The sequence below is a fragment of the Oncorhynchus keta genome, chromosome 22 (assembly GCF_023373465.1).
Source record: "Oncorhynchus keta strain PuntledgeMale-10-30-2019 chromosome 22, Oket_V2, whole genome shotgun sequence".
NCBI classification, from domain to species: Eukaryota; Metazoa; Chordata; class Actinopteri; order Salmoniformes; family Salmonidae; genus Oncorhynchus; species Oncorhynchus keta.
This window is the reverse complement of record NC_068442.1, coordinates 8497872-8558819: the sequence shown is the minus strand read 5'-3', so window position 1 is coordinate 8558819 and position 60948 is coordinate 8497872. Positions and strand designations below refer to the sequence as shown.

Below are 60948 nucleotides of genomic sequence, written 5' to 3'. Positions count from 1 at the left end.
GGGCTATTTGACCAAGGAGAGTGATTGTGGGCTGCATCAGATGACCTGGCCTCCACAATTACCCGACCCCAAATCATCTCAATTGGGTTGAGATGAGTTGGACCACAGAGTGAAGGAAAAGCAGCTAACAAGTGCTCAGCATATGTGGGAATTCCTTCAACACTGTCGGAAAAGCATTCCAGTGAAGCTGGTTAAGAGAATGCCATGAGTGTACAAAGATGTCATCAAGGCAAAGGGTGGCTACTTTGAAGAATCTCAAATATAAAATATATTTTGATTTGTTAACCATTTTTTTGGTTACTACATGATTCCATATGTGTTATTTCATAGGTTTGATGTCTTCAGTATTATTCTATTTAAAATATAAAAAATAACCCTTGAATGAGTAGATGTGGCCAAACTTTTGACTGGCATTGTATGCCCGAAACACCACATGTCTGTATTTTTTTTTTTTACACTCAACATTTTTCAATGTTTCTTTACACGTGTGGTTTTTCATGTGGGTTCTTTGTAAGGGAAGTGTAAGACAGGAAGAAATGATTGTATGTGTTTATATTAGTGAGTGCATTTATTTTCTTACATGTTTTTATTAAATGTGTACAAGTTGCTATGTCTGTTCATTTCAACAAGTGTTCTTTTTGTATGTAAAATGTCTGATTCTGGCATTTTAAAAAACTAGTGAGTGGACAAGTGAATTGTAACATGTTTGTTCTCAGAAAATCAAAGATGAGTTTTAGCGTATTTCTGAATGTGTCTTTGCGGATAACACATTAATGTATGACACCATGCAGATAAACTCACCATCCACCTGGTCCAGTGATCAATGCACGGCAATTAATCAACATGAGCAACTGACACAAACCCAACAACAGCTTGTTTCCTACTGCTCAGTACAATTACTTACCACTGACAAGAACAATACCACAGCATTTCCCTTTCATGAGCATGAAATTAGTGACTGGCTGGTCAAAAGACCCAGATCCAAGGCTCAGTACATACTGTAAGCTTCCTACTATGTTTTGGGGGTGGCAGGTAGCCTAGTGGTTAGAGCGCTGGACTAGTAACCGTAAGGTTTCAAGCTCAAATCCCCAAGCTGACAAAGGTAAAAATCTGTTGTTCTGCCACTGAACAAGGCAGTTAACCCACTGTTCCTAAGCTGTCATTGAAAATAAGAATTTGTTCTTAGCTGACTTTCTGAGTTAAATAAAAGTCAAACAAAATGTGGCCAATGGGAGAGCTGAATTCCGACTGCTGCGTTGACTCTTACTGTATTATTTTTCTCCGTCAATTATCTTTGTGTTATTAGTAGACTAATGGTCTAAGGTAATTAGAGGTCTATCCAATATCAGTATTCACTCCATAAATACTATTTTTGTTTTACTTTTTATTTTCAACCTAAGTATTTACCCCAGTCTCATGAAAATACTGATTATTGTCATTTCAAGGTCCAAACACTCAAGCAACAATGTTAAGCACGCCCTCTGCTGATAGAATCGAGAAAGGAAACAGAATACTGAAGTCAGGGTCAGCGCTGAAGAGGGTTAGAGTAGCCGAGAAAGAGAGCCTGTGACACAACTTGCACGTTTGGATGTTAACAAGGTGACACTCCACCTTAACTCCTCCTCCAAATGTACTGGATTGGTTGAACAGTGCAGAGGAGCTCCTCCCCTGGCAGTTGTTTTTTATTCTCGTTAAAATCAGTACGTAGGGGATCTAGTTTCAGGCGTTTATTTTACGCCTGCTACGTTAGGTTAGGGTTAAAGTTAGGGCTGGATCTAAGGTTTGGGTTGGGTTTGTGGTTGAAGTTAGTGTTAGGGCTGAACTAATCTCTCGTGGACAGACTACGTAAACATAGTGCTTTCGGAAAGTATTCAGACCCCTTGAATTTTTCTTATAAAATTAAAAGCCTAAGTATTCAGATCCTTTGCTATGAGACTCGAAATTGAGCTCAAGTGCATCCTGTTTCCATTGGTCATCCTTGAGCTGTATCTACAAGTTGATTGGAGTTCACTTCTGGTAAATTAGATTGATTGGACATGATTCGGAAAGGCACACACCGGTCTATATAAGGTCCCACAGTTGATAGTGCATGTCAGAGCAAAAAACAAGCCATGAGGTGGAAGGAATTGTCCGTAGAGGTCAGAGACAGGATTATGTTGAGGCACAGATCTGGGGAAGGGTACCAAAACATTTCTGCAACACTGAAGTTCCCCAAGAACACAGAGGCCATCATTCTTAAATTGAACATGTTTGGAACCACCAAGACTCTTCCTAGAGCTGGCTACCCGGCCAAACTGAGCAATCTGGGGAGAAAGGCCTTGGTTAGGGAGGTGACCAAGAACCAGATGGTCACTCTGACAGAGCTCTAGAGTTCCTATGTGGAGATAGGAGAACCTTCCAGAAGGACAAGCATCTCTGCAGCACTCCACCAATCAGGCCTTTATGGTAGAGTGGCCAGACGGAAGCACCTCCTCAGTAAAAAGCACATGACAGCCTGTTTGGAGTTGGCCAAAAGGCACCTAAAGACTCTCAGACCATGAGAAACAAGATTCTCTTGTCTGATGAAAGCAAGATTGAACTCTTTGGCTAAGCATCACGTCTGGAAGAAACCTGGCAACATCCCTACTGTGAAGCATGGGGGTGGCAGAATCATACTGTGGGGATGTTTTTAAGCAGCAGGGACTTGGAGACTAGTCAGGATCGAGGGAAAGATGAACAGAGAAAAGTATAGAGCGATCCTTGATAAAAACACACTCCAGATCGAGCGGGACTGCAGACTAGGGCGAAGGTTCACCTTCCAACAGGACAACGATCCTAAGCACCCACCCAAGACAACGCAGGAGTGGCTTCTGGACAAGTCTCTGAATGTCCATGAGTGGCCCAGACAGAGCCCGGACTTAAACCCGATTGAACATCTCTGGAGAGACCTGACAATAGCTGGGCAGCAACGCTTCCCATCCACAAGACGTGCCATTGTCACAGCTTCTCCTACTTGTTCTGTTTTGTGAACCGCTTTAAGAAGTGTGGACATTCCAGCACTCTGAAATGTGAGCTTTCTTTATGTGGTGCCACCTATTTGCTGCTCATAAAACAATATTTAGGTTGATTCAGTGCATTGGGTGCGTCACCTCACTGAATGGGCCCCATTGATGCGGCGTGAAGGGTGTAGCGTGGGGCTATGCCGAGGTAGCGTGGGTCCCTGTGTTCTGGGGAGGCACTGTCACTCGTTAGTAGGAGTGGAAGAAAGGAGGCCCGCCAGCGTCCGATGCTGGGTTAGCATTGAGTTGATTTAACCGCATAATCGGATTGAAACTGAGCCACGGTATTTATGTCAGTTCACATTCCATCAAATGTGGAGTGTGAATTGGAGTCGACAGTACAGAGGGCTAATCCAGAACTAAAGCCTAAATAATTAGGAGTTCACTGTGCTTCATCTAATAGCAGAACCAAAGTGCTGCAGCTGTGGGGGTGCCCCCTAGTGTGGCATATAGGGGGTGTGATGCAATGAAGCTGGCAGTGGAGGTGCAACAAGTGAGAGTGGAGAGAAGGGTGTCATATGCTGAGGCAGCGAGGGTGGTCCAGGCCCAGAGAGATACAGGATCAAGGTAGCTGAAGGTAAGGAGCTGAGTATGACAGGGTTGACATGGGAAGAGGTTGGAGATCAACCTCAATCAGCCAAGGGTGGAGTCATGTATTACTGGATCTTAGTTATGGTAGTAGTACTACAATGGAATTCTTGAAGCCTGTTGGCTAATGGGCAGGAGTTCAAGAAGTTCATTGTGGATATGCCAGCTAAGCCTGACGCTTGGATTGCGTCCTACCTGACAGGTCGCTCCTACCAGGTGGCGTGGCGAGAATCTGTCTCCTCACCACGCGCTCTCACCACTGGTGTCCCCAGGGCTCTGTTCTAGGCCCTCTCTTATTCTCGCTATACACCAAGTCACTTGGCTCTGTCATAACCTCACATGGTCTCTCCTATCATTGCTATGCAGACGACACACAATTAATCTTCTCCTTTCCCCCTTCTGATGACCAGGTGGCGAATCGCATCTCTGCATGTCTGGCAGACATATCAGTGTGGATGACGGATCACCACCTCAAGCTGAACCTCAGCAAGACGGAGCTCCTCTTCCTCCCGGGGAAGGACTGCCCGTTCCATGATCTCGCCATCACGGTTGACAACTCCATTGTGTCCTCCTCCCAGAGCGCTAAGAACCTTGGCGTGATCCTGGACAACACCCTGACGTTCTCAACTAACATCAAGGCGGTGTCCCGTTCCTGTAGGTTCATGCTCTACAACATCCGCAGAGTACGACCCTGCCTCACACAGGAAGCGGCGCAGGTCCTAATCCAGGCACTTGTCATCTCCCGTCTTGATTACTGCAACTCGCTGTTGGCTGGGCTCCCTGCCTGTGCCATTAAACCCCTACAACTCATCCAGAACGCCGCAGCCCGTCTGGTGTTCAACCTTCCCAAGTTCTCTCACGTCACCCCGCTCCTCCGCTCTCTCCACTGGCTTCCAGTTGAAGCTCGCATCCGCTACAAGACCATGGTGCTCGCCTGCGGAGCTGTGAGGGGAACGGCACCTCAGTACCTCCAGGCTCTGATCAGGCCCTACACCCAAACTAGGACACTGCGTTCATCCACCTCTGGCCTGCTCGCCTCCCTACCACTGAGGAAGTACAGTTCCCGCTCAGCCCAGTCAAAACTGTTCGCTGCTCTGGCCCCCAATGGTGGAACAAACTCCCTCACGACGCCAGGACAGCGGAGTCAATCACCACCTTCCGGAGACACCTGAAACCCCACCTCTTCAAGGAATACCTAGGATAGGGTAAGTAAGGGTAAGTAATCCTTCTCACCCCCCAACAAGATTTAGATGCAAGTGGCTGTTCCACTGGTTGTCATAAGGTGTATGCACCAATTTGTAAGTCGCTCTGGATAAGAGCGTCTGCTAAATGACTTAAATGTAATGTAAATGTAAATGTAATGTGATTTGTATGCAGGATACATAACTCAAACCGGATGGAAATGGCCAAGTGATGGAAAATCTGCTCGAAATGAAAGATCTAGTGTAGCTGAATGATGGCTGAGGTACCAGGATTGATGGAGTCACAGGGAGTCTGCTTTGGACCTCACTATGGTATCTAGTGCGATGGCAGGAATCTGTGAGTGGGAGGTAGGCAGGTGGTGTTTGGAAGGGCAAAATGGGATCAGTTTTAGGAGGCAAAAAGCCTGATATGGACAGAGATGGCAGGAGCAGTGGAATAGAGATGCTAAGGGCAGGCATTTATTTAAAGGACAGAGGAAAGTCGGGGGGGCAGGAAGGGACAGAAGAGAGGAGACTATATTTACAAGATTACGGGTGGGGCACAGCCAGTTGAATAAGACCTTAAATATGATAGGAAAGTGTGATTATTGCCAGGAAACAGACCGTGGAGCATGTACTGTATTGCAACAGTGTGGGCAGTATCAGAGGGAAAGAGAGAGGATGAGCTCTATGAGGGAGAAGGGGATACAGGAAATTAGTTTAACGAGTATATTGAGTAGAACGTCATTAGCTATAGTCTCAAATACTTTGTTATCTTTTTTAAAGGGCTCGGCTCCCGCTAGCGGGATCAAAATCGACAACATCAGGTGAAGTTGGAGCGCACCAAATTCAAATGACAAAATTGTAATATTGTTGAACATACAAGTGTCTTACATCATTTAAAAGCTTCTTGTTAATCCAACCACTTTATCAGATTTCAAAAAGGCTTCATGGTGAAAGCATACCATGCGATTTTCTGAGGACAGCGCCCCACACCTAAATACTTTTTCAACCAGCACCGAATTCACAAAAATCACAAATAGCGATAAAATAAATCCCTTACCTTTGAAGATCTTCCTCTGTCTAAAGTCAAACAATGTTCCTAATCAATCCTCAGGTACCCTAATATGTAAATAAACGATAACATTTCAGATGGAAATAACGGTGTTCAAAAGGAAAGGAAAATAACAAAGAGCGCTCCCTCATTCACCCGAACCAAAAGCGTACCATTCCTGATGAGAACACCTTGGATAAACTACAACTACTTGTTCGTTTTTCAAGAAACAAGCCTGAAACCCTGTCTAAAGACTGTTGACATCTAGTGGAAGCCATAGGAACTGCAATCTGAGAGCAATTGTTTTTGTATATCCCATAGGCTTGCATTGAAAAGGCACATAAAATACTATACATACCTCAGCCAAAACATCAGCGCCACAAGTAACTTCCACAAAGCTGTGAACGATCTGAGATACCCGCTAATTATCAAAATCCAGAAAAGAGTTGTTAAATTCTACAATCACCTAAAAGGAAGCAATTCCCAAACCTACCATAACAAAGCCATCACTGACAGATAAATAAACTTTGAGAAGAGCCCCCTAAGCAAGCTGGTCCTGGGGCTCTGTTCACAAACACAAACAGACCCCACTGAGCCCCAATGACAGCAACACAATTAGACCAACCAAATCATGAGAAAACAAAGAGATTATTTCTTGACACATTGGAAAGAATTTACAAAAAGACTGAGCAAACTAGAATGCTATTTGGCCCTAAACAGAGAGTACACAGTGGCAGCATACCTAACCACTGTGACTGACCAAAATTAAGGAAAAATTAAGGAATAATTAAGGAAATATTTGTCTATGTACAGAATCAGTGAGCAAAGCCTTGCTATAGACCTGGCTCTCAAGAGAAGACAGACTATGTGCACACCGCCCACAAAATGAGGTGGAAACTGAGCTGCACTTCCTAACCTCCTGCCAAATGTATGACCATATTAGAAACACACATTTCCCTCAGATTACACAGACCCACAAAGAATTTGAAAACAAATCCAATTTTGATAAACTCCCATACCTATTGCGTGAAATACCACAGTGTGCCATCACTGCAGCAAGATGTGTGACCTGTTGCCACCAGTGCAACCAGTGAAGAACAAATACCACTGTAAATACAAACAATATATAAGTTCATTTATTTTCCCATGCCAATACAACTATTTGCACATAATTACAACACTGTATATAGACATATGACATTTGAAATGTCTTTATTATTATTTTTTTATTGTTTGTTTATTTCACCAAGTATTTATGGATAAATCTATTTAACTTGCTTTGGGAATGTAAACATATATTTATTGGCATGGGCCCTTAAATTGACATTTGAGTAGAGGATGATGGGTCAATGGTGACTATTAGGCCAATACAGAGTGATATAAATTGTGCTTCAGTAATGGTCGGCTGAAACATGCCATGGTTATCAACTGTACCACAGAAATATAACTTTGAACTAACATCCTCCCAGCCCTGTAGGGTAAAAGTAGTTGAATGGGGTGTTTTTTATTTTTTTTAATGAAATTGTGGTATATAGGTGTAGTTATTTGATAGTGCAACTTATAATTGTTTTCCTATTTTAGTTTTGTATAGAAACCAGTAACGTGATTGAGCACACACTACCGCAGAGCAAGTGGCGGCATGCACAAAACAAATGTGTGAACGCCATGATACCAAAGCAGGAGACGATGACGCGAGGAGTGTGCAACTGAGATCTTCCCAGTGTAAATCACAAATCTGATGTGGGTCATATGTTGAAATTGATTGTGGAAAGATTGGATGTGGAGAAAAAAAAGGAATTGGGTTTTAGCGTAGCTGTGTAAACAAAGCAACAGTGACATCACTAATCGTAATTTCGCGCGCGGCTTTTGACGCGCCCCCAACCTGTCACAAACTCAAGGAGCCAAACGGGGTCGAGCCAACATAATGCGAGAATAGCCTACCTGAATTAGCTTTAACTTCCAAAACACAACATTGATTAAAATGTTTCCTTTTCCATGTTATCACCCCTTGATCATAATTTCCAGTTCTGTCTTTCCTTATTTAAGAACATTGATACATATTTGAATTGATCAATTCATTGAGTTAGCATTAGGCTTAGTTTGATAGCCAGCAGTGATCTGCGTTAAAATCGTTCTTGCTATCCGGAATCTTTGGGACGACCCTACCCCATTGAAGTTTACATTTAAAATGGTTAGGTTAGGACATTGCGACGTTTGCGGGTCACTACTTTCTCTCGTCATCATTCTGCGACATCTCTACTAGCGCTATTAAAAACCACAACATAAACTCCCAAACAAAGTAAACGTTGCTGATTGTATGTGGATCGTAAAAAATCAATGTTGACACGTAGCCATACCAGGTAAGCTGAACCTACATCACCAAATGTAGATCGATGATCTTATGTGGGCTTGGGCTTTGAAAAAAAGTGCGTGTTTTCCTCTGTTGGCTAACGTTAGCATCCGAACCTAAGAAATACACTGACGTTCGTTAGCTAGTTAGTCATAAGTTTATGTAGCTATGTGCCAGATGCCGTAAAATGCCAAAGAGAAATTGCAACAACTATAGGCAAGCCTTTCATGTGACTAACAAACAGTTACAGTTTTTCATGTCAAGGCAAGCTAACTTAGCTGGCTAGCTCGCTGAGTTGATTACATAACATTTCTGATACCACTAGTATCGTATCGTATGGCGTAAGCTAACGTTTGACGGATAATCATATCAATGCAGTGATAGGGAACAGTCCTGACTAGCCACATAATGAACTTAAGTACCTTAACGACCCTGGGTTTATAACCGCGGATATTGACTCTGCCGGGTGCTTTTGCGGCACAGTCGATAGTCCAACGACCTTATGTACGGTTTGAACGGCAATAGGCTCTGGAAACAAATAAACAGACAAATACGCCATCTAAACGTGAATTGATTCTCAATTGATTCTAGAAACATAAATCCCTTGACTTTCATTTCACAAATGCAAAATACACACGTCACTACACTTTTGCAGCCGACAGTATTTATCAATAACCACGTTTACATGCACACCAATATCCCGTTATTATTCTGGATACTCCTTTGTCATAACTTGTTGACCCAGAAGACTAAATATAGTAGTGCTCACCATAATAATGTATTCCATCTATAGAATGAATGCATTAGTAATCTAGTTAACAGCTGTAAAGTTGTCTGTTTCGTTTTAGGGACGGGAAGAAAACGGAATACAGCAAGATTGGTCCTGTGCAAAATGTTAGTCATCAGTTTGAAAGGTTTCTGATAAGACTTAAGTGTGTCTAGGGTGCATATTTTATGTGGTTGAAATACTGTCTGGTTCCATAAGTGTAAAAGATAACACATTATACAAGCATTCACATTTTCTCAAGAGATGCTGAAATAATAAATAACTTCTCCTGTGTCCATATTTAAATTACTATTCAATTTAACCCATATGATCTTAAATTAGGAATATTCTGTTTATTCATGAATACTGGGATACTAATGAGCGGGATATCAAAGGTGCATGAAAATAGATTATCCCGAATAAGACCTTAAGTGGGATATGAGCTACTAGCTGGAATACTGTGCACAATGTAAACGTTGTCAGTGACAACACGTTTGTGGTGTACACAGGTGTTCGGAGATGCTTATATAGCTAATTAGCACAGATAGTCCACTCTCCACTCACAGAAATATTTGCATTTACAACATCTCGCTTTGCTTAAGAAAATATAATTTTCCTTACGGCAGCAAGTTCAGGATGACTGAATTGAGTGACATGTAAACTTTCGGTTGTAATCAATGTAAATAGTTGGCTAGAAAATACATTCCACATGAGAGGAGCACTGAGAAGGAGCACCAGTATTGGCAAGCATGGAGAGGCCTGAGATAGCCAGACTTGTACATTGGGGTAAGGAGGAAGTTGGATTTTGGAGAAATGTCATCAGTGCATGCTCCTCAAGCACTACAGTCAGGTTCGGCTCCAGGATGACATGCCGGAGGGGGCTTTTTAAATCCATCGGGGGCGGGCACAACTTGAATTGCTTTAGAACCTAAATAAATCCACATGAGGACTGGTGGCCCAAGAGCACTTATTAAAACAGCACATGCCGTAACAATGATTCAGTACCATGGACAGAAGGCTACCGCGCGATGACCTCACACTCAACAAAACAAATGAGATGATCGTGGACTTTAGGAAACGGCAGAGGGAGCACCCCCATCCATATCGACGGGACAGTAGTGGAGAAGGTGGAAAGTTAAGGTCCTCGGCGTACACATCGGCAACTGCTCCGCCCACAACCGTAAGGCTCTCCAGAGGGTAGTGAGGTCTGCACAACGCATCACCGGGGGCAAACTACCTGCCCTCCAGGACAACTACACCACTCGATGACCAGGATTTTGAGTTTTATAAATGTAAAGCTTGGATCTGCCAGTGCTTTCAATAAGCCTGTGACCTCAAGTGTCACATCTGTGCCAATTTGCGTTTTGTAGATTCGATGTTACGGAGTTTCATAGTGACTGACACCGTGGCGAGGTGGCCAGTTCCCCTCTGATCAATACGTTTGTTTTGTTTTTTTCTCTGTTTTTTCCCCCAGTGTACTGTGCAGCCACTGTGGCTTTCCTGAATAAATTGCTCAGGCAGCTACACACATTGAAACTTCCTATATAGCCTCAGACGGCATAGCGTGCGCCACAACCAAATGCAGACCTTGAAACAGGTGCTACAAATGACTGCTTTCTCCCACTGAAAATGCGACTCGGCGAAAGTGTCAAGACAAACCTGTGCTGGCTCCTCATCACTGAGGTCGTCAGGCGCTAGTGACTGGGGTAACGGCGGTGCAGGTGCTTGTTGTAATGTTGCCCTCTTGCTGCTGGCGCTAGGCCCGGGCTCTTCTCGATCTTGTTGGTCAGCAGGCAGTGGTGGGAGATGGGTGGATATTACATTTTGCTGATAGGCTCGTCAACCTCAGTGGCCAGGCTAGCAAGTTGCTTGGTGAGCTCGGCATCTGTCTCTACATGATGGTCCTCAATTATTTTTGCTCTTGGCAGTGCCCAGTCATTTTCGGATATCCATGCTGATTAAAGCTTGCAACTAGCTATAATTATTCAGTGCGCCACGACCAAAACTTAGTGAAGCTTGCTGTCTGCAAAAGTGAACAACTTTTTTTTGTGAGTAAAAAATAAAATGTAACTTTGACCCCGCCCTGGGATCAAAATTTCATCTGGGGGGGGTGCTTTTCTACGGCTTTTCTATGCCTTAGAGCCGGCCCTGAATATAACGGATGAAGGCATGGTAAGAGCGTGTTGAATGGATAGACGTGGTTATGGACAGTGAGGGAGAAGAGCCGAGTGCAGAGGGAATATGTGTGCTGAGGAAGAATGGCGCCAAGTACAAACCGCACTCTGCTGTCAGGGCAAAAATTTAACCTGACGAGAGTGAGGATGAATTATCTGCGGTTGCCTCTCCTTGTTCATGCAAAGGATGAATCTGGCCCAGTGGGAGTGACATTTTTTTTTGTTGAGAATGTGGCTCCCTGCCGTTTGGTGGACCCATAGATGGTATCAGACTGGGTAGAAAAGAAGTTGGGTACTGTTAAATCAGTGAAGATAGCTCGACATAGAAGTGCCCAATGTGAGAGAGAGGTTAAGCTTGCCAGGATCAGAGGAGATCAGAAGGCGTTGTAATGCTGAGGATCTGTCAAGGTGTGTAGTAGACCTAGGCCAACGCAGCCAATCCGTCTATTTTCCGTAAACAAGCGCTGTAACCCTAGATAGGTGTGTATGAATTCAACCTTTTTTAGTTTTATTTATTATTTCTCACTGATATGAAAGATAAGGTCCTTATGCTTCCAAAACTGTAACGCAAGCGCTTTTAATGTTCAGACTGAGCGTCGCTCCAATTACTCTTATGTGTAATGTAATGGAACTGAGTGACGATGAAGGGCTAAATCCTAGCTAGCCGGGTATATTTGGCTATTTTGTGAAACACTACCTGCCTCAATTTATTTGGGTCCAACCCATTACAAATGTTCACAAATGGGCCTCCCGAGTGACGCTGCGTCGCAGTATTGCGACGTCACTACAGCCTAGGGTTCGATCCGAGGCTGTGTCATTACCAGCTGTGACCGGGTGTCCCATAGGGCGGCGTGCAATTGGCCCAGAGTCATCCGGGTTAAGGGATGGTTTGGCCAAGGGGCTTTACTTGGCTCATCGCGCTCTAGTGGCTCCTTGTGGTGTCGGGCGCCTGCAGGCTGACTTCGATCGTGTTTCCTCTGACACATTGGTGGCTTCCAGGTTAAGAAGCGTTTTGGTGGGTCATGTTTTGGAGGATGCGTGAATTGACCTTCACCTCTCCCGAGCCTGAATTGCCGGGATGAGGCAAGATCGTAATCATGAAAAGGGAGGGGAGCGGTTATTTATTATCTAAATAATACCCTTTGGCTGGTAGAAGTCTGAAAACACTCAGATAGTAGGCTACAACGCTGGGATAAGTCCTTCACTGAGTTCCCTCTTAAGCAGCGCTTCCCAATCTAGGGGATGTGACCCCATGTGGGGTTGCTTGATTTGAAAATGGAGTTGCGAGAGAAACTAGGTGTGGTTGTAATAAACAGTGGTTTCTGTTTTCTTCCTAAAAATGTGGCGCTATCTTTTGAACAGTTTAAGGTACAAAAGATTATGACCCCATCACAGAAAGATAAGACTTTCTGTTTCCCTCTACAATGCCCACAAGTCTCATTAGAACAGACTGGACAAGACCAGGCACTAAATCAGACTGGGGGGAATAACCTAATCAATGGTGATCTTTTCTACACAGAAGATCATACAAAATTATTACCTGATGAATTTAACCATGTTCTGATGCATTTCTGTCACGTCAAACCATACTTTCTTCAGATTGACAGTACTTTCGATAGTATTTCAGACTGATTTGTAATAGACTGTCACAGCCCCATTTTTTTTTTTAAGTAAACATTGGCAGTTGATTACATCACATTTTTTTTAACAGGGTTGGGTCATTAACTTTTTTTTAATATCAAAATGGGGTCGTGGGCCAAAAAAGTTTGGGAGATCCTTGCTCTAAAGACCGTAGGTAAATTACTTGGTGACTTTGCTTTTGTTTCCCTCGGTCAGGCCACACTGCATAGTGCTGTTCTTTGAGCGCGGTTGGGATGGGCCAGCAGATCTCAGGCCAGGCGGTGATGACCCGTCTACCTGAGAAGCTGGTGAAGCATGCTGGGCTGGTACGCGACAGCGGCTATCTCAACTACGAGGAGTTCCTGGCCAGGGTGGCAGAGCTCAATGACGTGTAAGGCCGGCCATGTCGTGACTGTCAATGTAGTCCTTGTTTGCTTTGTACTTAGTCTTTAAACAAATAGATGATGATGATAATAATATCCAACTCTACAAAGAGAATAACAATATTTCCCAGTTCATTTACAGATGGGGAACTAATTCCCCCAAGTAACATCCAGCTCCTCCGCTGGCACTTCTTGAACATTATCCACTTACAACGCTACTTATTAACTGACATAATTCAGGTTATTAACCTTAATCAAGAGCTTAGAGCACTCTCTCCCTGTTAGGATTTAACCTAGTCCTTCCCCAATCAGTAGGCCTTGCTGGTGTGAATGTGGCAGTGAGTGATATAAACTGAGGAGGGTTAGGGGGCAGTGTTAAGTTGTCATTGGATCATTTGTTGAGTCATTTGTTGAGTAACAATGTTTCTCCGTGACTGTCAACTGGACAGGACGGCTAAGCTAGCAGCTGGACAGCAAAAACACCTGATCTTTGAAGTCCAGACTGGCTCGGACACCTCTGCTCTGTGGAAAGTGGCTGTGAGGATAGTTTGTACCAAGGTGAGAAAGGGACATAAGTTGGTCTCTTGATGGTGACATGTCATTGTGAATCAGTCTCCACTCTCGCTATTTTTTTTTTTTTTTAGGGAAATGTGTGTTTTTCAACCAGTAATATGTGTGTTGTCTGCACATTTGTGTTCATGGCATGTGTGTTTTTGAGACTGAAACATGTTTGTGTTGTTTCGCTGTGCTCTGGCAGATCAACAAAGAGAATGGGATGGTGGAGGCGTCTCGCATCATGAACCTGTATCAGTTCATCCAGCTGTACCATGACATCACCAGTCAGGCAGTGGAGGTGCTGTCAGCAGAGGGCGCCAGCCTCCCGTCAGGGGACTCCTGCCAGGCCAGCATGTGGATGGGCAGGTTAGTAGTTCAGTGTGCGTCTGTGGGAAGTCTTGCATTGCCATCCTTCCAAGTCTTGTTCCGTAATGTGAGGAAGTCTGGAACTGGAGGCAAGTCTATGACTGGCTGCCATTGTGTGTATTCCCCTACAGGGTGAAGCAGTTAACTGATGAGGAGGAGTGCTGCATCTGCATGGATGGTAAATCTGACCTCATTCTGCCCTGTGCTCACAGCTTCTGTCAAAAGTGCATTGACAAGTGGTAAGAGACACCGACACTTTCCACAGTGGTCCCACTGATAAATCTGTTGTCACGAGGTCTGTTGTCATTGAGCATGTTCGATTATAACGCCTATGTTTCTCTGCAATTTGATCAGATAGTTAGGACATGTAAACACCTTAATCGGAGTGCCAGCTGTGTCTGCGCATGTGCTTGCAGGAGCCTTATGTGCGAGTGACGTGAGCTTGTAAAACCTAATTGTTAATATTATAAATAGTTTTCATATACAAACCTTCTGTCTGAACTTGGGTACCATGGCAGTCAGATTTAATGCTACATCCTATGCATAAGATTTTGAGTTTAAGGAGCAAAACAAAAGGTTAATTGTTTCTAGTGTACATTTCTTATATACCTCTTCCTCTTGATACTTTGTGGATAAGAGGGGGAGGGGGGCGGCGGTTGTCATTTAATTTTGGTATTATTTCTCAATAAAACAAACTATCACAAAAAAAGCTTCCATTATACTGAAACTGTATCTAAATCCAAACTGGTTTTCCAGTAGGCTACTAAGAGAAGCGCATCAAATATTTAAAATGGGTCTCTTTGCTCTTAACGCTCCTTCTTAAATGAAGTGGTACAGAGTTGGCTACAATTCCATCCTCCAGAAGAGATGGCATATATACATATGGATAAACCAATTTTCTTGGAGAGAATGTATCATGACATTTGTAAAAAACGATGGTAAAATTGTCACGCAAGCAATTAATCAAGGTGAATGGAGATGAATACACAATGAGGGGCTATGCGTTCTTTGGAAAATAATGAACGACGTGGAAGGTGTGTTCCATGACGTGCTAGGGGAGTTGAACTGACCTTGCATGGAGTTGCATTATTTGCCAGAGAAAGCATACAGCACCAAGTTACCAATGGCTATAATTTAAAACATTTGCCATGTGTTCAACATCCACTGAAGTAGCTAGCAAGTTTACCAGATGGTGACCTTAGTTGCCTTGGTAACCGAACAGATGTGCTAGTTTAGCTAATCAAACCATTAGTCCTACCTTGCTATTATAAAATCTAATTCAACAATGCCAATTTTTTCAATTCCTGGTTTTGCTTTCAAAAGCAGCTCAAACCTAGAACATGTAAGAATGAACTATAGCCATTGAAATATTTTTTAAATAATTTTTTCTTTTTTTCCTTTTTTTCCCAAAAAACAAAAACAAATTTGTATACATCCGAATGATAACTTGTAGTCATTGTTTGTATGTGACTATATCTCATCTGCCCAGACCCGCCTGCTCACACTCCCATCCCTAGTGCCTGCATTATTGTTTGCCACTTGGTCTTTAAAAAAGCGCCAGCTGTGCCATCAGAGACCCTGGGTTCGCGCCCAGGCTCTGTCGTAACCAGCCGCGACCGGGAGGTCCGTTGGGAGACGCACAATTGGCCTAGCGTCGTCCGGGTTAGGGAGGGCTTGGTCGGTAGGGATGTCTAATCGCACACCAGCGACTCCTGTGGCGGGCCGGGCGCAGTGCGTGCTAGCCAAGGTTGCCAGGTGCACGGTGTTTCCTCCGACACATTGGTGCGGCTGGCTTCCGGGTTGGATGCACGCTGTGTTAAGAAGCAGTGCGGCTAGGTTGGGTTGTGTATCGGAGGACGCATGACTTTCAACCTTCGTCTCTCCCGAGCCCGTACGGGAGTTGTAGCGATGAGACAAGATAGTAGCTACTACAACAATTGGACACTACGAAATTGGGGAGAAAAAGGGGTCAAATTTAAAAGAAAATTATGGCAGATTAATTGACTTCCTAGTTTTTAGTATTTGTTTTTTTCAAAATGAATGATGAGAAAGAATTGTCCAGCCCATTGGGTATCACACTACATCTTGAAATATGTAGACGGGTGGATTAAAAGTACGTTTTTATATATGAATACTTCTGACAACTTTCTGGCTCCGCCCACAACTTCTAAACTTTATACTATTCCCAGAATGCATAGATCGAGTCATAATAATACTTGTACACTTGAGACATGACTCAGACGTTGTGCTGTAGAATTTGTGAATTCTCTCTCTGTCATAGTTGAAGTGTACCTATGATGAAAATTACAGGCCTCTCATCTTTTTAAGTGGGAGAACTTGCACAATTGGTGGCTGACTAAATACTTTTTTGCCCCACTTTATATATTTGTCACTTATTAAGCATCCTAAATCTTTATATATATTTTTTTGTGGTCCTCTTAAACTCAATTCACAGCAATCCTTTTTCTTTGTCCTATTGCCATTATTTCATATTTTTACACGTTAATGTTATAACCTGAGATTTGAGTCTTCTGAAAATATTTTAAGCACAGGTGGAATTGAGTTTTCAATATTGGTCAGGTATATCAGGAGATCATCGGCAAATAAGTTTAGTTTAAATGACTGATACCTGTTACATTTGAGTCCTGTCTAGTTCTTTCTGCAGGCTGTTCAATTGCCAGTGCAAACATGAGGGGAGAGGGGACATTCCTGTCTTGTGCCCCTTTCTAAAGCAATTTAATCAGATAATGTATCATTTTGCTTTAGGATATTTATACAACAATTTTATTAAATGTATTGTTTTAGCTGGAAATTTTGAATAGGAACGGTCATTCAAGACAATCAACAGCCATTATTATAGCCATTGAATTCTACTGTGCAAATATACTGTGTTTATAGGGAAATAATGCACGCTCTTAAATGCCCTTCAAGCCAATCAGAAACAAGTATTCAACAATGTAATGGCATAAAAAAATTATAAACTGGATGGTTCGAGCCTTGAATGCTGATTTGGCAGACAGCCGTGGTATATCAGACTTTATACCATGGGTATGACAACATATATTTTTACTGCTCTAAGTTGGTAACCAGTTTATAATGGCATTATGGCACCTCGGGGGTTTAGGGTATATGGCCAATAAACCACCGCTAAGGGCTGTATACAGGCACTCCACGTTGCGTCTTGCATAAGAACAGCCCGAGCCGTGGTATATTGGCCATATACCACACCCCCTCGAGCCTTATTGCTTAAATAACCAACTTATCACAGCTCTGCCACAAATGGAAGAAGCAATTACTTGAAAGAGAGGAATTAATTAGTTAGTTTGTCTGCCACCAATTAAAAAGTACAGTATCAATGGCATAAAATGACCAATATAAATTGTAAAATATATCATTTTCACTTACGGTCAAGAGGTTTGACAACTATGCTTCATAAAATTCAAGATAGTTGGGAACACATTTTCTAAGTCCCAATACCATGACATTGGTTTTATGAACTGATATACAAAACTTAGATTTAAGCTGTTATCAAATTCTCACTACAAAAGAATGCTCAGTATATGGGGCATTGAACAGTCAGACCGTTGCAGGCTGCCACAAGGAAACCGAATCAATAGAGAATCTCTTTTGGTTCTCTCCATCTGTGGCTTGATTTTGGAGCATTTTTGGTAGAAATGTTGCAGATGGGGACGTTCAGGTCCCTAGTGAGACACCATGGTAGATTGGAGGTATGTATTGCCAGAGGAAGTGGTACAATAATGATTTACCGGGAGAAATGGGTTGATCTGTGGCTGTTTGAAGGTTGGAATAGATACATACACACTTGCACATTTTTTTATAAAGGTTTGAGATCCTTCAATCAGGGGTGAGTGTGGGGCTGTGATTGTATGTTTTGTGTTTAGTCATGTATGTTTTTTTTGGTTTCACGCTGTGGGCGGTATGTGCGCTGGTCTGGTGGTTATGGGTACGCTCACTTCCATGCCCGCCTGGGCAATCGGGTGGGGCTTGGTTCTTCCCACCCTTGGAAAATCCCATTGGGCCAGGGGAAATCGGGTGGGGGTTAAAGCGCATCCACTGCCCAGAGGACCCACTGATAGGAGCGGCCCTTTGTATTGTCTTTGTATTATATTGTTTTAATAAAATGCTAGACTTGATAGCACATTTATTTTGATTGGTTATTTTCGGGATTCACTAAAGTCCCTTCGGGTAGCCTAATTTAGGCCTGATGTCCATTTTAAACAGAATTATTAGGGAAATTGTTCTTGCAAAGCATACAGAGGTTTTAATCAACCTACATTAATCAGTGTCCATGTAAATGTACCCAATTATCTGGTTTGTTTTCATAGGAGTGGGCAGAGCAGGAATTGTCCGATATGCCGCTTGCAAGTGACCGCTGCCAATGAGTCGTGGGTGATGCCTGATGCCCCTACAGAGGACGACGTAGCTGGCTATATCCTCAACCTGGCTGACGAGGCAGGCCATCCGCACATACCTTAAGCTACTCAATACTAAGACACTTTGATTAACCACTGACAACCAAACTGACATCAAGAATAGTTCGGGGAAGGGTTTGGAGTTTTTCGCCAGGTTTTGGGGGTATGTAGAGAAGATGGGTTGCTTTATAGGAATTTGCCGGTTGTGATTATTTCTTTTTGCTCTTTTCCATATTTCAAGATTACTTTTACATGATTGCTCTTAAACTTGTGTGTGTATATACAGTGCCTTCGAAAGGTATTCAGCCCCCTTGACTTTTCCCACATTTTTTTAACGTTACAGCCTTATTCTAAAATGGATTATATTATTGATTATATGTGTGTATATATTTATATATATATATATAAGTCCTCACCGATCTGCACACAACTCTAATGAAAACAGGTTTATAAATTTGAGGTGCCTATAATTTAAAAAAGAAACTGAAATATCACATTTACATAAGTATAAGACTCGAAATTGAGCTCAGGTGCATCTTGTTTCCATTGATCATCCTTAATGTTTCTACAACTTGATTGGAGTCCAACCTGTGATAGATTAAATTGATTGGACATGATTTGGAAAGGCACACATCTGTCTATATGCATGTCAGAGCAAAACCAAGCCATGAGGTTGAAGGAATTGCCTGTAGAGCTCCGAGACAGGATTGTGTCGAGGCACAGATCTGGGGAAGGGTACCAAGACATTTATGCAGTATTGAAGGTCCCCAACAACACATTGGCCCCCATCCTTCTTAAATGGAAGAAGTTTTGAACCACCAAAACTCCTAGAGCTGGCCAAACTGAGCAATCGGGGGAGAATGGCCTTGGTCAGGGAGGTGACCAAGAACTCGATGGTCACTGACACTGCTCTAGAGTTCCTCTGTGGAGATGGGAGAACCTTCCAGAAGGACAAACATCTCTTCAGCACTCTACCAATCAGGCCTTTATGGTACAGGGGCCAGACGAAGCCACTACTCAGAAGGCACATGACAGCCCACTTGGAGTTTGCCAAATGACACCTGAAAGACTCCAGACCATGAAAAACAAGATTGAACTCTTCGGCCTGAATGCCAATCGTCATGTCTGGAGGAAAGCTGGCACCATCCTTATTGTGGTGGCAGCATCATGCTGTGGGGATGTTTTTCAGTGGCAGGGACTGGGAAACTAGACCGGATCAAGGGAAAGATGAATGGAGCAAAATGTAAAGATCCATATGAAAACCTGCTCAGGACCTCAGACTGGAGAGAAGGTTCACCTTCCAACAGGACAATGACCCTAAACGCACAGCAAGACAATGCCGGAGTCCCAATGTCCTTAAGTGGCCCAGCCAGAGCCCGGACTTGAACCCGATTGGACATCTCTGGCGAGAGCTGGAAATAGTTGTGCAGCAATGCTCCCCATCCAACCTGAAAGAGCTTGAGAGAATCTGCAGAGAAGAATGGGAGAATCTCCCCAAATACAGGTGTGCCTAGCTTGTCGCTTCATACCCAATAAGACTCAGGGATGTAATTGCTGCCAAAGGTGCTTCAACAAAGTACTGAGTAAAGGATCTGACAACTTATGTAAATGTAACATTTCATTATTTTTAGGAATTAGCAAAAATGTCAACTGTTTTTGCTTTGTCGTTTATGGGTTATGATTTGGAAAGGCACACAGGACAATGTTATCAGTTTTAGAATAAAGCTGTAACCTAACAAAATGTGAAATGTCTGAGTACTTTCTGAAGGCACTATATACAGTACCAGTCAAGTTTAGACACACCTACTCATTCAAGGGTTTTCCTTTGTTTTTACTATTTTTTTTAAAACTTTCAACTATGACAACACATGGATTCATGTAGTAACCAAAAAAGAAATCAAAATAGATTTTAGATTCTTCAAAGTAGCCACCCTTTGCCTTGACAGCTTTGCACACTCTTGGTGTTCTCTCAACCAGCTTCACCTGGAATGCTTTTCAAACAGTCTTGAGTTCCCACATATGCTGAGCACTTGTTGGCTGCTTTTCCTTCACTCTGTGTTCCAACTCATCCCAAACCATCTCAATTGGGTGGAGGCCAGGTCATCTGATGCAGCATTCCATCACTGTCCTTCTTGGTCAAATAGCCCTTACACAACCTGGAGGTGTGTTGGGTCATTGTCCTGTTGAAAAACAAATGATAGTCCCACTAAGCGAAAACCAGATGGGATGGCGTATCGCTGCAGAATGCTGTGGTAAACATGCTGGTTAAGTGTTCCTTGAATTCAAAATCAATCCGTGTCACCAGCAAAGCACCATTACACCACCTCCTCCATGCTTTACGGTGGGAACCACATGTGGAGATCATCTGTTTACAGATTTGCACTGGTCTCATGTCCATTGCTCGTGTTTCTTGGTCCAAGCAAGTCTCTTCTTCATATTGGTGTCCTTCAGCAGTGGTTTCTTTGCAGCAATTCGAACATGAAGGCCTGATTCCCGCAGTTTTCTCTGAACAGTTGATGTTACTGTTACTCTGTGAAGCATTTATTTGGGCTGCGATTTCTGAGGTGCACTTAACGCTAATGAACTTATCCTCTGCAGGATAAGTAACTCTGTCTTCATTCCCTGTGGCGGTCCTCATGAGAGACTGTTTCATCATGGTGAGTGATGGTTTTTGCGACTGCACTTGAAGAAACGTTCCAAGTTCTTTACATTTTCCAAATTGACTGACCTTCATGGCTTAAGTAATGATGGACTGTCATTTTCTCTTTGCTTATTTGAGCTGTTGTTGCCATAACATGGACTTGGTCTTTTAACAAATAGGGCAATCTTCTGTATACCACCCCTACCTTGTCACAACACAACTGATTGGCTCAAACACATTAATAAGGAAAGAAATTCCACAAATGAACTTGCATTCCAGGTGACTACCTCATGAAGCTGGTTGAGAGAATGCCAAGAGTGTGAAAAACCCTGGAATGAGTAGGTGTGTCAACTTCTGACTAAGGTGTGTGTGTGTGTGTGTACACAATCTCTCCACAATAATATATAAACCAAGCACATTGTTTCGTTATAACTACTCTTATAATTGCACTTAGTAGATGTTTTTATAGGCACCTCGAACTGCTGTGGAAATGTCCATAAATCACTAATCACACAACTTCTGTACTTTTATTTTTTTTATTTGAATTTTGAAATCCTATAACACACTCTGAATGGTTTGGTATTTGATGAAATGTGAAAATGTAAGTACAATAATCTCATGGATGCTTCAGCCACGATAATCTTTATATTTTCTCCTCAATGTTATTTAGATGAGGTGATGTCTCCCCAAAAATGTAGCTTTTAGTTTAAATATGAATCAGTAAAACAAAAATGTCATCGTTTATCAAAATAATTTCTATATCATGAGTACTTAAGCAAGGCCAGTGCATTGGATGTTTTAAATATTTAACTTTTTATTACGTGTGAGGCTGAGTGAATGTTAAAATAGTACTACATAATATATTTGGAATGTGTTATTCCCATTAGGGAACTGAAGATTTGAGCTGTATGTACTTTACTCATGACTGGCTGGTACTATACTGAACAAAAATTTAAACGCAACATGTGAAGCAAATGTTTCATCCGTTTAAATAAAAGATCCCAGAAATTGTCCATATGCACAAAAAACTTAATTCTCTTATTTTGTGCACACATTTGTTTACATCCCTCTAGTGAGCATTTCTCCTTTGCCAAGAAAATTAATCCACCTGACCGGTGAGATATATCAAGAAGCTGATTAAACCATGATCTGTACACAGGTGCACCTTGTGCTGGGAACAAAAGGCTACTCTAAAAACGTGCAGTTTTTCTCAAGTTTTGAGGGTGCATGCAATTTGCATGCTGACTGCAGGAATGTCCGCCAGAGAATTTAATGTTCAATTCTCTACCATAAACTGTCTCAGTCCTTTTTGATAATATGGCAGTACAACCACAGATCACCTGTAACCACGCCCAGGACCTCCACATCCGGCTACTTCACATGCAGGATTGTCTGAGACCAGCCACCAGGACAGCTGATGAAACTGTGGGTTTGCGAAAGTGCCGGCATAAGCTAAGGACAACGAACACAATTGCATTTTATCGATGGCAATTTAAATGCACAGATACCGAGATGAGATCTCAAAGCCCATTGTCTGCCGCCATCACCCAATGTCACCAACGTACGGCGACCTCGCCTTTCCTTCAGGACTGCCGCGCGAAAGAAATGTCATGCTGCACAGAGACGCAAACGATTGAACTTCATTGAGTTCGCACCATTCATTTGCACTATATAGATCAACATAAAGGACTTTTCAATGCAACCAACCAAAACAAATCTAACTCTGCAAGTTTGTGTCTTTGATTTTGTTGTAGGCAGAGCCAGAGTTCTATTGGCGTGGGTAGCCCACTTGCGCTCTTTCAAACACTCGCGAGGTAATGCGCTTGTCAGATCAGAGCGCAGATTTGTAGCTATTCTTTGCTAGTTATCGAGTTATCCCAGTTATAGATACGTGTATAGGTCAGCAATGGGGATTTGCTGCTTCATACCAGAGCACAAAACGTGTAGGCTACATTTTAAGCTGTCTTTGAAAAGCCGGTCAGGCAAAAAGCGTATGTCTTAATTAAAGTAGCAGTGTTGTATTTTGAGACAGGCTTGAATATGCAAATACGGCAATGGACAGAGGGGTAGCCTACATTGTCAAATTTCTGTATGGTGATAATACATTTTATTTTGTAAAGCCACTTCTTGCATTGTTCAATGAATACAATTTACAGTCAGATATTTGGCCCATGGTGTTACAGACCAAGTAAGAAACGTAATGTAAAACACTTTTTTAAATGTCTCATGCAATATAGGCCTGCACTGAACACCACATATAGGCTAGATCCTATAAATTAAAAGCTTATTCCGTGTGAAAATGTTATGGGATTCGTTCCATTGGTTTTGTTGGGAGGCCTACATTATGCTCAAAATCACAATGGCCTATTGGCTACTGTCAAACTGTAAGGGTACGGCCTCAGTGTTCACTGTAAACAAATGCGGGAGGTTGCACAAAATTCTCACTATGTTAAAGTTTCCGCTCACGAGCAAAAATGTGCTCAGTTCCCCCAAAAATTAGAGAGAACATTTTGTAACCCACTGAGCATGTTTGGGATGCTCTGGATTGACGTGTACGACAGCGTATTCCAGTTCCCACCAATATGCAGCCATTGAAAAGGAGTGGAACAACATTCCACAAGCAACAGCCTGATCAAGTTTATGTGAAGGAGATGTGTTGCGCTGCATGAGTCAAATGGTGGTCACACCTGATACTGACTGGTTTTCTGATCCAACAGATGCATAGCATATCTGTATTCCCAGTCATGTGAAACCCATAGATGAGGGCCCAATTAATGTATTGACTTTGACTGATTTCCCTATATGAATTGTAACAGTGTACTTGAACAACATTTTAATGAATGTTTTAAAATTAGTCCACAGAAAATATGTAAAATCAAATCTGACCAAATGATTTAGTGTTTAATGTTGACCAATTGCACTTTTGAATATTTTTGTAGTTTACTGTGATTATTAGTGCATTTTTGAGTAAAGGGTTGTTCCATATGATTTTGATCACTTTCTGACTGCACCCCTTTTGATTTGAACAACACCTTCCATACATGTTCACCCACGGAAGAAGAGGTCAGAAAGTGACCTTTTGGACCTGAATGCCAAAATATTAAGGAGATAAAGGTGCTCAAAGTTGACCCATTTTGCATACCCCACCCTACCATGAAGACACCTGTCTTCATCACTGAAAAAGATAAACGGTTGAGTTTGATATCATTTGAAAGTTTACACACATGGTTGTCAAACTGTTTTTTTTTTATATATAAAACATACGTTTTAATGTTGGCTATTTTAAAGCTTTAATGTCCATTATTTATAAAGGCATAAACTCTGTTTCATGTTCATATACAGTACCTGTCAAAAGTTTGGACACCTACCTCATTCCAGGGTTTTTCTTTATTTTTACTATTTTCTACATTGTAGGAACAGTAGTGAAGGCATCAACACTATGAAATTACATATTCTCTTAACCAGCTTAATCTGGAATGCTTTTCTAGCAGTCTTGAAGGAGTTCTAACGTATGCTGAGTACTTGTTGGCTGCTTTTCCTTTTTTATTTAATTTTTTATTGTCCCCAGCAGGTGCAGTTTAATCAGCTTCTTGATATGCCACACCTGTCAGGTGGATGGGTTATCTTGGCGAAGGAGAAATGGCATATTACATCATTATGCAGCATATTTGGACTCGCCTTGTTGTGCTCACTTGAACAGGAAGGTGGCGCGGCGGTCCTTCGTGGGCAAATTTTGTCATCAAAGTCTGGCATTCTCTGGATTTATGGTGCTATCAAGACAACTGAGAACTCTGGGGGAGGTTGAATCATGATGACATCCGTGATCTTCACAAGCCACAAGTAGCTCTAGAAAGAGGCCTGAGTTCCCGACTTACAATTCCCGAGATGGATGAGCATTCAAAACATATTTTCCCAGTCGGAGCTAGTTTTCTCCCCCCAAGTTCCCAGTTGTCAGAATTCCCAGTTCAGAGTTAAGTTGTTTTGAGCGTGGGTCAAATCATCCTTCTTTGACAGCATGGCCAATGCTGAATGTTTTTCATTTAAAGCTTGGAAAAGAGACCCTTAAACCCAGACTTGGGACCACACAGCCACTCCACTGGATAGCAGGCTAGCGATTGCTTTGCAATGCTTGCAGTTAGCCACTGATTCCTTCCATTCACTGAATTCACTGAATTTGTGATTTCCAACTTGTTGTGTAATGTTTTTATGTCCAATGACCATTGAGTACCGATACGTTTTTATCTATAATTTCTCTTCATATGACAAGGATTAAAAAGGATTTGCCAGTAGATTGTCTACTTAATTCATGATGTTGACTGCTAGCTAAGATTTTGAAAGTATGATGTTGACATGATCAGTCCAATCAAAGCTACTGTAGATATGTGATTTGATGTAATTTTATCTGTGGCCAATGACCTTGAGACTTATTGGATGGGCACTTCTAATGTAACTATATGGCAGCACCCAAGGGGCTTGAATTTTCTAGCTCTCCGCACTGAGCCAATCACAGCGCAACGCTCCGTATTTTCTGCTGGCTTGCCCCACTACCACAGAAAGCATTTGGCTAGGCTGAAACACCTCCATTTTGGAGCTGCCTTACTCAAGAAAACAAAAAAGAGACCATGTTTGTATTCCTTATATTAAGCAAGCCAGAATGCACAATTATTATTTATTTTATTATGTACGTATTGCCAGGGGCACACTCCAACATACTCAGACATAATTCACATTAAGCATTTGTGTTTAGTGAGCCTGCCAGATCAGAGGGAGTAGGGATGACCAGGGATGTTCTCTTAAGTGTGTGAATCGGACCAAAATGTAACTTTTGGAGGTCAGGGAAAATGTATGGAGTGAAAAGTACATTATTTTCTTTAGGAATGTAGTGGAGTAAAAATAGTCATATCTATAGTAAAGTACAGATACCCCCCCCAAAAAGGACTTAAGTAGTACTTTACAGTATTTTTACTTAAGTACTTTACACCACTGATTAAATAAACCAATACCATTGGCTAAGAAAGAAGTTCATATTTTGCACATATATGTATTTTGTCTTCTATTATATTAAAAGAGTTTTGACAACTTCTTGTGATTGCCAGTCTCATATTTGACCAACTGTGTTTCAGGTGCATGTGTAACAGTTTTGATTCCGTTTGTGTGAAATATTGTAAGTAACTCTTTATTGTCATATAAAAACACATTCCCTCTATCGCATCATGTACAATACAGTTGAGTGACATTTTATGCTGCATTGAGACAAGGGTGAAAGTCTCCCAAATTTGTAATATTCGGCACATGATACGAGTTAACCTTTTTGAAGTGATTTTTGTGGACCATCTCTACAGCAGTGATATAATGAGCACCTCGGAGGAGCATTCAAAATGGTGGAAGGGGCTCCGTAGAAAAGCTCTCTTCCCAAACTTGTATAATAATAAAAAACACCACCACCCTCAGACACCACAGTTACAACAGGGACACAGACCTCGAAAACAATGCATCAAAATGTATGGCTATCCTTTACATGCGAGTCCTTTTTACCTGACATAGTAATATCCCTCCTATCACTATGTACTGTATTTCAAATAGAAAGGCCACAATTACACAACGACCGGTGTGCTCTCGGATTTGGCTTTTAATCTGGCGGCGAGAGCTCCTGTGTTGGCACAGTTGGTAGTATTTCTTGAACAGGACACGAGAACTATGGTCGTGCATAAGCAGTGTCCCTCTGGATCCTATGTTCAACTACAAACAGGTTTTTCGTGGTAGGGATGAAGTTCTACTTTATCAAACACCATATCGGGGAAAAGGCATGCAGACCAATGAAAACAAGAATCAATAGGGTAATGTTGATTTGCCTAGTGCGGTGCTGTTGGCTTGGCTTGATTTGGTGCGGCTTACACGGTACAAGCTCGGTGTCTTATTCTCTCAGTATTACCGTAGCGCAGTAGCAGTACAGGATTTGGCTGTGGTCTAGAGCTGAAGTGAAGAGAGACCAGAGGTCACTCTAACCCTTTTCAACACTACTGTCACGACCCAAACCATACTGTGCTGCCACAGATACTTTTAACATTGACCTTTCCAACACTGTCCCAGCAGCTACTGTGTGGTAAATTTGTAACCAGGCAAGCGCAGTACAGCTCCGCCCGGCTCGGTAGTGTGAAAAGGGTCTCTCTGTGCTGTGGTCACTCGACCTGTGTGCCGCCGGCCTCGGTCTTCACAGCCTCCACCAGGAAGCTGAGCTCATTGCACAGGGTCTCGTGGCGGTAGGCCATGCGGATCTGAGCCACATTGGTCCGTCTAATGTCATTCCCATCAGGCCCGTCCTGCAGGTAGTTGGCCCCCAGGAAGTGCTTCTTTTCCTGGCAGGAGAAAAGGGGGATACAGGATACGTGTCACTAAATGCGTGTCACTTCGGTGACACAACACTGGGACACACTCAGGAGTTCCATGAGGAGGTGATCGGGGATGGCTACTGAAATCACTTGTGAGTGTGACGCCCCGGTGAGTTCTCCGAAGCTGTCGGCATGAGCTTATAGAGGGTGAAAGCATCTGTCACTGTCAGCAGGCACTACTCATTTTTGCCGCAACGCTACAAATTTACCCAGCAGTTCTATTTACCAGGTATTGATTTACTGTACCTGATGAGACAGACCACTCTGCAGCACACTGTTCCTGGCGATTTCACATGTGTCACAGGTGCTTAGCTTCCACAGCTGGGCCGCGATGGCATATTCCTCCATCAAGGCCTCCTGCAGCATGGACAAACAGACGGGGGAGTTTCCCCAAAAGCTTCTTTGCTAACGCGCTACTTTATTTCACGCACAGAAGACTAACCGTCAAACATTGATTTTACCATTGTTACTCTCTGGTAGGTGTGCAGCTGGGTTGTGTAGATATAATTATTACGACGATGAGGTTCGTCTTGCCTTCTGGTAGGCTAGTAGCACATTTCTGCCACATTGCTTACACCAATCCAATCATTTCATATCAACAGAAGTGCCCAGTGGCTCTGACCTTGGTGTAGTGGAACTGCAAGGGGTCGTCGGTGGACAGGGACACACACAGGCCCTTCTGGAGGAACTCCTTGAGAGGGTTCTTGGAGTACTCCAGGAACAGGCTGTTGTTGCTTAGAGGAGACATGGCGATGGGGACCTGGGCCAGGTAGTACAGGTACTGCAGCACAGGACTCTGAGAAGGGAGAGATGGAAAGATGTCAACACTCTCTTTGTCTTGACTTTGAGCCATGGGTAGGGGGAAGGGTGGGGTTGTTTGGGTGGGTGTGACAGCTAGGAGGGGACTCAGGTGGGATCTGGGGAAAGGATGGTTGGGATGGGAGGGCCAGCTGTATGGGGACCTGGGATCATGGGAGGAGGGAGACAAAGAGGTTCTTATGGTCTTCTACAACTTTCTACATTTTTCACAGATTGCCATGTTTAAATTGTACCATTTGCAACCTTAGAAAATGTACCAAACTGTGCCATTGTATATTCTACTGCTGTTTCTCATGATTGGTATACACAAAAAATGTAACACCAAGTTCCAGGGAAGCTTTCCCAATCTTCATTCTTTGATTGTGCAATTCTAGGTCTTTATTTGCCTGATCCACCCTTAACATAACAGTGTGATAAAGACCTCAATAGATGTAACATGTCCAAGTTCAATCCGATTATTTCACGAGTTAGATAATCAATTGTGTCAAATACTCAATGTAGTCTATTCAAAGTTAACAAAAACACTAAGATCTGTTTACAAAGGTAGACAGGTGGTTTTTACTGTATTCGTTTCCACTTAGCTAAAATAAGCTGCTGATTGGTCATGTATGTCATCCCAGTGCTTGTGAAGTGAACATGGTGGAGCTGTGCTGTGCAAATGAAAAGTGTCCTTTTGACACAAAGAAGCTGATGAAATGTGGAGTGATTCAGTTCTCAGTAAGTGGGCACTCTTGACTTTTTTGGTAAAAAAGAAAAGAAAAAAGGTTTCTGTGGAAAGCAACCAAGGAGAGGAAATGTAGCAGTTTTGGAGATTTCAAATACACTATATATACACAAAAGTATGTGGACACCCCTTCAAATGTGTGGATTCGGCTATTTCAGCCACACCCGTTGCTGACAGGTGCATAAAGTCGAGCACACAGCCATGCAATCTCCATAGACAAACAATGCCAGTAGAAAGGCCTTACTGAAGAGCTCCGTGACATTCAACTTGGCACCGTCATAGGATGCCACCTTTCCAACAAGTCATTTTGTCAAATTTCTGCCCTGCTAGAGCTGCCCCGGTCAACTATAAGTGCTGTTATTTTCAAGTGGAAACGTCTAGGAGCAACAACGGCTCAGACACAAAGTGGTATGCCACACAAGCTCTCAGAATCAGACAGCTGAAGTGTGTACTCGTAAAATCATCTGTCTTCAGTTGCAACACTTACTACCGAGTTCCAAACTGCCTCTGGAAGCAACGTCAGCACAATAACTGTATGCCGGGCGGCCTCCCGGGTGGCGCAGTGGTTAAGGGCGTTGTACTGCAGCGCCAGCTGTGCCATCAGAGACTCTGGGTTCGCGCCCAGGCTCTGTCTCATCGCGCACCAGCGACTCCAGTGGCGGTCCGGGTGCAGTGCGCGCTAGCCAAGGTTGCCAGGTGCATGGTGTTTCCTCCGACACATTGGTGCGGCCGACTTCCGGGTTGGATGCGCGCTGTGTTAAGAAGCAGTGCGGCTTGGTTGGGTTGTGTATCGGAGGACGCATGACTTTCAACCTTCGTCTCTCCCGAGCCCGTACGGGAGTTGTAGCGATGAGACAAGATAGTAGCTCCTAAAAACAATTGGATACCACAAAATTGGGGAGAAAAAAGGGAGAAAATTTAAAATATATATATATTTTTAAACTGTATGCCGGGAGCTTCATGAAATGGGTTTCCATGCCCGAGCAGCCGAACACAAGCCCAAGATTACCATGCACAATGCCAAGCGTCGGCTGGAGTAGTGTAAAGCTCGCCGCCATTGGATTCCGGAGCAGTGGAAAGTAGTTCTCTGGAGTGTTGAATCACGCTTTACCATCTGACAGTCCCACAGACGAATCTGGGTTTGGCGGATGCCAGGAGAATGCTACCTACCCCAATGCATAGTGCCAACTGTAAAGTTTGGTGGAGGAGGAATAATGGTCTGGGGCTGTTTTTCATTGTTCAGGCTAGGCCCCTTAGTTCCAGTGAAAGGAAATCTTAACGATACAGCATAGTGACATTTAGACGATTCTTTGCTTCCAACTTTGTGGCAACAGTTTGAGGAAGGCTCTTTCCTGTTTCAGCATGACAATGACCCCGTGCACAAAGCGAAGTCCATACAGAAATGGTTTGTCAAGATCGGCGTGGAAGAATTTGACTGGCCTGCACAGAGCCTTGACCTCAACCCCATCGGACACCTTTGGGGTGAATTGGAACGCCGACTGCGAGCCAGGCCTAATCACCCAAAATCAGTGCTCGACCTCACTAACGCTCTTGTGGATGAATGGAAGCAAGTTCCTGCAGCAAAGTTCCAACATCTAGTGGAAAGCCTCCCCAGAACAGTGGAGGGTGTTATCACAGCGAAAGGGGTCCAACTCCATATTAATGCCCATGATTTTGGAATGAGATATTCGATGAGCAGACTTTTGGTTGTGTAGATTAGACAGAAGGGAAAAGCTTCCATTCCCACGGAAAGGTGATTTATGAGCTGTGTGGCTCAGCACAGCTTTAAAATATTATAATTCCTGTTACATGTAATCCTTTACTACCCAACATTGGGCATGTCATAGGTAATGATTAGGGGTCAGTTGAGGTTTCGGACCTTCTTCAGGTTGAGACCGTGGGAGATGTTGTCGGCCGTGAGGAAGGCAGAGACCAGGTGGGTGATAGAGCCGGCCTCGCCACAGTGGGGCCTGAACTGGAAGGTGTTGAGGCCTCGTTCCCTGAGGGAAAACAAAGAATGACGTATTACATAAAGAAGGAGACAAATTTCTGTAACGGTTGGACAAATAAAGTACAGTGGCAAGAAAAAGTATGTGAACCCTTTGGAATTACCTGGATTTCTGCACAAATTGGTCAAAACATTTAATTTGATCTTCGTCTAAGTCACAACAATAACACAGTCTGCTTAAACGAATAACACAAACAATTATACATTTTCATGTCTTTATTGGACACACTGTGTAAACAGTCAAAATGGAGGGTGGAAAAAGTATGATCCCTTGCGGATCAGACCTGCACATTCCTCTTTCCAAAACTGTTTCAGTGCAGCAATATTCTTGGGATGTCTGGTGTGAACCGCTCTCTTGAGGTCATACCACAGCATCTCAATCGGGTTGAGGTCAGGACTCTGACTGGGCCACTCCAGAAGGCGTATTTTCTTCTGTTGAAGCCATTCTGTTGTTGATTTACCACGGTGTTTTGGGTCGCTGTCCTGTTGCATCTCCCAACTTCTGTTGAGCTTCAATTGGCGGACAGATAGCCTTACCTTCTCCTGCAAAATGTCTTGATTGACTTGGGGATTAATATTTCCATCAATGATTGCAAGCAGTCTAGGCCCTGAGGCAGAAAAGCAGACCCGAACCATGATGCTCCCTTCACCATACTTTATAGTTGGGATGAGGTTTTGATGTTGATGTACTGTGCCTTTTTTCCTCCACTCATAGTGTTGTGTGTTCCTTCCAAACAACTCAACTTTGGTTTCATTTGTCTACAGAATATTTTGCCAGTAGCGCTATGGAACATCCAGTTGCAACTTCAGACGTGCAGCAATGTTGTTTTTTTTGGACAGAAGTGTCCTTTTGTGGTGTCCTCCCATGACCACAATTCTTGTTTAGTGTTTTACGTATCATAGACTTGTCAACAGAGATGTTAGCATGTTCCTGAGATTTCTGCAAGTCCTTAGCTGACACTAGGATTCTTCTTAACTGTCACGCCCTGATTTGTTTCACCTGTCCTTGTGCTTGTCTCCACCCCCCTTCAGATGTCACCGTTCTTCCCAATTATCCCCTGTGTATTTATATCTGTGTTCTCTGACTGTTTGTTGCCAGTTCATCTTGTTATTTCAAGCTATCCAGCGTTTTTCCTGTCAGCGCCTATGTTTCCCAGCCTCTCTTTCCTCGTCCTCCTGGTTTTTTGACCTTTGCATGTCCTGACCCTGTACCCACCCACCTGACCTCTCTGCCTGACCCTGAGCCGGGCTGCCATCCTGTACCGTTGCTCCACCTCTGGATTACTGAACTCTGCCTGTCCCTGACCCTGAGTCCACCTGCCATCCTGTGCATTTGCCTTACCGTGGATCTTCGACCCCTACCTGCCTTGACCTGCCTTTGCTACAATAGACATTGTTTCTTCGACAGTCTGCATCTGGGTCTTACCTTGATTCCTGATATTAATCTCATTAAGCATTCTGCGCTGTGTTCTTTGCAGGACGGACACTCCTAGGGAGAGTAGCAACAGTGCTGAACCTTGTCCATTTATTGACAATTTGTCTTACCGTTGACTGATGAACATCAAGGCTTTTAGAGATTCCAAAAGGTTAACATACTTTTTCTTGCCACTGTATGTATTGTACATTGTGAGTCTACCTTTAATCATAGCAGTAGGCTACACATAGGAATAACATTAGTACAGTACATGTTTTCATGACACCCTGGTCATGAGCACTGACTTACTTCCTCAGGTTGTTGAGGACCATGATGTTGGCGTACATGTGGAAGAGGTAATAACTGTAGGGGGGGTTTTCGCCTGAGGTCCACTCCTCAGGTTTGGGGCTCTTGTAGGAGAACATGTGGTCACTGTGCTTGGACTCATCATCCACGCTGTCGAACCCGGTCACCTACAGGACAAGGGGTGACCTGAGCAGGTGCCATAGCTGATGCATTGTAACCATTTTGGCACTAAATTGCTGCTACACATGATGCTTGACACAGGAGTGTGCTACATGTTGGTGCAGGTAGAAGTCGTGAATTACTCTAATACAATGTAAAATGCTTTGAGACCCAGGGGGAAGTACTACTGTATGAATGCAATCCAATACCAACATTTTACTATTAGGTGTGTGTGTGTGTGTGTGTGTGTGTGTGTGTGTGTGTGTGTGTGTGTGTGCGTGTGTGTGTGTGTGTGTGTGTGTGTGTGTGTGTGTGTGTGTGTGTGTGTGTGTGTGTGTGTGTGTGTGTGTGTGTGTGTGTGTAAATATGTAAATATATGTATATACAGTTGAAGTCAGAAGTTTACATACACTTAGGTTGGAGTGCCTTTAAACAGCTTGGAAAATTCCAGAAAAGGATGTCATGGCTTGAGAAGCTTCTGACATCATTTGAGTCAATTGGAGGTGTACCTGTGGATGTATATCAAGGCCTACCTTACAACTCAGTGCCTCTTTGCTTGACATCATGGGAAAATCAAAAGAAATCAGCCAAGACCTCAGAAAAAAAATTGTAGGCCTCCACAAGTCTGGTTCATCCTTGGGAGCAATTTCTAAATGCCTGAAGGTACCACGTTCGTCTGTACATACAATAATACGCAAGTATAAACACCATGGGACCACTCAGCCGTCATACCGCTCAGGAAGGAGATGTGTTCTGTCTCTGAGAGATGAACGTACTTTGGTGTGAAAAGTACAAATCAATCCCAGAACAACAGCAAATGACCTTGTGAAGATGCTGGAGGAAACAGGCACAAAATTATATTTTGCCACAGTAAAGTGAGTCCTATATCGACATAACCTGAAATGCCACTCTGCAAGGAAGAAGCCACTGCTCCAAAACTACCATATAAAAGCCAGACTATGGTTTGCAACTGCACATGGGGACAAAGATCGCACGTTTTGAGAGAAATGTCCTTTTTATCTGATGAAACAAAAATAGAACTGTTTGGCCATAATGACCATCGTTATGTTTGGAGGAAGAAGCGGGAGGCTTGCAAGCCGAAGAACACCATCAGCCGAAGAACACCATCCAAACCGTGAAGCACGGGGGTGGCAGCATTATGTTGTGGGGGTGCTTTGCTGCAGGAGGGACTGGTGCACTTCACAAAATAGATGGCATCATGAGGAGGAAAATTATGTGGATATATTGAAGCAACATCTCCAGACATCAGTCATGAAGTTAAAGCTTGGTCGCAAATGGGTCTTTCAAATGGCCAATGACCCCAAGAATACTTCCAAAGTTGTGGCAATGGCTTAAGGACAGCAAAGTCAAGGTATTGGAGTGGCCATAACAAAGCCCTGACCTCAAGCCTATAGAAAATGTGTGGACAGAACTGAAAAAGCGTTTGTGAGCAAGGAGGCCTACAAACCTGACTAAGTTACACCAGTTCTGTCAGGAGGAATGGGCCAAAATTCACCCAACTTATTGTGGGAAGCTTGTGGAAGGCTACCCAAAATGTTTGACCCAAGTTAAACAATTTAAAGGCAATGCTACCAAATACTAATTAAGTGTATGTACACTTCTGACCCACTGGGAATGTGATGAAAGAAATAAATCATTCTCTACTATTATTCTGACATTTCACATTCTTAAAATAAAGTGATGATCCTAACTGACCAAAGACAGGACATTTTTACTAGGATTAAATGTCAGGAATTGTGAAAACCTGAGTTTAAATGTATTTGGCTAAGGTGTATGTGAACTTCCGACTTCAACTGTGTGTGTGTGTGTGTGTGTGTGTGTGTGTGTGTGTGTGTGTGTGTGTGTGTGTGTGTGTGTGTGTGTGTGTGTGTGTGTGTGTGTGTGTGTGTGTGTGTGTGTGTGTGTGTGTGTGTGTGTGTGTGTGTGTGTGTGTGTGTGTAGTTATTTCACCATTTCTGACTTAGAAAATCAGTCTAAAGTTGAGCTACTCCATGGTGTTTTGTAAATACTCACGTATTTTAAGAAAACGTGTATCTCCTTGTTCTTTTGTGGATTGACTGTAGCCTCGAACAGTGGGAGGAAAATATTCTCCAGCAGCTTGGCGAAGTTCGGTATTATCTTCTTCGACCTGAAAATGTCACTTCAAGACAAAATGTTACATTTGTGAAACATATCTTTAGATAGACCGATGTAATTTGCTTGATCACTGTAAGACTGATTGATGGTGGATTCAGTTCAATTATTTGTTGATAAATAATAATGCTGACAACAGCCTTTCTTTGTTAAAGTAGCAGCACCATTCCTACTATCCTTTGTGTGACTTATACACTCATAGAAAAAAATGGTTCCAAAATGGTTTTTCGGCTGTCCCCATAAGAACACCCTTTTTGGTTCCAGGTAGAACCCTTTTGGGTTCGATGTAGAACCCTCTGTGGAAAGGGTTTTACAAGGAACCCAAAAAGGTTCTACCTGGAACCAAATGGGTTCTACCTGTAACCGAAAATGGTTATTCAAAGGGTTCTCCTATGGGGACAGCCAAAGAACCCTTTTAGGCTCTGGGAATCAATTGCTTCTAAGTTAAATAACAACCAGTAAAAGGGACCATAACCTTGGTTGACAATGTAACGTCCTAAACTCAGCGAAAAAAGAAACAATCCTTTTTCAGGACCTAGTCTTTCAAAGATAATTAGTTAAAACCCAAATAACTTCACAGATCTTCATTGTAAAGGGTTTAAACACGGTTTCCCATGTGTGTTCAATGAACCATTGACAATTAATGAACATGCATCTGTGGAACGGTCGTTAAGACACTAACAGCTTACAGACGGTAGGCAATTCAGGTCACAGTTATGAAAACTTAGGACACTAAAGAGACCTTTCTACCGACTCTGAAAGATGCCAAGGGTCCCTGTTCATTTGTGTGAACGTGCCTTAGGCATGCTGCAAGGAGGCATGAGGACTGCAGATGTGGCCAGGGCAATAAATTGCAATGTCCGTACTGTGAGACGCCTAAGACGCTACAGGGAGACAGGAAGGACAGCTGATCATCCTCGCAGTGGCAGACCATGTGTAACAACACCTGCACAGGATCGGTACATCCGAACATCACACCTGCGGGACAGGTACAGGACGGCAACAACAACTGCCCGAGTTACACCAGGAAAGCACAATCCCTCCATCAGTGCTCAGACTGTCCGCAATCTGCTGAGAGAGGCTGGACTGAGGGCTTATAGGCCTGTTGTAAGGCAGGTCCTCACCAGACATCACCGGCAACGACGTCGCCTATGGGCACAAACCCACTGTCGCTGGACCAGACAGGACTGGTAAAAAGTGCTCTTCACTGACAAGTCACAGTTTTGTTTCATCAGGGGTGATGGTCAGATACGTGTTTATCGTAGAAGGAATGAGCGTTACACCGAGGCCTGTACTCTAGAGCAGGATCGGTTTGGAGGTGGAGGGTTCGTCATGGTCTGGGGCGGTGTGTCACAGCATCATCGGACTGAGTTTGTTGTCATTGCAGGCAATGATGTGGTTCTCTTCCTGCAGGCTCATCCTGACATGACTCTCCAGCATGAACACTGACATTCCTGTCTTGCAGGAAGTAACGCACAGCCATACTACTCGTTCTGTGCATGATCTGCTGCAAGACAGGAATGTCAGTGTTCTGCCAAGGCCAGCGAAGAGCCCGGATCTCAATCCCATCGAGCACATCTGGGACCTGTTGGATCAGAGGGTGAGGGCTAGGGCCATTCCCCCCAGAAATGTCTGGGAACTTGCAGGTGCCTTGGTGTGGAAGAGTGGGGTAACATTTCACAGCAAGAACTGGCAAATCTGGTGCAGTCCGTGAGGAGGAGATGCACTGCAGTACTTAATGCAGCTGGTGGCCACACCAGATACTGACTGTTAATTTTGATTTTGACCCCCCCTTTGTTCAGGGACACATTATTCAATTTCTGTTAGTCTGTGACTTTTTCAGTTTATGTCTCAGTTGTTGAATCTTATGTTTATACACATATCTACACGTGTTAAGTTTGCTGAAAATTACGCAGTTGACAGTGAGAGGACTTTTCTTTTTTTATTTATTTTTTTATTTTACTTTTTACATTTTTTCATCTTCTTTGCCATGGAACATTTACAACTAGTGCAGTTTTATAAAGACCGTTGTGGTTGAAGCATTGTAGTATCACTAACCTGGAGATCAGCATTGAGAGCAATATTCCCTGATCTTCCCTTCTCCCTGTGGCACTTACTATATCCTGGGCACTTGGATGATCCAGCGCATGTTGGGGGAGTGAACCTTGTGCTGAATGAACCATGAGGCCAGGCTCTCCCACTCATCAGGGGAGCGGCCGTAGATGGACATACGGGGCTCTGCGTGCTGGTACTTACTCTCCTCCAGCTCATGAGCCACTTCCTGTTATAGAGGAAGAGGAAAGCAATTGCAGTATGTTAGAGACTCCCATGATAGTGGAATCGTGATCTTGATCTTAAGTTGACGCTATACCTTGATGATGCGTGCAAAGTATTCCCCTTTGATGTAGTTGTCTGTTTTCAGGTAAATCTCTCGGAGTTCGCTGGCTCCTACAGGGTTGTACTTGGAGTTGAACTTGTCAAAGCGGTGGAATGTTTGCCTTCCCTAAGAGAGTACACGTTTATCATGCATGCATTTTTCATGCATTTTTTTTGTCAACAACAGCAGTTTAGCACCACTGTGATCCACAAACACACTATTGGCAAGTTGCATGGAACCTACAGCAGAACTGCAATTGTTTAAAGACATACTTCTGAGTATTCATATATGCATTTTAATGGTGTTATGAACTGCTTATGAGCAGTTTAATCGTCATGCAGAAATGTGTTAAAAATCTTGATGTAAACTGTAATAACCTAAATACTATCCAACAATATTATTTCAAGCATTGGAGTGTCTAAGAGTTTCTGGAACATTCTTACAGCGTGTACGTCCAGGGAGTCCACAGTTAGGTCATAGGGGTCCATGGCCAGGGTGTCAAACACCTGTTTCAAGGTGATCATCTGCCCCCCCTTCTCCAGCACCACGCGGTCTGCCTCGGTCTTGTAGGTGGTCTGGATGAACTTCAGCAGGTGCTTCTGGTTCATGCAAGCGGCTGCGTGGATGTGAGTGTCTACCTGTATTCGCGAGGAGGCATAAGCCAAAATATTTTGTCAGCTTGTTCTAAAGCTCAGCTTGAGTCAGTGAGATGTCATTTATGACCATGTAATCATGGGAGTTTCAACCCTTGTATTTGCATTCCATCTTAAACTATATGCGTCACCAACCTTCCTGACGTTATAGAAGTCTCTGTGAGGCACACCTTTCAGCTCCTTCAGCTCAGCCATCTCATTCAGCATCTCGTGCAGATAGAACTTGGAGGCCACGAAGTTCAGTCGTCTGTAGCAGTAGGTTTTCCTGGAATGACAATGAGATGATATGAGAAACACCGTAATAGAGGGGGTCATTGGGAATTGGGAAACAGTGTGAGGTGGTGGGGTGCTCACGTGGGCCCGTCTACGATCATGGCGAGGACATGACTCAGGTCAATGGCGAAGGTCTCCAAGTCGGGGTAGGGCAGACTGTGGGGCTGCTGCTGCTTCAGGGCCTCTGCATCGTCGTACACGTACACTATGCCGTCCTTCATCTGTAGAGAGTAGTTCAGGTCGTCAGGGATGCCCTCCGTAGTGTACGGGTCCTCCCCCTCACGAGGGCAGGGGCACATATCTGCAGACGACAGGATCAAATAAGTGACCAGAGGGAAGAGAGGAGAGAGATGATAGGTGAAAGGAAATGACAGAAGAAGAGGCTGAGAACGAGTGTCTCGAAGTGGAGTTACATTTCTAAAGCTTGAGCTCAGAAATGATCAAGGAAAAGCTGTTTCTAAGACTCTTAGCCCCAAAGCTGGTACTGTATGTGGTTGATGCTGGATGTGTACATGTGATTCTCTACCTGGCAAGATCTCATCCTCCACGTTCCACTTCTGGTTCTCAGCACTGCGAAGGAACTGGGCGGTGGTCCTGGGGAAGCGGTGGTAGGCCAGCCTGGAGTACTTCTCCCTGATGAACAGGGCCTTCATCAGTGTCTTGGCTGCCTGCTCATAGTCCTCCACTGTTATCTGGGAAGAATGCGTGTTGACAGGCCATTATAGGCAATACACTGTCATTAGAAATGGCAACACCTAGAAGGATTGTTTCCAAGCTAGCTCTTGCCTTGGTATCATTTTTTGGGGGGTCATTGCATGAAGGATATGACATGATTTGTGATGTGATTCAATGAGATTATATAAATATATTATGTTATGATGACGCTTACCCCTGCACAATAATCTCCGCTGATGGTGACCCTCTGGAACTCTGGGGAGTTCTCTGGGATACTGGGGCAGACAGGTGCGCCAGGGAAGAGCAGAGGAGTGACTACAGACATAGCCCACTCTGGATTGATGTTGAGGGAACTGGGGAACTGCTGAGATACCAACTGGGAACGCTTCATCTTAAAACTCTTCTTCCTGGAGAGATCAACATCATACAAGGTGATAAGTGGACATTCCGGACCCTAGTCTCCATTTTAAATCAATGTCATTCAAGTCACTTTGGGAAAATAATCCTCACTGAAAGTGTCTACATTTGAAGTTCAGTTCATTTCAGTGACTTGACATGAACCGAAATACTTTGACATTGACTCCCAAAGTCCCTGACCTATTAGACCCATTAGGTTATATGTGCCCTCTGACCTCTTGGTGCTTTCCTCAGAGTTCTGCTCGGCGATCTCCTTGAGCATCTCCATCTCCCGGTCCTGGTGCAGGCCGATGGGGCAGTCCTCAGGCACGGTGTACATGGACAGGGCATCCTTGGTGTCCTCCTCCTTCAGCACCGAGGCGTACACCTTCTCTGCCAGCAGACGCACCGACTCATCCACCTCGCTCAGCGAGATCTTGGTGAACTGACGCGGCATCTCTACTGAAACAGAGGAACACGGGTTTAAAACACATGGTGTAATTGTCCTTAGATCTGAGTTATAAAATGATTTATACAGTACCAGTCAAAAGTTTGGACACACCTACTCATTCCAGATTTGTTTCTTTATTTAAAAAAAAAACTATTTTCTACATTGTAGAATAATAGTGAAGACATCAAAACTATGAAATAACACTTATGGAATCATGTAGTATCCAAAAAAGTGTTAAACAGATTCTTCAAAGTAGCCACCCTTTGCCTTGATGACAGCTTTGCACACTCTTTGGTATTATCTCAACCAGATTCATGAGGTAGTCACCTGGAATGCATTTCAATGAACAGGTGTGCCTTGTTAATTGGTGGAATTGATTTCCTTCTTAATGCATTTGAGTCAATCAGTTGTATTGTGACAAGGTAAGGGTGGTATACAAAAGATAAGCTTATTTGGTAAAAGACCAAGTCCATATTATGGGAAGAACAGCTCAAATATGCAAAGAGAAACGACAGTCCATCACTAGGGAAAATAAAACCTCTTGGCAGAGGCAGTAAATACAAGCACGACATGCTGAATCTGAGAGCTCGGTGTAATGGGAACACGTGTTTGCAACACCTCGGCTTAAATCACTGCAGTACACATGTCCTTGAGTGTCCTTATCCTCCATGTGCCTTCATTTGCTGTCGAAGTCGTAATCATGTTACAGTAAACAAAACTGTTCACCAAAAAGGGCACGTTGCAGAGACGGCATCACTGTTGACCTCCTGGATCAGAGTCTCTGAGCATGAAGAGGAAAACCGTTCACCCACCCAGCCTCTCTGTCTCCAATTGTCGGTCTCAGTGACTCTGTGCATTTTGTTGGTAAAGCATTTTCGACTGTGATGCAGACAAAATGGACTTGATAATGTGTTGAGTATCAGCATATCAATCAAATATCCGTTCACGGGATAGTATGAGCTCCTGGCTGATCATGTCAATATTGTTACTGCACAGGATGCAAAAAAAATAATAATGAGTTTTTAAAATGAGTGACCATATTAGGCGACTGCCTTCCCCTCCTCCCCCAACAAAAAGTTTAAATGATGATAAATTATTCATTTCTTGTCCTACAGAATTGCCCATAGGCTTGGTTCAGGGTAGATCTGGTTACTGTGGTGTTTGTTTCTGCCTGGCAGTTTCACAAAACCACTGTTATGCAACAAACATGGTTTCGTTCACGTCTTTCAGTTCCATTGTCTGTTCCCGCGTTGTAGCACAAAACCAACTCTATTCACATGAAATGAGACAGAATATTCCCAGTCAGACCAAGCGGACAGAGATAAGGAGGGGTTAACAATCTTGAGGTCCATTTCTACTGTAAAAGGCTAAGACAACCCAGAGTGTTTGTTGTTTTAGTATTCAGTTATTTGCAGACTATATTACTCTTGGTTCCCAGGACCTTTCTGCAATGTTTATTTGTGTAGCCCTCAAGCCTTACAATTACCGGGCTTCCATTTGCAACCAACTGATTCTGCTGATTCACGTAGCTCTGCCATTTTGGAGTGACACAGACCTTTGGTTGCGATCCAACTATCCAGTCTATGATGTTTGCTGTGTTCTTATTTTATTGACCATGTCTCCACGTGTGACTATTAATACTAGTGCCACTATTAGGGTAGCATCTGTGACTGAGTGGGTCAGTTGGCCAGTTCACCAGTCAGATGTCACGGATACAGTGTAGAGCAACAAGCCACTCTATCAAATGAGTGCTTCGCTGTTGACTCTCTTTCACCAAATGTTGACATGGAACTCAAGCCATCTAAGATCTTTCAACAACTCCAGTGCCCTAAAAATAGGCCTACAATGCTTTGGAACATTTCCCCACTGGTTGGAACATTTCCCCACTGGTTGGAACATTTCCAGCCTGTTCCTCGTCCAGCGTCTCTAGGAAGGCCGCATTTCCGACGAGTCTTCCCAACACATGCGTACTGTTCCAACAGCTGGGCAGTCTCATCAACAGCTGGGCCGTCTCATCAACAGCTGGGCAGTCTCATCAACAGCTGGGCCGTCTCATCAACAGCTGGGCAGTCTCATCAACAGCTGGGCCGTCTCATCAACAGCTGGGCAGTCTCATCAACAGCTGGGCCGTCTCATCAACAGCTGGGCAGTCTCATCAACAGCTGGGCCGTCTCATCAACAGCTGGGCAGTCTCATCAAGTGAAATGTTATTTACCTCATGCACCGAATACAACGTTTGTAGACTTTACAGTGAAATACTTGTTTACGAACCTTTCCCAACGATGCTGAGTAACAAGTACCAGATCAATGTGCAGAGATACTTGAGGTAGATACGGTGCATTTGGAAAGTATTCAGACCCCTTGACTTATTCCACATTTTGTTACATTACAGCCTTATTATACAATGTATTCAATTGCTTTTCCCCTCATCAATCTACACACAATACACCATAATGACAAAGCAAAAACAGGTTTCTAGAAATGTTTGCACATTTATTACAAATAAAAAAACTGAAATCTCACATTTACACAAGTATTCAGACCCTTTACTCAGTACTTTGTTGAAGCACCTTTGGCAGTGATTACAGTCTCGAGTCTTCTTGGGTATGACTCTACAAGTTTGGCACACCTGTACTTGGGGAGTTTATTACATTTTTCTCTGCAGATCCTCTCAAGCTCTTTCAGGTAGGATGGGGAGCATCGCTGCATAGCTATTTTCAGGTCTCTCCGGAGATGTTTGATCGGGATCAAGTCCGGGCTCTGGCTGGGCCACTCATGGACATTCAGAGACTTGTCCCGAAGCCACTCCTGCGTTATCTACGCTGTGTGCTTAGGGTCATTGTCCGGTTGGAAGGTGAACCTTCGCCCTATTCTGAGGTCTTGAGCACTCTGGAGCAGGTTTTCGTAAAGGATCTCTCTGTACTTTGCTCCGTTCATCTTTCCCTCATTCCTGACTAGTCTCCCAGTCCCTGCAGCTGAAACAAATCCCCACAGCTTGATGCTGCCACCACCGTGCTTCACAGTAGGGATGGTGCTAGGTTTCCTCCAGACGTGACTTTTGGCATTCAGGCCAAAGAGTTCAAACTTGGTTTCATCAGATCAGAGATTCTTGTTTTCTTTAGGTGCCTTTTGGCAAACTCCAAGCTGTCTGTCTTGTGTCTTTTATTAAGTAGTAGCTTCCGTCTGGCCACTCTACCATAAAGGCCTGATTGGTGGGGTGCTACAGAGATGTGTTCTCCCATCTCCACAGAGGAACCCTGGAGCTCTGTCAGAGTGATCATCTGGTTCTTGGTCACCTCCCTGACCAAGGCCCTTCTTCCCTGATTGCTCAGCTTGGCTGAGTTTGGCTGGGCGGCCGAGTCTTGGTTGTTCCAAAATTCTTCCATTTAGGAATGATGGAGGCCACTGTGTTCTTGTAGAAACATCTCAAGGATGATCAAGGGAAACAGGATGCACCTGAGCTCAATTTCGAATCTCATAGCAAAGGATCTGAATGCTTGTTTAAATAAGCTATTTCTGTTTTTTGTTTGTTTATACATTTACAAAAAAATTCTATAAACCTGTTTTTGCATTGTCATTATGGGGTATTGTGTGTAGATTGATGAGGGGATTTAGAAAATATATATATCATTTAGAATAAGCTGTAACGTAACAAAATGTGAAAAGAAGTCAATGGGGTCTGAATGACCTGCACCACACTGCTAAGTTTCTGACCTCCTTCGAGTCAAACTCAGCGATCGGTGATCATGGAACCCCACCCGACCCATACGCTGTCTATGGCAGCCTGACACATATACATACAACACAGTCAACAACAGTGTATATGGGGAGTCATTTACTGAGGGATTTAGTTGTTGACTTTGTGTCCGTGTGGAAGGTCAGTGCCTCTATACACCATCACACACAATCCAAACACATGACATCATCAAACTGGCGACTCATCCTAACTTATTGTCATTTCCTCTGAAAATGCCCCTTTTTCAGCATTTGTCTATTGTCAACTTGCTGTGCTTCCTCACAGTATTTTCTTACACACAGGATGTGCGCTATCCAGTAGATCCTGACCCTCAGAGTGCCCCAAGCCATAGAAATTCAATGACCCCTGCCATTCACACCACGCCCATTGTCATCATCACAACACAACGGGATGGTCAGTAGCTAGCTTTTTCTCTCACTCTTACCTTCTGCAGTGATCTGGGCCATGCCTGGCTCTCTGGCTCTGAGTGATGAGTCTGTATTCCCCAGTAGTGACTCTCTCTGTCTCTCTTGTGAATCTCTTTGTATCACTCTGTTGATCACTGCTGTGATGCAGGAGGGACTCCCTGTGGTGACTCTGTCTCTCTTGTGAATCTCTTTGTATCACTCTTTGTATCACTCTGTTGATCACTGCTGTGACACAGGAGGGACTCCCTGTGGTGACTCTGTCTCTCTTGTGAATCTCTTTGTGTCACTCTGTTGATCACTGCTGTGACGCAGGAGGGACTCCCTGTGGCGACTCTCTGTCTCTCTTGTGAATCTCTTTGTATCACTCTGTTGATCACTACTGTGACGCAGGAGGGGCTCCCTGTGGTGACTCTCAGTCTCTCTTGTGAATCTCTTTGTATCACTCTGTTGATCACTAATGTGACACAGGAGGGATTCCCTGTGGTGTCTCTCTCTGTCTCTGTTTTGACAGCCTCTCTGTCTCTTCGGTGTGATACGGTTGCTTTATCTCTTTCTGTGTGTCTTTCTCAGGATTCGCTCAGTTGTTTATCAGCCCTGGTCTCTGTATGAGGCAGCTGCTGGTTGTTTCTGTGTCTTGAGTATCCTTTCCCTCTCTATTTTAGGAGGCTGGGAGCGTCATGGCAACCCGACCTGCTAATCCAAGTCGTGTATTTCACAACGGGCTCTCAGCGAGGCAGTGACTCAGCACTCACTGAGAGATAGGGTGACGGGGGAACCTAATGTCCTCCTGATCCCCCCTCCACCCACCATACACTGTAACAGTTGTAAGGAGAACAGGAGAGCAGAGTACATCATTCTTGATTTTTACATTTTTTTTATTTCACCTTTATTTAACCAGGTAGGCAAGTTGAGAACAAGTTCTCATTTACAATTGCGACCTGGCCAAGATAAAGCAAAGCAGTTCGACAGATACAACGACACAGAGTTACACATGGAGTAAAACAAACATACAGTCAATAATACAGTATAAACAAGTCTATATACAATGTGAGCAAATTAGGTGAGAAGGGAGGTAAAGGCAAAAAAGGCCATGGTGGCAAAGTAAATACAATATAGCAAGTAAAACACTGGAATGGTAGTTTTGCAATGGAAGAATGTGCAAAGTAGAAATAAAAATAATGGGGTGCAAAGGAGCAAAATAAATAAATAAATTAAATACAGTTGGGAAAGAGGTAGTTGTGGGCTAAATTATAGGTGGGCTATGTACAGGTGCAGTAATCTGTAAGATGCTCTGACAGTTGGTGCTTAAAGCTAGTGAGGGAGATAAGTGTTTCCAGTTTCAGAGATTTTTGTAGTTCGTTCCAGTCATTGGCAGCAGAGAACTGGAAGGAAAGGCGGCCAAAGAAATAATTGATTTTGGGTGTGACTAGAGAGCTGCTGGAGCGTGTGCTACAGGTGGGAGAGGCTATGGTGACCAGCGAGCTGAGATAAGGGGGGACTTTACCTAGCAGGGTCTTGTAGATAACATGGAGCCTGTGGGTTTGGCGACGAGTATGAAGCGAATAGATCATTACTGGCATGAGGCAACCCCTTTGCCTTTGATTTTCTAGTCATGTCTTTGAGGGAGGCAAGCAAGACACTCTGCTAAACAGCAAAGGTTAAAATAAAATGTGCTTGTCTGCACCAGCTGGCTCTACTTAAAGCCAGGCCTGGAACTGAGCCATTGCAGCCTGCCAGGAGCATAGAAACCACACCCTGCACTGTGGCAAACAGACAACTGATCTTTACCAGGTTTCCATAATCCATAACAGGACCAAGAATACAAGTACCTGATAGAATAGGACGTGCTGTGCACACTAGAGCTTATGGTAATTTATGGAACACTCTGTCCCTGAATCATTGTGTCACACTGAATGAAACACAGTGAAGGACACAATGTTGTAGTAAAATGCACACATTCCCAATCCCATGCTTTGATTGACCTTGACATAGGATACCAGGCATAGAATACTGAATCCGTTTTGCAGTGAGTGGCCTCCTTTACCCTTACTATACGCTGGGTGTCAACAGTCACATGTGCCTCTAAGCATTTACAGAAACAACAAACATAATGTAATCCAATAGTAGTAGGCTGACACACCAGGGTGAGAAATGCCTGCAGCTACTTGTGCGGTGCAATGATCACAATCACTGGTCCAGTGACAGGGAATGGAAAGTGTCAGGAACAAGTCAGATTATAAACACAAAAAAAAGTACGTAGAGACACAGGCCTGCTACTCACCCCAAAGTGTAACAAAGCTGAGAAGGTGGTAGATATATTGTCTTGGTGCGTTGTTTATTTGTTCGGTGTTGTCTCCTGATGCTAGAGAATCAGACGAGTGGAGTGAGTGTGTGGTGCTCTCAGCAGACTACTTCCATTTATTTATCTACTGAAAGGCTGAGCTGCGTCTCCCCGGCCGATCCTTTATTCGCATTGGAAACAATTGGAGGAAACCTGACTCCGCCTCGGAAAGAAACTTGTGTGTGTGCCAGTCCTATCCTATCCTGTCCCAGTCCCAAAACCACCACTTCCTCATCTCTCACTCCCACTCAGAGCCACACACAACCACAGCCGCTCTCCAGATTATTGCTTGACTAATGATAGCATTGGAATTGTATTATATGAAGGACTGTGACATTTTGCAATATATTCAGTACACTGGTAATACGGCAATCCAGTTCTTTACTCGTACGAGAAGAAATCACACGTTTTGACAGTGACGCATAGAAACACACATGGGAACATGGGATTCGCCTGGATTTATTTAGGCTGAGCGTCGGAGTGAGCTCTGCGGTCTTGAGCTCACTTGACAAATCAGCTCCAGCGTGCCAGCATTGTGCCAACGAGGCCTACATTTAGGAAGGAATAAAAGACGAGACAACCAGCTCCCTTATCACTCACAGCAATTCAGCTTCAGAGGAAGTGTACCTACATACTTCATGCACTTCCAAATGGAGTGTTGGTACAGAGGCTAGGCTCTATAATAATTGCTCGCCTAGTGATGAAAAAAAGCTACATTTAGATGTAGTAGTAGTAGCACATCCAACCTGGCATTGGTCTCCACACTCTCATGCTCTTTAACATGTAGTAATATCATTGAATAAGATTAAATAAGACACTAATGCTCTTTAACATGTAGTAATATCATTGAGTAAGATTAAATAAAACACTAATGCTCTTTAACATGTAGTAATATCATTGAATAAGATTAAATAAGACACTAATGCTCTTTAACATGTAGTAATATCATTGAATAAGATTAAATAAGACACTAATGCTCTTTAACATGTAGTAATATCATTGAATAAGATTAAATAAAACACTAATGCTCTTTAACATGTAGTAATATCATTGAATAAGATTAAATAAGACACTAATGCTCTTTAACATGTAGTAATATCATTGAATAAGATTAAATAAGACACTAATGCTCTTTAACATGTAGTAATATCATTGAATAAGATTAAATAAGACACTAATGCTCTTTAACATGTAGTAATATCATTGAATAAGATTAAATAAGACACATGCTTACAGCGCTGGACACAATTAGTGTATGAACTCTGTCAGTGTAAATGAGTGTTTTTTGTAATTGCACTGACCCTGCTGAATGCCAGTGCACATGCTCATACCTTGAACAGTACTTAACTCTTAAATGCTGGTAGAGAACAATAGAATGCCCCGGGCTGCGTTCTCACCTCGGCATTCAGACAGTGCTCTTTCTCTTTCATACTGTATGTGCCTGCAAATGCATCTAGATATTCATTATCGTACAGTGTGTGTGTGTGTGTGTGTGTGTGTGTGTGTGTGTGTGTGTGTGTGTGTGTGTGTGTGTGTGTGTGTGTGTGTGTGTGTGTGTGTGTGTGTGTGTGTGTGTGTGTGTGTGTGTGTGTGTGTGTGTGTGTGTGTGTGTGTGTGTGTGTGTGTGTGTGAGTGCGTGCGTGGTTAGGTTTGAAGCTTCTCTAACCTGCTCTGTGTTGTTGGCCTCTGGAAACACCTCTGGTTTTCAGCGCTGTGATAGATTCTGGTGAGTGTAAACTGAGACCGCACAGCTGATTAACCCCTTCACTACCGGCCAGGGGAATTGAGATGTATGCAAATGTTTCCAAATTTATGCAAATACTTGCACCATGATGTGAAACGGTGAAAGAAAGAAGGCCATGTTTCAGTTATGGTGACGCACGATCACATGTAGCCTAACTAACCTAACCTTCCTGAGAGTATGATGGAAAGTGTTCATATGTAACCCAACATCCTTCTATGCTTTGCTCTCTATCCCTCGCTCTTCTTTCTTGAACCAGTTCTAGAACAATTGATACAGACATACTTCTCTGCTTAGTCATAGCTTCTCATGCATGTTTGTAGAGAGGAACTGGGTACGATGCATGACTGATCTTACACTGCAATGTGAGTCTTTGCACTGGCTCCCCGTATAAATCTCTACAAAAATTTGGTAACATTTCTTAAACTTGAGTGATATCTTTATAATGCTAGTAAGCTTTGGGCTTTGATGGAGAGAATGCTCTTCTGAATGAACAACAATACATAAGTTGCCAAAAAGTACTTATTATGATGGACTGTGAAAAACCCAAGCGATCATCATCTATTAATGTACTGTGTGAGAGCAGATATGACATTTTCTGCCATTTAAATAGTTGAGGCTGTGTGTAAGTTTATAGATGGTGTTCAAGGTCCAAAGTGTTCAACCTCCTTTCTTACAGACCTTTAGTGCTCCCCTGTGGAATATCACGTGTCGTTACATGGGGATCAACATGTGTTTTTGAGGGTTGAAAAAACATGGATAATGTTAGAATAAAATTATGGTGAGGAAGTTTTATTCAAAAGACGAAGGATGAGACACGACGTGTCGTACAGTGTCAGGCTTCAGATCAAAAGAAAAACGATACAGTCACTGCCTCGTAGTCCAACCAACAGTATTTTAAACAGAGCACAGTTTGAAGGCTAAGCAAAAGTCATTCATATTTCACAAACGTAAGGCAACACTACATCTATTCTAAATAAAGGGGTGCTTTTTATTCGTATAAAAGGAATAATTTATATAAGCGTTGTCTTATGTGGCACTATCCAGGTCTTTCTTGCAAAAGTGGGTTCTTTTGGCAAGAGAGATCTGGTTACCACAGAACCCAGGAGTTATATTTCATCTGCAGCTGTCTGCTTCCCTTACATGTGCACGTTGAGACAGGGCCTCTTGACTCAAGCAAAGAGAACTTTGGCCAAATATTATGACAAACAAGCCTATTGGTCAGAAAATGTTGTTCAGCATTCTCGCATTTCATAAACACTGTGTTTGGATAGATCCTCATTTCCAATGCTGTAGTACATATAGTTCCACCTGAGAATTTGTCAGTGTTGCTATATATTGAAAATGTGAGGAATTTTGGCGCTATGGTGTGAGTCAGATGTGCCTCCTTCGGATTACTACAAACTTGAATCGGAAATTCACTTATATTAGTCCGGTCAGCACTTACCTCTTCTCTTTGGTCAACAAATCCAATGAAGAAATAAACATTCTACTAAAAGGGTATACTTCATAGCTCACAAGAAACCAACAACACACACCACAGATCATTTAACTGCAATAAAACTTTATAGAAACAGAATTCTTTGGAACATGGTGATGATAAATTAACATTTGCCTAACTAGAATAACAAGTGGATTAATATTAATCTCTAGTTGATACTGAGGGACATATTCTATCATCACACCAGCGTACTAGATACTCTGGATACTCCTAAGGGGTTGAAGCAGTCCATCATCAGGAAGAGAACACTGTTCGAGAAGCTCCACACCCCAGGGATGAAAGTACTTTGACAGCTTGTGGCTCCTGTTGGGTCTCATAGGAAAAGTCTGTTCCAACAGTACTTCCGACAGTAGCTGCTGCTGCTCATGCAGAACAGCCTGGATCGGTGGACACTGGATCATTTCTGTCACCTGCCCTTTGTGGTTTGGGGTTGAAAGGGCAGTGGAGGTACTAGGATGGCAGGCAGGGCAGACGCTGGGATGATGCTGGTTAGCCGCCCATAGGGCGGCTCAAAATTGGCCCAGTGTCGTCCGGGTTAGGGTTTGGCCGGGGTAGGTCGTCATTGTAAATAAGAATTTGTTCTTAACTAACTTCACAATTTAAATAAAGGTTAAAAATATGTGTGTGTGTGTGTGTGACCCCTTACAACTGGCTTTGCTCCATCTCTTCAGAAAGAGACTCTTCATCCACCTCCAAGATCGAGGGCAGTGATGGAGAGACACACACTGGGAAGAAAGGCCCAGACTTAAAGTTAACGTCCCAGTGAATGGGCTTCACTCTCTTCCTGCGCCCTCGTTGGCTATTCTCCCGCTCGTCCTTGGCACGGGAGGCGGGCATGTGCCCCCGCTTGATAGGAGGCTGTTCTGCCAGTGGGACCAAGGGGGTCAAGAGGTTATCAAAGGGGCACTTCTCGCCCGCTTGCACGGCTCTCCTATTGGTCAGTAAAGGGGAGTGGTCAGTGCGACCTGTGTGGCTGGGCGTAGGTCTGGTCAGGGGGTGACAGCCATCATCTCCACAGACTAAAGGTGGACCACAGAGGAACAACCTCTCAGTGCTACTGAAGGACAGGGGCTCAGAGGCTAATATGATTTGTTTGTCACCCAGTTGTTCCGGTAGCTGCTGGTCCAGCATAGCAGACTGGATCTGTAAGAGCTGGATCCTCTTCGACACACGCCGTGATCTGGAGTTGGCAGGCCGGGCTGGCACTGGGGTGGCAGGTGGGGCAGGCACTCGGCTGGAAGGAACCGGAGAAGCAGATGGAATAGGCACCAGAAGGTCAGGCACATGGCTGACCATTGGGGTAGGCAATGGGATGGCCATCTGGGCAGGTGAGGCTGACACTGCAATGGTTGGCAGCACAGGGAAAGAATTGGTGCTCTCCCTCCTACCCATAGAGTTTATAAGCTCTAAGGTCTGATTAGGGAACCTCAGAGTGCTGCCATCAGTATGTCTTGTTATCCTAGCTATCCCGGTCTTGGGTCGAGCCAGGCTTCTGCTGGCCTGGACCTCCGGCTGGAGGACATCCACAGGAGAACATGGCGGCTGCAAGAGGCTGCCGTCGGACAGAGACCGTCTGGCCTGAGCAGGAGGAGAGTGGGGCCTTTGGTCCTGGATGTTAGACCTCTGGAGAGGATTGGCCTGGATCCTGACCTCAGACTGGCTGCATGGAGTCCCAGATAAAGAAGCTACTGCCTTGGCTGCAGTGGAGCATATTTTGGGGCACCTAGGGATGCTTCCTGGTGTCTGTGGTCTGCTGGATTTAACCTCTGGCTCCTTGTGGCTGGAGGTCAATATGCTCCCTCCGGTTTTGGTTTTAACCGGACCCAGACGCTTGCTACCCATCTGTCCCTCCAGCTGCAGACGAGGCACCTCGAGGGTGTTTTTGTTACTTTGGGCATTGAGAGAGGTCACAGTGAGCATTGGGAGCCTGATGGGTGGAGTGGCCAATGGAAGCCTTCCCATGTCAGCCCTCTCTTTCGTCACATCCATGTTGTGGAAGTGGGATCGGCTATTCTTTCTCCCTGGTGGCATTGGCTGTAGGACAATATCACTGGCACACCGGACACTGAGGATGTCTGTCAGGCTGTTCTCAGAACTGTTCTGACTGGTCTCTTGTGTCCTAGTCCTGGACTTCCCTCTGTCTTTCATGGCTGTGAGAGTCACAGTGGAAGAGCAAACAACATGTTTGAGAATAAGAATATAGAATAAATTACATATATTACAATAGAATTTGATCAAAGTTGTTATTATAAACTAGTGTTTCTCCACTTTCAAAGGACATACCAATTCCTGCCAAAATGTTCACAAATTCTTTAAAATGAAAGATTCACAGACTAAGGCCTACCTTCAATTTGGACTTCCAGATCATTTGCACACGTAGGATTTGACTATTCAGTTTCAACAAAATATTATTGAAAACAGAAACACAAGACCACAATACCTACTTTAAAGAAATACTTTTTTTGTCACAAATCACAAAACATAACAGTTTTTCTTACAGTTATTGATCAAATAAAGTTATCATAAAATAAAAGTAGTGTATTTGAGATTATTAGGTCCTACCTCAGTTCAGGAAGAGCATCAATGACCTGGTCTATGGAATTTCTTATTTTAACAAAAGAATGCTTATGACATCATGTACATTATGACATAGTAGCCGTCCACATAATAAAAGTTTGTCAAAACCACTTGAATAGGCATGAAATGTCAAATTAAGTACAATAGGCCTAATTCAACAATTGAATAAGATAGTACAATAATCGTTTGACAGTAAATATTCAGTTTATTAGCTTTTATTTTCATTACAGTAGTGGTTTTGAATGTATTAAAATGAGAGTTCCGTAGAACTCGATCGCTCATTGAACATCTGTGTGGAACGTTCGCAGCTGACGCCACAGACGCCTTTGAAAAACATTCACGATTTTAGTTTCATATTCAATTTATCAGCATATATGCACGACAAATAAATTCCCAGTACTGAAATAAATCTGATAATCGCAATTATCTATTTATTATAGCATCCTCTTAGAACGAGAATCACTGTGCTGTCAATGTTTTTGATTATGTCCAAGTAGGAACATAGCTACAGGTATTTTGACTTCTATACTATAATAGTAGCAGTTGTGTGTGTTTTCCTGTCGTGCATTCGTTTTGAGTCAACGCTAAACCCACAATATTTTGGTTCCATTTGGTATTAGCACCGTCAATAGGGAAGTGACATGCCTGATGCCTAAATTGATGTTGTCAACCAAACACATTTCAATTTCACTTTTGAAATACAATAAATAGCCTGTTAATTTGTCGACAAAACAAGTTCATAAATGATATGTTGGCTTCACGTCTCCAACTCAACCAAAAATGAAATGTTAAAACCAATTTAAAGAATGGAATTAAGCCAGTGTCTTAGATTGAACTATCCAAGCAGTAAATATATCCTTTAAAATGTTGATACTTGGTTGCTTTGTCAACCAAACACAATTAAATTTTACTTTTGTAATACAGTAAATAGCCTAAAGTTAAGGCTCTCTTACAAACTAATGTAACAGTATTTATTCAACCTTAAAATAAGTAACAGATCCATGGCCACATTTTGAGGTTACTGTAACTATACATGTATTCATTCATATGTCAAGTTAATCATATAAAATGTGCATGTTCAAGATAGCATGCATACTATAGGTTGTGGAGATCTGTGGAGATATTCACAATTGCTGTAGTCAATGTAGAATCTCGAACGGCACTGATCACTTGCACCATGTCATCTCAACTTCAAACCAGGTCATTTGGTTTTGCTATTTGATGAAGCACAGTGTGGTTTAGTCGCCAGGGTTGTGGGTGTGATTCCCACGGGTGACCAGTTTGACCGTATGCTCAATGACTTTTTTACAATTTAACAATCATCAGAATATGATACAGATAATGCCCCATTATTCCTTCCACCTAAACAAAACACCATGCTACATGGGTGCACATCGTGCAAAACCCTTCCCTCCCCAACACAGGAACACCCCCCTTCCTCCCCTCTACTGATATTAGCTTCACTGATTAACAACAAAAAAAGAAACAGAATGACCTTCACATTCCATGCTAGAAAATAAATGATTCAACACAAAAACAAATAATAATAATAGATTAATGAAGAAAGTAGTAATGAGGCAGCTAAGGTGACGTCTCTAGAAACTACTGAAAGTCCCCCCAGACATCAGTAAATTCAAAGGGTTTATTACGTCAATTGTATGTTATTCTTTCAGATGGAATTATAGGAAGATAGTTATTTTAGCCACATCTGCTTGCTTGGCGGAGTGTCACTCTTCCATATAATAGCTGTGCATTTATTGGCTGCAATGACTGCCAATTGAATGAATCTGGTTTTGCTACAAATATTAACTGGTAGAACAGAATCATCTCCAAGAAGAATAAGGGAAGGATCTAGTGGTACCATCATATTAGTGACCTGTGATAAGATCTGAATAATGTCTTTCCAATAATTGCTTAGTTCAGGAAAGGACAAAAACATACATAACTGTTGTTCATAATGGGATATGTAGATAGGGTGAGTCGGTCAAGGATCGATTCAGACAAGGTGGTAAATTGTATGACAAGCGACAGTTTATTCAGAGTAAAGATATCTGGTACAGCGTATACGGGCTCGTTCATTCAGCTCACAAGGAACCAGCAGAAAGAAGCCCCGATAACAGAGTGCAAGCATGTTATGTACAGTACAGAAAGTAGGTTGAGTCTGGAAGTTCTGGTCTTCTGGTTGGTCACAGTTGAGGTGTTGTCTTCTTGGATTGGTCTTGTTGAGCCGTTCGTCATCCTTCTGAATCTCGTCGTGCCGTTCCCCGTCACACAATGTTCAGCTAAGAGGGAGATTATGTGTGTGTGCTTGTCTCTGCAAGTCAAGGCTGTGTGTCCTCCTCGCAATGTGTGGGTGCATGTGTTGTGCGCTCTTATCTGTGTGTCCTCGGCAGTTAGTGTGTGTATGTGTGTGTGCTGTGTGTGTGGGTGTGGGAGCTATCCTGTATGGGACCTAACATGTTTTACTGTGAAAATACGTTGTCTCAGTTATAGCAATGTAATAGCAGTAAGCTGGTCATTTGCATAAGAAATAGCACTTCCTTACACTGTGCACACTCCTGTTTTACACCTTGGGCAAAATGTTAAATATTTAGAAGTGATCTTGTACAGTCTCTCTGGTGTAAAGTAGACCCTATGTAAAATATTGAATTGCATCAACTTGTGCCTTGTGTTAAATGAAAGACGCTGAGCATTTAAAATGAGCTTTCCCCATTTCTAATCCTCAAATATGAGACCAAGGTCATCATGCCACTTCATGCAAGTTTTCAGAGTTTCATCATTCCCCAACAGAGCTTGAAGCCTTGAGTTCATGTAGGAAATGAAACCTTTTACCCCTTTCCTCTCCAGCCACAGTTGATCAGTTTTAGGTTTACTCATGGGCTGAATCCTACCTCCCTGCTGAGTGGCAATATAATGCCTAACCTGTAGGTACTTGAAGAAAAGAGTTTGAGGTAACTTAAAATGAGATGCCAGTTGTTGAAAGGATAGTAGTTCACCTTCTCTATAGAGATTACCAAATGTTTTAATTCCTTTGTTGAACCAAGAAAATGTAATACCATCTCTCAGGGCTTTGGGTAAGATGTGGTTATTATAGAAAGGTGTTTGTTCATATATAGATCTAAGCTCTTCTGTTTGTTTACAGACTTCAATCCATAGATTTAAAGTGTTTTTAATGAAAGGGTTGTTTATGAGACCTAGCAAAGCTTTAGGTGGGCTAATATAAGGTATAGATGCCAATGTAGCAGGGGTTAGACACTCCTCCTCTATCTATCTCCCAGAGGGTGAACTTGTTGTTGTATCTTGCCATATCCACACAGTTTATATATATATATTTTTTTAATTTTACCCCTTTTTCTCCCCAATTTCGTGGTATCCAATTGTTGTAGTAGCTACTATCTTGTCTCATCGCTACAACTCCCATACGGGCTCGGGAGAGACGAAGGTTGAAAGTCATGCGTCCTCCGATACACAACCCAACCAAGCCGCACTGCTTCTTAACACAGTGCGCATCCAACCCGGAAGCCAGCCGCACCAATGCGCCGGAGGAAACACCGTGCACCTGGCCACCTTGGCTAGCGCACACTGCGCCCAGCCCGCCACAGGAGTCGCTGGTGCGCGATGAGACAAGGACACCCCTACCGACCAAGCCCTCCCTAACTCGGGCGACGCTAGGCCAATTGTGCGTCGCCCCACGGACCTCCCGGTCGCGGCTGGTTACGACAGAGCCTGGGCGCGAACCCAGGGACTCTGATGGCTTAACCACTTAACCACTGCGACCACTGCAACCACTTAACCATTTTTACTCCCCAGGCTGCAGGAATAAGTTATAAGTCTCTTCTAGAGTAACTGTTATGGACAGGGGAGTAAAAATTAGTATTATTTAACCTTTTGGTTGTGAAATCTCCATAAGTCTACGAGTCCAAAGTGTTTCATTTCTGCTTTTAACATTTTAGCTTCTTGTGTGAGGTTGATACTATTAGAGGAAGATCTATCACTGGAAGGGTCCAGTACCAAGTTAAAATCCCCTGCCATTATTATCTCTGATGATGGGCACATTAACTTCAAAAAGATGTCTTTGGTAAAATGTAGGATCATCATGGTTAGGACCATACACAACCACAATGGTAAAGGGCTCAGTATTAATGAAACCTTGAATGATCACAAACCTTCCCCCTTTGTCTTTATTCTGAGATTGTATCTGAAAAGGGCAATGCTTATTAATGAGTATGGCCACCCCTCATGCCCGAGATTTGAAAGATGAATAATGCACTTGGCCCACCCACGCTCTTCAGTTTATCATGCTCAGCGTCAGTCAGGTGTGTCTCCTGAAGAGCTATATCAACCTTATGCTGCTTTAGATCATTCAGAATGCGTTTGCGCTTGACTGGGCATTTAGTACCCCTAATGTTAAGTGTCACAAAAGTATAGTTATTAGGTGCAGACATCTTTTTTTTTCAATTGAAAGTTTTATTAAGTTTTCTTGTTTTTCAATCAACCAACAAAACACATTCCACATTCACAGATGTGACAGGCTTTAAAAAAATTAAGTCAGAAAATAATAATACATTTGAAAAAATTAAAATACAATTAAAATGAATGATAAAGTCAAATAAAAGCATTTATTTTTCTTAATCTATATATTTTCCTTGGTACATATACATACATACATACATACATACATACGTACATACATACATACATACATACGTACATATGTACATACATACGCACATATACATACACCCACACACATACACACACGTACTCAAAAACTAAATTAAAATAAAAACACAAAAAAAAAACATAACACTTGCAGCAGCACTATCAAGGTTCTTATCAGCTATTTCTAGCATTCGCTGAGACGACGGGCCAATAATTTGTTTTTAGGTTTTACAGTACCTTACACAACATGTATCTCCAAAATACATGCATATAGGTTCCACTTTCAGAGGTACATCTTTCACAGTTAGGAGACATATCTGTTTTCATTCTACGGAGTGTCAAAGGAGTATAATAAAATTTGTACAAAAATTTGTAATTAGATTCTTTCATTTTTACACTTGTAGAGGAGCAGTATACCCTGTCGCAAACCTCCGCCCATAACTCACCACTGATAGTCAGACCAAGGTCCTTTTCCCAGATTATTTTCATAGGAGTAAAGGAGGAGCTCCCTTTCTCAGAAAGGAGTCTATAGATGTAAGATATTTTGCCTTTAATGGATTGTGCTGTGACAAGAAGGGTTTCAACTTCATTCAACTGAGTTCTAAACCTCCTCTTGGAGGTAAATGAGGAAATTACATGTCTAATTTGAAGATATTTTAAAAAATGTGATCTTGGCACATCGAATTCACTGCAGAGCTCTTGAAAGGATTTCAGTGTAGTGGTTTTCTGATGAAATAGGTCTGAAAAGGTCCTGATTCCTAGAGTATGCCAAAGATTAAAGTTGGCATCCCTCAGGGCTTTTGGCAAGTCTGGGTTGCCTACTATAGGCGAGTGAGAACATATTTGGGAGGAAATGCCCAGGTATTTCTTACAGTCCTCCACGCTAGTAGGGTGCTGTAAATCGCAAAGGTTTTGGCTATGTTGCCCACTTCACTAAAGTTGTTAATGAATATAATTGAGCTTAAGGGAAATGAACCACAGGATTGGGCTTCTATCTGAATCCACGTTGACTCTTGTCTGTTTGTGATCCATGTTAGCATGTTGCGGATTTGGGCAGACCAGTAGTACAATTGAAGGGAGGGAAGGGCAAGACCACCTTTAGATTCAGGTTTTGAGAAAGTGGAAAACTTGATCCTAGGTTTTTTTATTGCCCCATATAAATTTGGTGATGCTTTGGTTAGTTGTTTTGAAGAAGGAAACTGGGAGATAGCATGGGAGCATCTGAAATAAGTAGTTCAGTCTAGGGAGGACGTTCATACGGATTACATGAATTCTTCCTACTAAGCTAATTGGGAGGGAGATCCAGGTTTGGAGATCGTTCTTGATTCGATCCAGGAGTGGAAGATAATTTTCCTTAAAAAGGCTATTCAGATCTGGTGTTATGAAGATCCCGAGGTATTGAAACCCCTGTGTTTTCCATTGGAAAGGACAAAGTGTCTTCATAGAGCTGGTGAGTGTAATATTGAGAGGGCAGACAGTGGATTTGTTAAAATTGATCTTATAACCTGAAAACTTGCCATACTGAGCAATTGTGTCTAAAATGAGAGGGAGGGATTTCTCAGGGTTGCATATGTAGAGCAAGACATCATCCGCGTAAAGCGAAATCTTGTGCTGCAGGCCGCCTGCAGAAACACCCATAATACTTGGATTGCTCCTTATCAGCTCTGCCAGAGGCTCCGCCCCAACAAGTAGAGCAGCGGGGACAGCGAGCACCCTTGTCTTGTGCCCCGTTCCAGAGGGAATCTGTCAGAGTTCAGTCCATTAGTAGTCACCATGTCATTTGGATGAGAGTATAGTGATTTGATCCATTTAATAAAATTTGGGCCCATATTGAACTTTCTAAGACTGAAAACAGAAAGCTCCACTCCATCCTGTCAAACGCCTTCTCAGCATCCAGTGAAGCCAGCAGGACAGGGGTCTTTTGTGCGTTTACTTGATCAATAATATCAAAAAGACGGCGAATGTTATCAGAAGAGTATCTGTCTGTAATAAATCCAGTTTGGTCCACTTTTATTATTTTGGGAAGAAGAGTGTTTAGTCTTTTGGCGAGCAATTTGGTTATAATTATTTTATTGTCGAAATCCAACAAGCTTATGGGCCGGAAGGACGAGCAGGATAGGGGGTCCTTGTCCTTTTTTAGCAACACTGTAATGCGAGCTGTGTGCATTGAGTCTGGGAGAACTCCGTTTTTGCAAAAACCCTCCAGCATTGGCATGAAGCTTTGTAGAACTCTCTGGGGAATCCATCTGGGCCTGGGGACTTATTAGGTGGCATGGAGGTAATTGCCTCCAGGATCTCCTCAGGAGTGAAGGGGGAGTTGAGATCTTCCTGGTCGGTCTCTGATAGTTTAGGTAGCGAGATTCCCTCTAAGAAAGAGTGGAGTTCTGCCTCTGTGTGTTTTCTCTCAGAGGTATATAGTTTGCAGTAAAAATCATGAAAAGTTAAATTGATCTTTTTGGGGTCATATGTGACCTCGTCCTCTGCTGTTCGGATAGCCATGATTGTACGCTCTGACTGCTCCTTTTTTAATTGGTAAGCAAGCAATCTACTGGGCCTATTGCTATACTCATGGTATTTCTGTTTAGTAAAGAAAAAAAAGTTATCTCCCGAGTGTAGTCCAAATTCAGTTTGGCTTTGGCTGCTTTAAGATGACTCCAGGAGGTGCTGTCTAGGGATTGTTTATGTATTTTTCACAGCATTCCAGCTCCCTCTCAAGATCTAGCCTGTGTGCTTCCATTGCTTTTTCTTAGAGGAAGCGGGGACTTGAGATGATTTGTCTAGGGTTGGGTTAAGGGTACAATTAAAATCTCTGGCCACCACGCCAAAGGAGACACAATGCTCATTGAACAGGGTTATAATTTTTGACATGAAGGCAGGAGTATCTGTGTTAGGGCGTATATGTTTAATATAGTAATTGGTTGACCATATAGTGATCATGTTATCACAATAAATCTCCCCTCCGGATCAGATATGTTTTTGTCTATTATGAATGGAACATTTTTATGGATAAGTATGGCTGTGCCTCTACTGTTTGATTTGAAAGATGACAAATACACCTGTCCAACCAAAGTTCTGCGAAGTTTGGCATGTTCAGCATCACAGAGGTGTGTCTCTTGTGATAGCGCAATGTCTGCTTTTTCCTTTTTAGAGCACATAGTATCTTTTTTTTCGTTTTATTGCATGCCCTAGACCATGGCAGTTCCATGTCAATAGATTTAAGGTACTAGTCATCGTCATCGAGCAGTAATCGAACTTTAGTGCAAGTCATCGCTGGGTAAAAGTGGATAGTAATTACAGCTGCGTTCACATAAAAGGAAAATAAATGGTGTACATAAAATAATAATCTCTGAACACCCCAGCTGAGTTCCCAAACAACTCGACACATCCCGTTGGATCTATTATCCCCCCGCTCAGTCTCAATTCTGTGTTCCGAATAAAACAAAAACCGGGAAGAGTTAGCAACGCACAACGTCTCCCTCTCCCCACCAAAGAAATGCCTCATCCTCTCCACCCCGCATTGAGTAAATAACACAGTTGCTCTCGTCCAGACCACAGTAAAAGAGGGGAGAAAAATAAAATCAATAGCCCAGCCTACATATACCTCCCCCAAGGGACATAGGGAACCCCAGGTAATAATAGCAACAACAAAAAAACAGGGAAATAAAAGTAGGCTGAAACATTAGTAGGCCTAGGTTAGGCTATACAGCCCATCCCTCTCAGTTAAAGGAAAATAAATATAAATTGGACGGCTATAATGACATTTAGGGGGTGGGTCTCTGGATATCGGCTATATGTCGTCTTACCTCCTTTAGTAATGGCATTAATCGCATTTAGTCATTGGTCTGTTTCTCATTGGCCAGGATTGTCTTTCAAAAAACGTTTTGCCTCTTCGGGAGTTTTGAAGTGTCGCAAGGCTCCTTGGTGAAGAATCCTGAGCTCGTTTGGGTATTTGAATCCCCTGAAGATGCCTCGGTCAATGGAGTATTTCTTCACTTTGTCAAATTCTCTGTGCTTT

At 43.1% G+C, this 60948-nt stretch overlaps 2 protein-coding genes across 5 annotated transcripts; one reads left to right on the top strand and one right to left on the bottom strand.

Annotated features, from left to right (window-relative positions):
- Positions 1-8061: 8061 nt before the first annotated feature.
- On the top strand, positions 8062-26230 carry LOC118401001 (RING finger protein 141). Its single transcript, XM_035798091.2, has 6 exons — positions 8062-8221; positions 12988-13162; positions 13604-13712; positions 13912-14075; positions 14207-14314; positions 18422-26230. Exons 2-6 carry the CDS (start codon positions 13026-13028, stop codon positions 18570-18572), a joined length of 669 nt encoding a protein of 222 aa, XP_035653984.1. The 5' UTR covers positions 8062-8221; positions 12988-13025; the 3' UTR covers positions 18573-26230.
- Positions 26231-26309: 79 nt separating this feature from the next.
- LOC118401000 (AMP deaminase 3-like) lies at positions 26310-46593 on the bottom strand. Of its 4 annotated transcripts, none has more exons than XM_035798090.2 (15): positions 46393-46593; positions 39733-39958; positions 39315-39507; positions 38952-39117; positions 38507-38726; positions 38288-38417; positions 37943-38137; positions 37494-37625; positions 37240-37403; positions 35003-35129; positions 32813-32976; positions 30961-31081; positions 28161-28334; positions 27785-27895; positions 26310-27505 (listed from the first exon to the last, which is right to left on the bottom strand). In XM_035798090.2, exons 2-15 carry the CDS (start codon positions 39951-39953, stop codon positions 27329-27331), a joined length of 2295 nt encoding a protein of 764 aa, XP_035653983.1. In that variant the 5' UTR covers positions 39954-39958; positions 46393-46593; the 3' UTR covers positions 26310-27328. The 4 variants fall into 4 exon arrangements, with proteins under 4 accessions (XP_035653983.1, XP_035653982.1, XP_035653979.2 ...); XM_035798089.2 differs by having other exon boundaries at positions 39733-39955; XM_035798086.2 differs by lacking the exon at positions 46393-46593 and adding an exon at positions 44129-44741.
- Between the last annotated feature and the right edge of the window lie 14355 nt (positions 46594-60948).

Coding starts and splice junctions, on each gene's coding strand:
- LOC118401001 (XM_035798091.2), top strand. CDS start 13,026: ATGGGCCAGCAGATCTCAGGCCAGGCGGTGATGACCCGTCTACCTGAG. Junction 14,076..14,206: donor GCCAGCATGTGGATGGGCAG/GTTAGTAGTTCA, acceptor ATTCCCCTACAG/GGTGAAGCAGTTAACTGATG. Junction 14,315..18,421: donor CAAAAGTGCATTGACAAGTG/GTAAGAGACACC, acceptor TTGTTTTCATAG/GAGTGGGCAGAGCAGGAATT.
- LOC118401000 (XM_035798086.2), bottom strand. CDS start 44,150: ATGGCCCAGATCACTGCAGAAG. Junction 39,118..39,314: donor GCGGAGATTATTGTGCAGGG/GTAAGCGTCATC, acceptor CATTCTTCCCAG/ATAACAGTGGAGGACTATGA. Junction 38,138..38,287: donor ACTTCTATAACGTCAGGAAG/GTTGGTGACGCA, acceptor TCGCGAATACAG/GTAGACACTCACATCCACGC.